Genomic DNA, 72,089 nt, shown 5'->3' with positions numbered 1-72,089 from the left:
CATTTAGGTTCTTTTGATGTCGTTGAAGTCGACGCTGTCCAGAATTCACCTCCTCTTATAGCAGTGTATTCAGTCGTCTACACATGTTACGTAGGTAACATTGATTTTCTGAGGTAAGAGACTGTCTCATTGCATTGTTATTGACCCATCGTCAAGCTTTGGCCTTACCTGGTGACCGGCTAAGAGTTGCGGATCGTGTTGTCCATAGCATTGATCTTAAATCAGGGGTACGTCCAGTCTATGTACCTTCTTACAGATTACCTCATTTTCGTAGACTTGTAGCTCAGTCTTTGGTTGACGAGTTGATGAGTGAGGGTGCCATCCAAGTTTCATTTCGAGTGGAACTCCCCACTCCTTCTTGTACCCAAGAAAAATGGATCATTCCGCCCTGTTGTGGATTATAGGCGTGTCAATGATGTCACAGTTCCAGATCATTACCCTGTGCCTATGTTGAATGATTTTCTTCAGTCCATTAGATCAGGTAACACAGTGTTTAACCACCTTGTACTTAAAGGCTGGCTTTTGGCAGATTCCTTTGGAGGAAAAGTCTTGTAAGATCACGGCTTTCTCTACTCCGTCAAGTCATTATGAATGGTTTTGATGTCCCATGAATTTACGGAATGCTCTTTTAACATGTCAGCGTCTTATTAACTCAGTTTTCATGAACTAGTATGTAATTGACTTTTTGTGTATGTGGACGACTTGATTCTAGTTTCCAAGGATGTGGAAAGTCACTTCCATAAGTTGTTTTTAGTCTTGCAACGTTTTCGTGAAGCTGGGCTGAAGCTCAATTTACCCAAATGTTAATTTTTTAATTCCAACACCTAATTCTTAGGTCATGTAGTGTACAAAGATGGCATTCATACTACAGATGACAAGATCAAAATTGTTAGGAACTTTTCCACACCTAAGACAGTTGACCAAGTACGTTCATCTCCTCAAAAAGGATATTTTATTCCAGTAGCATGATGCTCATCAGAAAAATTTTGACACCTTGAAGCAGGCACTTACTCAGGTCCCTATGTTGGCATTCCCAGATTATACTATTACTTTTACCATTTCTACTGATACTTCTGGTCTAGGCATTGAAGCTGTCCTAATGCTTGTAGATTATCGTCGTTCACATGTCATTGCATATGCTAGCCGTGAACTTAATCATGCTGAGTCACTCTACTCTGTTACACATTTGGAAACTTTAGCTGTGGTGTGGGCTTTAAAGCAATTTCGTGACATCATTTTTGGATATCCCATCACAGTTGACACAGACCATAGTGCTGTCACACAACTTTTCAAATGTAAAAATATTTAGGCCGCCTCGCCAGATGGTTTCTTATTATTGAGGAGTTCACTCCAGTCCTTATACATATCCCGGGACGTGCAAACAATGTTGCTGATGCAAATTTACGTAATGCAACCATAGCTGTTGTTGCTGTGATTCAAAACTTCTCCCTGTGGGATTTAGCCAAAGCTCAACATGAGGACCCTCTTTTGGTCTGCTGTCATTTACGTCTTATAATCAGGCGATGATAATACTTTGTCAAAGTTGCCTGTACCTCTGTCTCAATTTTCCTTGCAAGACAGTGTTCTCAACCGTAACGTGAAAGTGTTTGAGCAATATGTGGCATAGTTAGTGATCCCTGAGTCTTTAGTCCCTGTTGTTTTATCTCTTGCTTATGATTCCCCTCAGCTGGTCATCCAGGCCATGACAAAAATCTGGCTATGACTCGCAAGAAATATTATTGGTCTAGAATGCGTTTAGACAATGCCACTCACGTAGCCCAATGCAATTCTTGTGCTCAAAACAAAGGTTCTACTCACACTGCTCCTATTCTATAGTATCCTACTACTTCTTGCCACTTCCACACTATCGCCTTAGATCTTTTGCAATTGCCCCGTAGCTTTCAAGGCACAGTGTATGTTCTCGTATATATTGATCACTTCAGCCGTTTTGTGATATTGGCTCCCTTGCAAAATAAATCTGCTTCAATAGTTACTCATGCTCTAGTCTCCCATGTTTTCTGTCCCTACATTATTTCAGTGTTGCTTAGCGACAATGGGACTGAGTTAAAGAATGAGGTCATAGCCAGCTTTCGCAAACAATTCATCACCCAAGCCTTTAAAACCTCTTACCACCCCTCCTCTAATGGTCTGGTGAAGTGGACTAATAGAAAAATACTTGACATCCTGAAGCATGTTGCTAGTGATCTGCAGGAAACTAGGGAAGACTGGCTACCCCATATCAGTGCCTGCATTAATAGTACCATCAATGTAGAAATGGGAAAGACACCTCATTATATAATTTATGGTTCTGAGAAGAGGTTTCCGTATGATCTTTGGATGGTCCTATTCGTCCTCTACAACTTTGAAGATTACAGTCCCCTTCAGTGTCATACACTGCATACTATCTATGATTATGTTAAAAGGAACCTTCAGGTGTCTAGATCAAACATGATACAGAAACAAGATAGTAAGGCTGCACCTGTTTCTATCCAAGTCGGTGATCATGTCTTTAAAGAAATGGCTGAGTACCAATCTAAATTAAACAGCAAATTTACTGGCCCCTTTCTGGTGACGCAAAGGCTTCATCCCAATAATTTCATGTGTTTACCCATCTCAGGGACTTAGTGAGGTTCTGCATTCTGATAGGCTTAAGAAGACTCAGATGCCCATACCTGCATTTACCCAGCCTCCCCCAAAGTTCAATGTGTTATCCCCTGTTCACCATTCGTATAATCTACGCTCAAAAAGTACAATGCCTTGATGGTCGAGTGAGACTATTATATACATTTGTGTTGCTATACAAAAATTTCTCTTGTATCCCCTATCTCTTAATATTGTAAATTATGTAAATAGATATGTGCAGCCTCAGTTGTGTTGACATAACTGAGGGGGATGTGATCTTTGCATATTCAGAAGCTCTTCTCTTTTTGTCTACCCAATATTGTGTATTTATCTTTATCATTGTATACTTTATGTATTTTGTATCATGACCCTGACGCAAAGCATTCTTCCTAATTTTCTTTTACTGGCGTCAATATGTTGTTGTCTGTTTATTTGTGTTTCTTGTATATTACATGTATTTTCTTGTAAATGCCTGCTTCTTGTCACGCATGTTGTTTCCTCGGTGAAGATACCGAGAGATGGTGGCCGAGCTGTTATGGGAGCCTGTAGTATGTTTGATTATACTGGTCAACAAAGAATCTGTCACAAGGAAAACAATAGTTGTATCTTATATGCTTTTGCATGCAGAATCCAAAAAAATGTCAGTTTTTTTCCCCATCATCCACATATTTTGTGTTCCACGTTATGTTACATTACGTGTGTTACGTGGGACAAATTTCAATCAAGATGTTGGCAACATTGAGTTTGGCAACATTGCGTGAGATTGTTGTACGTTTGGCAGTACTGTTTTTGAAATGTTGATGTGAGGTTGTGTAATACGCATTTGTGTGGCAATAAGTTTGTGATATTGTACAGTAGCGTCCCCACCATTCACCTTTACAATAATAGAAAAAAAGTATAAACCAGCCAGACAATTTTTGCTTTATTTGCGGCGTATTGCCATTCAAGTCACAAAGAATGTGTTTCACGCCATTGACTAAAAAGTGTTTTGAACATTAATTTGGCTGCAAAGTGGGAGGCTAGGATAAAAGCTGGGTCCCTTATTTGTGTTGTGTAACCTGTGTCAGGCTTCTCACTGCATGGGCGAAAGGTTCACGCCATATGCCTTTTACCATCCCTATGGTTTAGAGAGAACCAAAAGATCATACTTCAGATTGCTACTTCTACATCACAAATATAAAAGCTATAACATTAACATCCAAGCATATTGTAAAATATCCTAATATATCATCTATGAGACCAGTACCTCACAATCAAGGCTTTCCTTCCAAAACAAATGGAACTAAATGATGATGAGTCAAGTGAGAAGGTTATGGAAAAAGAAACAAAAGACATGCACTTTTAGCCGATCTGTTCTTCAAGTAAACCACATTTAATGAGTCAGGGGAATCTAAATGATATTGTGCGGGATTTAAACTTGTAAAAAAAAGCAATCTGAACCTCTTGCTTCCAGGTTAAAGGGCTGGAATCTTCTTCAGAATGAATTCAAAGTTAGTTATTATCGTAAGTGACATTGTGATTTTGAGCATTTTTTTCTCACTTGAGGATGGTGTTGTGTTTTGCAATGATGGAGATTCTGTTATGGAGGAACTTAACTATAAATATGACAGGAATGAGTGGCGCTTGTTTATTGACTCTTCAAAAGTGAGCCTGAAAATTGTTTTGCTCAGCAATGGAAATAAGTTTCCTTCTGTTCCTCTGGCTCATGTAGCTATGGAATATATATGGCGACCTAAAGGTCGTGGCACTTTTACTTGAAATGCAGCTGGGTTACACAAAGTTTTGTTACTTTATCTGTAAATGGGACAGCCGGGATAAGAAAAATAATTATGAAAAGATTGTGTGGCCGAAACTATCTTTGACCCCAGGAGAGAAGAATGTTGTCAATCCTCTTGTTGATTTAAAGAAAATTCATCTGCCTCCTTTGCATATTAAACCATAGTTGGTGAATTTTTTTTAAAGATATGGATAGAACTGGCAAGGGGTTCACATATTTGAAAAATAAGTTTCCAAGAGTAAGTGACGCAAAAATCAAAGAAGGGAATTTTTGTTGGACCACAGATTAGGGGATGAGAGTCCAGAATTTTGATGAAGAGCTAAATGGTCTTGAAAAAGCTGCATGGCTGTCATTTAAGAAAGTTTGCACAGAGTTTTTTGGGGAATCATAAAGCAAACAACTATCCTGAAATGGTAAAAGAGCTAGTGACATCCTTCAAGGCCTTGGGGTGCAATATGAGCCTAAAAATCCACCTCCTAGACTCTCATTTGGATTTTTCCCTGCAAATCTTGGCGCCGTCAGTGACGAGCACGGTGAGAGGTTTCATCAGGACATTCTGAACATGGAAACCCGGTATCAAGAGAAGTGGAGCTAATCAGTGTTGACTGATTAATTAATGTTGGAAACAAAAGAGATCTTCCAGAAGCAAAATACACCCGAAAATCATACCTTTTTACATGTCAAAAGTAAATCTAATTGAAATATCAGCCTCATTTATTAGTTATAATTGTTTAAAAATCAATGTGCTATCGCAGAAAAACTATGGCTGATGGAAAAAAAATTGAAAACATATTTGAAACCAGCTGAAAAAATCTATCAAGTTCCTCCTTTTGCTTATGGGATAGGTATTTTAATAAATTTTGTTGACCAGTGAATTTGTGTAAGCACTTACCTGGCTTGCGCTAAGAAGTTGTAAACACTGATCGTCATTTCAAAAGATTTCACCAATGCCTCTGACAGTGTAAGAAGGGAGACCCTAATAAAAGCACTAAAAAGTTCAAGCATCCACTCAGACATCATATCTACAATAGTCAACATATACCAAGAAGATGATACCAAGGAAGTGATCAGGCGCGGATACAAGCCCCCGCCCCGGAGTATGGTACACGTTCATAACACAACCTGCGTTTGAAAAAAAAAATTCTGTTCCTGCGGTTTTCTTTAGTGATTCCTAACGAAATTGTTCTCCTAAATTGAAATATGACATTCATTTTGCTCAATCAGGTCTGGTTTTTGAGATACAGCGCACTACTGTTTTTAGAAGAGGGCCATTTTTTTTTAAATCCCTTATTTATATAAAAGTTATTTAATAAATTACAATTACTTGTAATAAAAAAAATACCGACTCAATTCGACTTTCTTTTAATTAATTTTAAACTTACAGACTACTTATGAGCTTACCCAGGAGTGCAAAGAAACTATTTTCCAAGAAAAGAAGTCCTTGATGACTTCCGCTTGTGAAGCGATGTTGGTTCGTCGCGTTTAAGACACCAGCAATAGTCAGCTAACATGTTGATGTCCCAGCGTCCTTGATATCTTGTCTCCATCGTCTTTATGTCTTGGTGAAATCTTTCTCCTTGTTCCTCGCTATAATCTCCACAGTTTGCCGGAAAATAGTCAAGATGTGACTGGAGAAAATGCATTTTTATCGACATGCGAGCTCCCATTTTTTCGAAGCTTTTCATAAGCTCATTTACATGTGAGATATATTCTGACCTTCTTTTATTTCCCAGAAAACCGTCGATTACTTTACTAAACGCTCGCCATGCTTCTTGTTCACTGGCTTCCATATTGGTGTAAAAATGCTTGTCCTTTAACAGAGTTCTAATTTGGGGACCATCAAATATGCCTGCATGGAGCTTGGCATCACTGATCTGTGGGAATTTTTGCAGTAGATACTTAAAAGCTTGGCCTTCTTTATTCAGTGCTTTGACAAAGTTCTTCATCAGGCCAAGCTTTATATGAAGAGGAGGCAGTAAAACATTTTTGGGAGGGACTAGAGGTTGAGCTACCACATTGTGACAGCCAATTTGGAATGCCTCTCGAGATGGCCAGTCTTTTTGCTTATAGTGAAGACTATCCGCCCGGCTATCCCATAAGCACATGAAGCATGGATATTTTGTGTAGCCTCCTTGCATCCCAAGAAGAAGGCACACAACCTGAAAGAAAACATATTGATGCATATTGATGTACGCATGTGGTGACCTTGTCTCAACCGCCGACACCGGACACACCGGAGATGTCTGCTTTCCTGGCTGGTCCAACCCAGACTGATGACATCACCAACGAGAACGGAGGCATATCCACTCGCCAGGGCTCACAGGTCGATCACCCGGATCACAGCCAAAGGGAAGGCGGCCAATCAAAAGGCTAGGCGTTCAAATGGGACCCATCCTTTATTCCACCACGGGGTTTAAAAGGACAGCCTCTTGCCAACCGAGGGCAGAACAGCCTCACTGACCATCGCAGCAACAACTCACCTTCAGCTCCAAGACCTTTTCTATGCTAGCATCGAGCTCCAGATTCCAGGCTCGCTAAATACTGATCTTATTCTGTGATTAAAAGAGATCAGATTACCCACATATATCTTCAACATCCTTCTTCCTTGGTTGTCTATACCTGAACACAACAAATTGGTGACCCCGGAGTGACAACCAGGAAGATGACAGAACTAAAGTTCAAAGTCCCCAGTCTTTCCCATGACGTCGAAAACTGGCTAATCCACGCACAAGGATATTTGGCCACTCAGACTGGGGTGACCAATCAGCAATTCTTCGGAGCGTATATTCCCGCACTACCTACGGAAGTTATCTCCTTCGTCCAGAACGTCATTCTTCCGTCGCCAGCGAAACGCAAGTGTGACGCCCTCAAGGCGGCCGTAAAGCAAGGTTTACACGCCACGATAAAATCGCTACGATTTATCGTAGCGTGTAAACCTTGCTTTACAAGTGTTACTGATTGTGAGCCTCCGATAAACACTATGCTCTCAGAAAAGAACAACAGTACATTGAACACAGTGTGCAGTGATATTACAGGTGCTAGTGATCGCCTCCCAGTTACCACCCCTCGATCAACTTTCCAGCAGTCAATAGTGAAGTGAGCAGGACCGTTCATCCATCGAACAGTGCCGGGAACCAAAGTGTGCAGCAGATACGGGAGGAAATGACCGAAATAAGAAAAATGCTGATTCAATTAATTTACAAAGATCAAATGCCATGAAGTATTGCGCCACCTAGATAGTGGTACCTGCTGGTACCGTGCCCGCTTTGGTGAAAAACCACTCAGATGTACCGAGCCTTGCAGCTGGTCGGGAAACGCCAGACGTGGGGATCGGTAGGCAGTACTACTCCCGCCAACCATGCCTCCACCCTCCAGTCTGTGCGTGATGATCATTTTGGACTCTCCTTCCTGGTGGACACGGGCTCAGCCGTCAGTATCATGTCCCCTGCAGCAGTCCCGGATTAAGGTAAAGACATTCCGTCATACGATCTGCTCGCAGCCAACGGTACACCCATCACCACATTTGGCAGCCACTTCGTTGTCCTGGATCTCAAGAATATCAAGTTCCCCTGGACCGCTGTTATTGCAGACGTCCATCAACCCACCCTAGGTTAAGACTTCCTACAGCATTACAAAGTGTCAGTCGGCACCAGGAATAACTGCCTGTACCATGCAACAAGTCGCACACCAGGAACTATCACTAACGAAACTTCTTCTAAAGTGTCTTTCCTTTAGCCAGCTGGTGAATACACACAAATCCTGCAAAACTTCCCTCAGCTGACGTCTCCATACAAGGCCACCACTATTCGCCCTCACAACATAGTGCACCATATCCAAACAACTGGGCCGCCGGTCTACAGTAAGCCTCGATATCTTTCCCTAGAGAAGTTAGCAGCCGCCAAGCAAGAGTTCCAAGAACTACTCGACCAAGGTATCATCAGCCCCTCTATGAGTGAATGGGAAACGCCACTCCATATGGTTCCCAAGACACTTCCACCACCCAAACAATGGCGGGCCTGTGGTGATTATCGCCAGCCGCATCACCAAGGGTGACCGCTACCCCATTCCGCATTCTCAAGATTTCCACTTCAAGATCCACTGGAAGCAGGTGTTCTCTAAGGTCAATCTCCTCAGGGCATCCCACCAGATTCCTGTGGCATCAGAGGATTTTCAGAAAACAGTCATTATCACCCCCTTTGGCCTTTTTGAGTGGAGAATGATGCCGTTTGGCCTCCGCAATATCGCCCAAACATTTCACCATTTTATGAACCACGCCCTCAGAGACTTCAACTTCGTCGCCGTCTTCATCGATGACATACTGGTGGCAGGCGCGGATCTAGGAACAAAGTTTGGGGGGGGCCCGACGGCAGAATTTTCGGTTGTTTAACGAGCATTAGCATTACCGTTTCTCCACTCACGGGATTCTTATTTGTTAATAACTGGCGGACTGACCTAAATGAATGGGCATAACCATCTGATACAATGATAATAAAAATGGATTATAACATGGATTAAACATGGATTATAAAAATGAAATAGTGAACTGAAATGAAATCGGGCCAAAGCCAAAAGGGGGGGGCCCGGGCCCCCTGGGCCCCCCCCTTATATCCGCGCCTGACTGGTGGCCTCTGATGATCACTACCAGCACCGCCACCATCTCCGCCTCCTCTTCCGCCGACTGCAGGATTACGGCCTCAAGATACGCCCATCAAATGCCTTCTAGGAGTACCATCACCCGACTTCCTCGGACACCGTATAGGGTAGAGGGTCTCTCTCCTCTTTCTCAAAAAGTGGACACCATCTTCGACTTCCCGCAGCCATCATCAGTCAAAATACTGCGCGAATTCCTAGGGATCATCAATCATTATTGTTAATTTATTCCCGATGCGGCCGCCAAACCTACACCTTTGAACGACCTCACTAAGAACCGTTCCAAGCGGTCGGTCGTTCCCGTTAGGTGGTCTCCTAAATCAACCCAAGCATTTAGGTAGATTAAGGCTGCAATAGCAAACTTCACCCGCCTGTCCTACCCGGTGCCCAATGCTCCTACCGTCCTCACCACTGATGCCTCCTCTACAGCCATGGGTACACTACTCAAACAGAGGGTCAACGAACAGCTTCAGCTGATCGCATTTTTCTCCAAACGGTTGGATATTTCCCAAATGCGCTACAGTGCTTTTAATAAAGAGCTTCTGGGGATTGTTTCGACCGTCAAGCACTTCCTCTACTTTCTAGAAGGACGTCCTTTCACCCTCCTTACCGACCACAAGCCTCTCACCAACGCACTGGACAGGGTATCTGACCACCACTCACCGAGTCTCTCGGCAGCTGTCATTCTTGTCCCAATATGACACTCACTTCAAATGCATCAAGGGAGAAGATAACCATGTTGCTGATGCCTTGTCCAAGATTACCTGTAGCGTCACCCCTGAGCAACGACCCATTGACTATGCACTCATCGCAGCCTCCCAGACTAACGACAGAGAACTCCATAGCCTCCGCCTGGGTAACACATCCTCCCTGCACCTCCAACAGCTCCCCAATACTCCCGCTCTAGTGTGGTGTGACATCTCTGCAGGCAAACCCCGACCATACATCCCAGCCTGTCATTGCAAGGATGACATGTCATCCCTGTCTATTTAGGTGTTACTCTCGACAGGACTCTCTTACAAAGAGCATATCAACAAGTTGATTGGAAAAATCTCAAGTAGAAACAACCTCCTCAGCAAACTTGCCACCACCAGCTGGGGAACAGACCCAAACACCCTGCGACAAACAGCTTTGGCACTGTGTTATTCCACTGCAGAATATTGCGCACCAGTATGGGCCAGGTCATGCCATGCACACAAAATAGATCCAGAACTGAACAGTTCGTGTCCAATAATTACAGGTACCCTAAAACCAACGCGCCTACATACTATCTACAGACTGGCAGGGATTCCACCACCCCACATTCGGCGCGAAATAATTACCAATATAGAAAAATATAAACAACAAAATGATCCCAGGCATCCACTATACGGTCACCTTAAGGTTGGACAGAGACTGAAGTCCCGCCAAAGCTTCATGACGGTGGAGAGACTGGATCCAACGCAAGCTGTGGCCCATAGACTAGAATATTGGCAGGAATATGACAATCTGGGCCACAACGAGACCATACCATGCCCAAACGAGACCTTGCCCCTAGGAGCAAACCTAACCAGGAAGGACTGGGTTACCAACAGAGGAAGAGCCAAGGTGGGCAAAACGAGAGAAAATCAACACAAGTGGGGATACACCAATAGCCCCTAATGTCCCTGTGGCGAAGTACAGACGATGGTTCACGTCCTACAGGAATGTCCATTGAGTCCCCATTGCTCCGACCAAGACCTTAGGGAAGCAAATGGAACTGCCCTTATATAGACACGGTTCTGGTGCGACAAGATATGAATGAATCGCAAGGATGTGTTCTCGGCGGTCCACGACCTCAGTCAACCTGAAATTCGGATCGCGCCGTCTGGCCTGGAATCAACAAAGACGTCAGAGAATGGACCCGTACCTGCCTTACCTGCAGTCATCAAATGTGACGCGCCACGTCCACGCCCCACTCCATCGTTTCCTCTCGCCCACAAAACGCTTCCGATCGGTCCTAATGGACATTGTGGGCCCCCTACCTCCCTCTCGTGGCATGCGTTACCTGCCCACTTGCATCGACAGGTACACCAGGTGGCCAGAAACGATTCCTCAACCTGATATCTGTGCTGAGACAACTGCCCGTGCCTTCCTCTCAGGTTGGGTATCCAGATTCGGTGCCCCTCACGCCATCATCACCCACAGAGGCGCCCATTTTGAATCTGACCTTTGGTCCAGACTCCTCAAGTTCCTTGGCACCAACCGCAACCGGACCACTGCGTACCACCCACAAGCCAATGAACTCGTGGAAAGGTTCCACCGTCAGTTGAAAGAGTCACTAAAAGCACATGAACCTTCATATGGTTGGGTCGGTGCCCTTCCTCTGGTGCTCCTCTCCATCCACAACACTTCCAAGGTCGACAGCGACGTATCTCCATCCCAATTAGTGTATGCAGAGGACCTTCGCTTTCCCGAGGAGATAGCTACTCCTGCTGTAGCTGACCATGTCTTCGTCAGGTGGGACTCCATACAAACCTCTCTCCAACGACCGTGTGATGGACCATACAAAGTTATCAATAGGTCAGCCAAGCACTTCCTCATTGACCGAGATTCTAAGCCAGACACACTTTCCATCGACAGGCTCAAACCAGCTCACTTCCCTCCTTCTCTATATTCCAACCCTTCTTCCCACCTCCTCTCCCTCTTACAACACATCGCTGTCACTAGTCCACATCAAGCCAGCCCACCTCTTCCTCCCACCACAATAATTGTGGTGGGAACAATTATTGTTCCCCCAACCCTCAACACATTACCTTCCCCCCGGACTCAATTTCGACTTTACTTTACCCCCCACTCACCTAACCATATCTCTCCACAGCTCTAGGCCTAGTCAGGCCCCCCTCGTCCAAACCACGACCATGCTTACAGCTGGCCGTCGCCTTCTTCTCCATTATCCACCCCATCCTCTCCAGAGGTCTTGCTCGACGGGACGATCGCCCGCTCCGGCCGTCTGGTCAGAAGGCCTGCCCGCTACTCCCAGTCCGCTCATGCGACTCCTTAGCCCCCGCGCTACTCGCTTCCAAAGAGGAGGGGGGAGGGGAGTGGCGTGGTGACGTTGTCTCAACCGCCGACACCGGACACACCGGAGATGTCTGCTCTCCTGGCTGGTCCAACCCAGACTGATGACGTCACCAACGAGAGCGGAGGCGTATCCACTCGCCAAAGCTCACAGCTCGATTACGCGGATCACAGCCAAAGGGAAGGCGGCCAATCAAGAGGCTGGACGTTCAAATGGGGCCCGTCCTTGATCCCACCAAGGGGCTTAAAAGGACAGCCTCCTGCCAACCGAGGGCAGAACAGCCTCACCGACCGTCGCAGCAACAACTCACCTTCAGCTACAAGGCCTTTTCTCTCCTAGTATCGATAGAGGATCTCAAGCTCCAGATTTCAGGCTCGCTATATACTGATCTTATTCTGTGATTAAAAGAGATAAGATTACCCACATTTATCTTCAACTTCCTTGGTTGTCGATACCTGAACACAACACGCGACCCTCAAGAGACTATTGATGTTCGATGCTAAAGCAGAAAACCTGGAAGAGAACCGACAAACAATATACAACCTCTGGAAACACAGAATAAACAAAGTCCGAAATTAAATGAGGCGAAGCCCAAAACGGACCAGGGGTGCCGAAGCCAAGGTATTCACCCCACTACTACTACTACTACTACTATTACTACTACTACTACTACTATTACTACTACTACTACTACTACTACTACTACTACTACTACTACCACTACTACGCGGAGTAGGCAGACTTGTATTGGCATTGGTCGAAGAATCACGCACTCTGCTTCTTGTGTATATTTTGTTATAAATTTCAACCATATTTGTAATGTGAACTCTTTTATTTGCCACCCTGAATTTATGGAACATTCCCACAATCCTGCTGATATGTCCGTCAGGTGACAGGTTGTCTTTTATCAAGATTCCGAAGTCTTTCTCCTCTTTTGTTTTTTTAATGGGTTCCCTTCCCAAGGAGTAGTTTAAGGATGACCTTTTTCTGCTATTGTCCATTTCCCGTATTTTGCATTTATTGGTATTGAACTTAATATTCTATTCTTGGTTCCATGTAACAATAATATCCAGATATTCTACAACAGTCTACCATCCTTCTCGCTTTTCATTCTTCACATAATTTTCCGTGATCTTCAAACATGTCGGCATAGCTTAATGCTGTTCCTTCCATCTTGCCATTGGCATAGACCACTGATCTAGATATAACTGGATCACGGATCGCTGTCGAGATTATGAGGTCGGCGGCAGCCATGATGTTAGTACCAAAACAAAGTTGCGCCACGCGATCACTGATCTGATACAATTACAGTTCTCGGCAGCTTTCGCTCCCATATACATATTCAACGATCATTTTACAATGCCAACTTGTGCTGCATTCAACTGCACCAACCGGAGAAAAGGTGGATGTGAGCAGTCCTTCCACTCGTAAGTAAATTAAAGTTTTATTACCCAAAACATCCCGATACCCATCAACAAATGATGCGGCCATCAGGAGCCATAAAATGTTGCCCACCAACTGTTTTGTTAAGTGTTGTCGTGTTAATGCTTTGTATTTATTATCGTAAGAAATAGAGATCTAGCAGCAACCCATTTGTCACGAATGTAATCGTGGCAATAGCAGGATAGATATTTATCATTTAAAAATATCTTATAAGGCTCAAACGCTGTCCAGAGCTGTGTAGGTGTATAGAACCAGTTGTTCTTCCTGATTACATGTGTAGGCTTTTTCTATATTGTGAAGTGTGAGGAATTCATATTAGATGGGCTGAATTACTATTCGGGGCCCGTTCAAAAATTATGTAACGTTTTTTCTGGTGAAATTCGACACCCCCCACCTCATGTAACATTGCGTAACACTGGGTGTTACATCTCCCTGTATTACATAACACTGATTACAACTAATTACAACTCGACACCCCCATCAAGTGTAGGCCAGATCCGCCAAACACCCCTCCCCCTTGACTTCTCACCAAAACATACTCATTTTTATTTGTCCTGTGTGAAATTGTTTACGATTGCATCAAAGAATGAAACATGGTATGATGTTTTTGGATTTTTTTGCTCGATATTTATTACTCGATCTGTTAAGGATATGCTATTTCAGTGCATAATTTATGACATAAATTAATAAATGAATATAAATAACCATTATTAGCGTTGCGTAGCGCTGTTGAAAACACCCCCACATCCTCGTAACGCATCGCATCTACCATGCACCCCCCCCCCCAGCGTTACATACTCTTTGAATGGCCCCTTACATGTTCACCACTTTAATGCGATATTTTACTATTTGAAACAATTTAGATCATAGATATGACAATTTCTCTATCTTTCCACATGTTCGACACAACCCCGGATTCTAACCACATCGTCAATTTGATCAAGTGTATCGTCACGTGCTTCTGCAAAATCAGGCTCCATCATATCTCCAAATTATATTCTCAAAAAGTAACCGGTGTCAAAGTGAGGAAGGAGTTATCAAAACTTGTTTTATTCAAGCACCAATAACGATAAGCAGTACAGTAATCAAATGTTATAGGGATATTTATTCCGTTAAATGCTAGTATAGATCTATTATTATCCCTATAATATTTTGACTATATATCATTATCCCATTTGTTGTCTGTGTAACATTCCCTTGAAGTTATAATATATACTGGAATTATAATTTGTCAGTGCCAACTCATCCATATACATGCACAAGTTTATGTATATAAATGGTTATTTCTGCTAGAGGTAATAAATATCAATATATTGTTTTATTGTGATGATGCTATTTTGATATACACCTTGTATATGTATGTACGTACGTATGTATGTATGTATGTCACAACTAACACCACAGTCGGACGAAAGAAAAAGTTGTGTAAGCGGAACTATATATTTCGATTGCTACCTGCAATCCTCTTCAGTAGTACAAAGTGGTAGGGAGGAGGCTATCTTAAGTAGCAACCTCTTACAAAAGAAAGGGAACATGAGAAAATAAAGAACATCACTGCCCCAACCCTAGTTGACCTGAGGCTGACCCAAGGTCGGGTCAGGGGGAGGGGGAGGAAGCTTGTTGACAATATTTTTGGTGATGAATAGTCCTGAAATGATGTCTGGGGTCCATTGACCCTTGGAAATATTCATCGTGGGCAGATAATCAATTAATGTTGATTCCACCATTTTCCTTCTGAACCCACACCCTGATTTATAAATGAGATCAGATTTCTCCCAGTCCATCCGGTGATTAAATTTATTAACGTGTTGAAACACTGCTGAATTTATTTGGCCATATCTAATCGACCTTTTGTGTTCATTTAATCTTGTCCGTAGGTCTCTTCCCGTCTGGCCAATGTATGAAAGGTTACAATCTTTACACGGAAGGGAGTAAACACCTGGGATATGTTCTTCCTTCAACCTCTGGTGAACATTAACAACTTTTTTATTAATAGTATTAGGGTAGTTATGAATTAGATATGGCCAAATAAATTCAGCAGTGTTTCAACACGTTAATAAATTTAATCACCGGATGGACTGGGAGAAATCTGATCTCATTTATAAATCAGGGTGTGGGTTCAGAAGGAAAATGGTGGAATCAACATTAATTGATTATCTACCCACGATGAATATTTCCAAGGGTCAATGGACCCCAGACATCATTTCAGGACTATTCATCACCAAAAATATTGTCAACAAGCTTCCTCCCCCTCCCCCTGACCCGACCTTGGGTCAGCCTCAGGTCAACTAGGGTTGGGGCAGTGATGTTCTTTATTTTCTCATGTTCCCTTTCTTTTGTAAGAGGTTGCTACTTAAGATAGCCTCCTCCCTGCCACTTTGTACTACTGAAGAGGATTGCAGGTAGCAATCGAAATATATAGTTCCGCTTACACAACTTTTTCTTTCGTCCGACTGTGGTGTTAGTTGTGATTTATAAATGTGTTACTACATTTCTCACCTGTGATGTATGTATGTATATGGAGGGCCCAGCAGCGACGAATTGTGTGGCCATTATATACCCAATCATGCTTGGATCACAGGCCACGAGAGTAACACGACAGCTTCCATGACACTGATCTAAAAATGGTGTTATAATGACCGGCGGAGCGGTTCACACTAGCTGTTTTGGTACTTCCATTATGGCGGCCATGTCCCGCCTGCCGGCCTCACTCCTGGGGCAGCCCACGGCCCGTATACGCTATCCAGGTGTTATATAGATCAGTGGCATAGACGAGAAACATCATTGGAACTCAGGCGTGACTACTCTCAAGCTTGACATCTTCAAAAAGTCTTTAATCCATTTTAGAGATTTGCCACTCAGTCCTCCAATATACTTCAATTTTCACATAAGTCGACTGTAAGTACTTTATGTGTGTGGCTCACCATGGTCTTGGATCACATGTTGAACTCGTAATCCAAGCTATTTCCCTCTCGGAAGAGAGCTCAGAGCTCGTATATGACCGATTTATGGGTGATGCTGTCACCTTACAAGCACAAACACACCCAACTCGCCGCCCACGAGGTATTTATCAAAATGTGTATGAATGCATGCGTTATGACAATAATGGAGCACCTTTGTAATTATTAGGTTGTGCAATATGGCGATAATGTTTCATTTGTAGATTGTGCACTGTAATGGTGTCATGGAAATGTCTTGTGTTCTTTTAAATGTTAGCGTTGTTTCACCTTTTGCAGATTGTGTACTCCATAAATTTAGAATTTTTTTAATAAAGCTTGAAGTTGGAAATTATATTTGGCATAATTCTTCAAGTCATAAGTCACCCTTCACTTTAGTGTTCCTGTTGTGATATTTATATCCTCCTTTTGTGTCCTGCATACATCACTTCAGTTTTGTTTTTATTAATTTTTATACAATTTCTTTCTAGTTCCGTTTTCATTTCTCCATCTGCAGTTGCACCGTCGTATCAGCGATCACAGTCATATCATAGAAGTAGAAATATAGAAAATATAATGAAATAGAAAATCGATATAGAACATAGATAGAAGTAGAAAATATGAATAAGAAAATAGGAATATTAAATGGTAATATAAACAGAAAATAGATATATGAAATGCAAAAATTAAATACAGTAGATATATAGATATAAGAATTACAATTATGAATATTAATTGAAAATGTAAATATGAAACAGAAATGGAAAATATAAATACAAAATATAATCTATGAAAATATTAGCTATGGAATATAAAACATAGAATAGAAAGTATAAATAGAATAATGGAGATGATATATAGATAACTTACACCTCCACCCCTGTCATAATTGTTTACATATGACGTCATAACTCGTCAAGCCTTGAGTTGCACATTCAGTTATTCGAAGAGCTTGTTTTTGTGGCTGTACTTTGTGCTGGCCAAGCAAGTGTGACTTCTTCTTGAATTCGTAAGTGCAGTGATATGGGGGTAAGATAGCTTAGTGCATATGTAATGTGTTCGCATTTGCTGCTTTTCAATTCTCGTTTGGCAATGTATCTGGTATTCTGTAGGTACGGGCACAAAAAACAAAAACAATATGGTCAACAAAAATATCCCTTACATTATTGTTGCTTATGAAAGACAATTTCATTAGAAACAAAGTACGTTTTAAATATTTGAAGTAGCTTGAAAATTAAGGGAGATACGATTTTTTTAAATTATATTTTTATCCCAAATTTTTTGTTAAACTACCATAACAAAAGGTTAGAAATAAGGGTGGTAATTTGTAAAGATTTTGGTAAAGAAATACACAAACTCTAAACCATTGGTCCAATTTTATTGAAATTTGGAATACTTTGGCTTCTTGGGTCAACAAATTGCCTGAGCATGTCAAAAACAATGTGGAACAACTCCATCATACCAAATTTGCCTTTTCATGGCAACTATCAAGACTTAATAGTTGCCATGAAAAGGCAAATTGACAACTTAATTTAAGTTGTCAATTTAGAGATGATCATCAGTAAAATCCAAACCCCTGGCCCAATTGACATGCAACTTGGCATGTGAAGGTATTATGGGTCAACAAATCACCTGAGCATGTTAAAAAGAATGTAGGACTTTCCTTTTATACTATTCTTACTAACACCTATCATGTAACATATTTCATCAATGTAATGTATGAGCAATGTAATGTATACACAGCTAATAGAACTCTATCACATTAGAAAGTGCATATAAAGCCTTGCCCCTTAGCCTTAGATTGCCTCTTGGTACAATAACCAGTCAGTACTACAACTATCCTAAGACCTAACTTAAATTTGCATTGATATTAGTGCATTTTTTTTACACCAATTTACTGATATATAAAATAATAATGTTTTTTTTTCTACTCTCAAAGGAGTTATTTTGTTTAATAATGTTATTAGTAATCATGATAATCCGAACAAACAGCCTTATTTCAAGAGCTCATGTCTATGACCATGAAACCCAGAAAAAAATTAAGTCTTGCCTCTAGACCTCTATTAGTCTTGAGACTTCTCAGGCTCTTAGACATGGAATTGTTGGCGGGGGTTTTTGGTCCAACCGTGGGCGTTTTCTTCTCTTTATTTCTAGACCTATTCTGACTACAAAACGAGACTGGCTGCTCCAAAGAAAACTCTGGAGGTTGCCAGCTCTTCCTAGCTAAAATGATGCATGGTACAGAAATGGGCGTGCCCTATGAGAGAGCACCCAATAAGAAAATATAGAAGGGTGGCACTCTTGGTGTCGCCAAAATGTAGAACGTAGACCATAGCATTGACCTATGACCCTGTACTTAGGGCGACTTTGAGTTGTTTGGGGTCTTCTGGCAGATATATGGATATGGGGGTCAGCAAGTGATCCCAATGAGCTTAGTTGAGAGGCCACGCTTGTTCGAGCTTAGCTGAGAGGCCACGCTTGTTCGAGCTTAGCTGAGAGGCCACGCTTGTTCGAGCTTAGCTGAGAGGCCTCGATGTGCCTGTATCTAGGGAGTCATCTTCAGAATAGTTTACAAGAATTAAATCACAGTTTTACAAAGCTACATGATACACAATTGACAATATTGTATAGACAACATGGATTAAATACAGGCCACTTGGGAACACTGGAAGGATCTTGACCCTCTGCATAGGCGGACACTTCCCCCTAGAGGGGGAGGGAGAGTGGGAAGTCAGGTAGGATAGGTCGTCTCGCTGGGACACCGCACTGGCCAAGTGGGGGTTGGTGAGGTGGAGGAGGGGGAGAGGAAGGAGGTGGGTGTTGCTGTCGTCGGAGCCAATTATAAAACACCAAAATGTTTGATCCAACACCAGAAAAATATGACGTCAGTCCTCGCTACGCTCGCGACCCAAGCGAGCGAAGCGAGGACTGACGTCATATTTTTCTGGTGTTGGATCAAACATTTTGGTGTTTTATAATTGGCTCCGACGACAGCAACACCCACCTCCTTCCTCTCCCCCTCCTCCACCTCACCAACCCCCACTTGGCCAGTGCGGTGTCCCAGCGAGACGACCTATCCTACCTGACTCCCCCCTCTCCATCCCCCTCTATGAAGAAATGTCCTCCTACGCAGAGGGTCAAGATCCTTCCAGTGTTCCCAAGCTGCCTGTATTTAATCCATGTTGTCTGTACAATATTGTCAAATGTGTATCATGTAGCTTTGTAAAACTGTGAGTTAATTCTTCTAAACTATTCTGAAGACGACTCCCTGATGTCAAAGCATCAAATTAAATATGGAAGGGTTGTATTTGCCCGCCCCCCTGAAATGAGATCTACTGTGAGAAAAATGGAAAATCTCAGCAAGAAGATTAATCAGTGCCAAAATGCTGTCGTGTTTAACATTGTGTATGAGTGAGAATCTGTGCCCAAAATATACAATATGTGTGTGTGTGTATATATATATATATATATATATATATATATATATATATATATATATATATATATATATACATATATATATATATGTATAAATATCACGTGAAAACCACTGTTGGAGTAAAAAAGATCTACTGAAGAGGATTGCAGTTTGCAATCGAAATATATAGATTCCCTATTTCCAGTGTTTTTTACTCCAACAGTGGTTTTCACATGATTGACAAATATGGGATTACATTTTTCACCTGTAAATATATATATATATATATATATGTATATATATGTACATATATATATATGTACATATACATATACATATATATACATATATATATATATACATACATACATACATACATATATAAGGTAGAACATCTTTATATTTACCAAGGGGTTAGGTTAAGTCAGGTCTCACATCTCCAATACTTAGCTTTTATCATTGAGTATTTTGAACCCCAGTTATAAATAGTGCAAATTTATAGTTATTTTGGCAGCAATTTTTAAAGAATTGAGACTGGCAAAAAAAAAATTGTGTGTTGTAAAGGTGTTTGCTGGTCTCTGAGCTGCAATTCTTACAAGTATCTTTGGTTAGCTCTTATTCTGAGTATTTCAGCCTCATATGTAAGTACATACATACATATACCAAGGCTTTTTTCCCCTTACAAGGGAGGTAGCCAAAAAGGAAAAGGCATAAAATCATTCCCACCCATTCCATCCCTGAATACACTCCACACCCCTCCACCCTCCCTCTCATCCCAGCACCTCCCGGATGATGGGTCATCCCTGCACCTTGTCCACTGCCCTGGGTCAGAAGCAGTGTCGCAAGACACAGCACATCCACAGCAAGGCCGCTTCATTAAATCAGCGATCCCCCCTCTCTGTCCCCCCATGCATAAAAGGAGAAAGGAGAAGACGGGGAGAAATCCCTTCGGGCTGCGTCAAATTTTGCTCACACATACTACCTCACCCCCCATCTCCCCGCCCATTCCACCTCATGTATCACAACATCATCCATATACAACCATTCTCCATTCACCCCGTCTTCTGTCCTCTCCTGTCCTTCCTCAACAGACATTCCCCTCTTCCCCTAAGCCCCCTTCACCCCATCCATCCATATGTAAGTACCTTAATATTAATGTTGGTAGTGATTTAAAAGATAGATGAGACTGGAAAGTCTTTATTGACGTACAAGCACAATTTTGAAATTTGGTTTAACCCTTAACCCCTTCGATACAACACCTACATAGGCGTCATGAGTAGCTAGTGGGTACGCGAGGATGCCGATGTCGGCGTCTTGATTATATATATTGTAGTTGTGCCTACGTGACCCCCATACTCTGTAAACTGGCTTCATCATATTTTCTATGGTTATCAAAATTCACAGGTGAAAGAGAACGAGCAATACAGAGGTAACTTTATTTTCTATAATGCGAGTATTATGACGCAACATCGCACGTCTGGAAGCAAATGCTGCCCATGAGATTTTGGCCTGTAATGAAGGGGTTAAATTCTTGTTGCATATGAAAAACCATTTCACTAGAAATAAAATACTTTTTTCTTCTATTCAGAATTTTTGGCTAGACTATTTTAACAAAAGGTGAGAATTAAGGGTGCTAATTTGTAAGGATTTTGGTAAACAATGTAAACAAAGAAGCCAGCTGGCCCCAGACAAACACGTGCGCTGCCTGTCATAAAGATGATGACATGACCCATTCTATCCAGTGTGGCTAATGCAAAAAATGGATTCACTATTACTGTTCAAAACTCCCACTATACAATCTTATGTGTCTACTGAAAACCACCAGGAAATAAACCTGTGAAAAATGCTACAAATCCAAATATTTGGATGAATGTTGGGAAAAGATAGTAGAAGAGGCACAAAAAGCAATTGATGAACAGGCAGCATCAAGACGGAGTCCATCAGAAAGCAACCAGGGAACAGACCATCAATGAACCCAGCGTTGCTACGAAAAAGTCACAACTGTATTGGATTCAATCCCAACAGAAACACCAACATTGAGTAACAACCCAGAAGTTGACTCCGCCAGAAATTCAACTTCAGCTCCAGAACCTGACCAGCCCCAGGATCACCCTGTTCCACCTGTAACCAAATATGCAGTCAGTAAACAAGCTAATACCAGTCTTGACCCCACAGGGTCGAGAACAGGCAATGCCCGGATCTTGTGATACTACAGGAAAGGAATATGCAAACACGGAATTAGTGGTAAAGGCTGCAAGTATAACCATCCTAAGCCATGCCCTAAGTTTGAGTGCATGGCCTTCAAGCCAAAAATTCCATAAATCAATCAATCAACCTAAGTTTGTGAACCACGGCCCGAGAGACGATCACGGCTGCAAAGAGGGCTGCCCAAACTACCATCCTATTTTGTGCCGAAACTCACTGCACAATAACGAATGTTTAAACGAATCTTGCAAATTTACTCGTATCAAGGGAACCAAGCGTCACCAACCTGAAACAAACGTTGATGCACAAAAAGGCACAACTAAATTACACAACACCACAAAAAACCCAAAGTGCCAGAACAACACATCTTATGGGGATAATAAAAAAAAATTAGACGTGCTCCGTGAAATGAAATCAGTCATGTCAAATCTGACCAAGATAGTAGAAGCCCAAAAAACAACCCTACAGAACCTAACCAAACCAGTAAATCAACAGTGTCTCACTCCGCAGCCAGCCACACTACCGGCACCCATTGCATTATAGTATGATTATACCTTTCCTTATGTAATCTTACATAGATACTGGATAGAGATAAGTAAATATATACAGGTTGAATCTCCCAAACTTGCCAATATAAGACCAGGCAACATCTAAAACTGCGTGTGTATTTTTACCTAGTATTCATCTTTGCATGCATGTACAGTCGTACCTCGGTACTCGACCATAATCCGTTCTGAGGTGGTGGTCGAGCACCGATTTGTTCGAACACCGAAACCAATTTTCCCCTTATCACTGTCTTTCTTTGGACCCATTATTAAGGGCTAGAGCAACACGAAAAAGTTTAAATCTGGGAAGAAATACTCGAACAAACTGCGTACGTCTTACTCCGCTGGCGGTCTGAGTCGAACTGACGCTTACCCGCTGTTCGAGCTAGTCGAGTACCGAAAATCTGTTCGAGGTCCGATGCATTTTCTACTCGAATTTTTTGGTCGAGCACCGATTTGGTCGAGTATAGAGGCGGTCGAGTACCGAGGTACGACTGTATATATATATATATATATATATATCATATATGTATACATATATGTATAAGTAAGTGGGTAGTGGAGTGGAAGGAGGTGTCATCAAGGTGGATGTGGATTAAGGTGAAGCTGGGAAAGGATATGTGGGTTTTTGTAAGTGTGTATGGGCCTGGTAGTGAGAAGAATGTAGAGGAAAGGGAGGCATTCTGGGTAGATATAAATGAGTGCATAGAGGGATTAGGGAGAAATGTCAATGTAGTTGTATTGGGAGACCTAAATGCTAGGGTAGGAAATGAACCAATTGATGAAGTGATTGGAAAGTATAGAGTTCGAGTCCAAAATCGTAGTGGAGAGTTGATGGTGGAGATGTATATATATATATATATATATATATATATATATATATATATATATATATATATATATATATGTGTATGTATACATATATGTATAAGTGGGTAGTGGAGTGGAAGGAGGTGTCATCAAGGTTGATGTGGATGATGGTGAAGCTGGGAAAGGAGATGTGGGTTTTTGTAAGTGCGTATGGGCCTGGTAGTGAGAAGAACGTAGAGGAAAGGGAGGCATTCTGGGTAGATATAAATGAGTGCATAGAGGGATTAGGGAGAAATGTCAATGTAGTTGTATTGGGAGACCTAAATGCTAAGGAAGGAAATGAACCAATTGACGGAGTGATTGGAAAGTATGGAGTTGTAGGCAAAAACCGTAATGGAGAGTGGATGGTGGAGATGTGTCTTGAAAGAGAGTTGATAGCAAATACAGTGTTTAAGAAGAAAGTCAAGCATAAGTACACATGGGAGAGGGTGGTGGATGGAAGGGTGGCAGATAGAGCATTAATGGACTATATAGTGGTGACCAAGAGTATGGTAGGAAGAGTTAAGGATGTACATGTTCTAAGGGGATAGAGTGGGGGAATATCAGATCATTTCCTGGTGGAAGATAAATTGAGAGTGGAGAATAGGTGGAGAAAGAGGAAAAGGGCAGAAGGTAGGGAGGTACTTAGAGTGAACTGCTTAAATGAAGAAAAAAAGGAGAATGAGTATAAGAAGAAGTTGAGAGAGGAGTGGGAGAGAGTAAAGGATAGAGTAGAACTAGGAGTGGAGGAGGAATGAGGATGGTTCAAGGAGGGAGTCATAAGGTGTGCAATGATGGTGTGTGGAACAAGGAGAGCAGGAGGAAATAGAAAGAAGGGTAGTGAGTGGTGGGATGAGGAAGCAAAGAAGGGTGTGGAAGAGAAGAAGCAGGCATTCATAGATTGGCGACAAATTAGGATGAGGGAATCGTATGAGAGGTAGAAAGTAAAGAGAAAGGAAGTTAAGCATAAGATAAAGGAAGCAAAGAGGAGAGCAGATGTGAAATGGGGAAAGAGTATGACAGAAAATTTTGAAAGTAATAAAAAGATGTTTTGGAAGGAAGTTAAAAGAGGAAGAGGAGGCGAATCAAGTAGAGAAGAAAAGGTAAAAGGTGCAGATGGAGATATGATAATGGAAGAGAAGGCAGTGAGAGGAAGGTGGGCAGAGTATTTTAGGGAGTTGCTAAATGTGAAGGAGGATAGGGAGGGAAAGGTAGTTGCAGTGGGAAGCGCTAAGAAAATGAGAGTGATGAGTGAGGAAAATGGAGGAGAAATAGGGAAGGATGAAGTGAAAGCAGCTGTTAAGATGATGAGAGCAGGTAAGGCACCTGGGTTGGATGGATGCCATGCAGAATGTCTGAAGAAGGGAGGTGCAGTTGTGGTGGACTGGCTGGTGAGGTTATCTAATGTTTATTTAAGAGAGGGTAGAGTGCCAGAAGACTGGAGGAGTGCCTGTATAGTTCTGCTTTACAAAGGAAAGGGGGACAAGTGTGAGTGTAGTAGTTACAGAGGGATCAGCTTGTTGAGTGTAGTTGGGAAGGCTTATGGAAGGGTCTTGAGTGAGAGGATTAGGAGAGGAACAGAGGGAGTAATTGGTGAGGAACAGTGTGGTTTTAGGACAGGTAGGGGATGTGTAGATCAGATCTTTGTGGTAAGATATGTGAGAAAGCTATAGGACAAGGTAAGGATGTTTTTGGGCTTTTTGTATCTGGAAAAGGCTTATGACAGGGTAGACAGGAAGGCACTGTGGGAGGTACTGCAGATATGTGGGATAGGAGGAAAGCTGTTAAGAGCAGTCAAGAGTTTTTATGAGAGTAGTAGAGCTTGCGTTAGGATTAGAAATGGAGAGAGTGAATGGTTTGAGGTAAAGATTGGACTTCGTCAGGGGTGTGTTATGTCGCCCTGGCTGTTCAATCTTTACATGGATGGGGTGGTGCAAGAGGTGAATGCAAGGGTAGTGGGTCAGGTGTTGGAGATGATTAAAGAAAATGGAGAAAAGAGGGAGGTGACCCAGTTGTTGTTTGCCGACGACACTGCGCTTGTAGCAGGATCAGAGGAGGGATTGAGGAAGTTAGTGACAGAGTTTGAGAAGGTGTGTGAAAGAAGGAAGCTGAAGATAAATGTGGGTAGAAGTAAGGTGATGAGATGTACAAGGGAAGAGAGTGACAGTAGGCTGGAAGTGAGCATTAAGGGTGAGAAATTGGAGGAAGTGGATAGTTTCAGATACTTGGGTGTGAATGTGACAGGAAAGGGAGGAGTGGGGGTGGAGGTAGAATGTAGATTGAGAGAAGCGAGTAAATGCCTTGGTGGATTAAAAAGTATAATGAGAAATAGACATCTGGGAATGGATGCTAAGAGGAGGTTATATGAAGGAGTGATTGTGCCAACAGCAATGTACGGGGCAGAAACATGGAACTTGAGAGAGGAATAGAGAAGGAGTTTAAATGTGTTTGAGATGAAATGTCTGAGAAGTATGATAGGGGTTACTAGGCTAGTTAGATTGAGAAATGAGGAGGTGAGGAGGAGAACAGGGGTGGAAAAGGAGCTGGGAGATAGTGTTGATGAAAGAGTATTAAGATGGTTTGGACACATGGAAAGAATGAGTGAAGAAAGATTAGTAAAAGAAGTGTGGAAGGCGGGGGTGGAAGGAGTGAATACGAGGGGGTGTCCTAGGGTGAGATGGATGGATGGGGTGAAAGGGGCTTTACAAAAGAGAGGAAGGATGGGAGAGGACAGAAGATAGGTGTGAATGGAGAAGGGTTGTGTATAGAGGAGGCTGTGATGCATGAGGTGGAGTGGGTGGGGTATGAGGGGTGAGGAAGTATGTATGAGAAAAAATTTGATGCAGCGCGAAGTGATTTCTCCCCGTCTTCTCCTTTTCTGCATGAGGGGGGGTCGCCGAATTTATGAAGCGGCCTTGCTGTGGATGTGCTGTGTCTTGCAACACTGCTTCTGACCCAGAGCAGTGGACAGGATGCAGGGATGACCTGTCATCCAGGAGGTGTCAAGATGGGAGGGAGGGAGGAGAGTGGAGGGGAGTGAAATATATGGGAAATGAATTGGGTGGGAGTGATTTCTGTCTTTTTCTTTTTGGCTACCCCCTGTGTAAGGGGGAAAAAGCCTTTGGTATATGTATGTGTATGTATGTATATATATATATACATATACCATATTTTCGGGCTTAAAATGCGCATCGGGTTATACTGCACACCCATGCACTTCGTTATCTCAGTACACAGATAGCGCGCACTGACGTATAACGCGCATGCCAGGAAAAGTCACTGGTGGCTAAAGCTCGTGAACTGCATGTATGCAACTCCTGCTTGCGTTGGTCCATTGTTTTGTGGGAAATTTGAGCCATGAAAAGTTTATTGAATACAAAATGTACATGAAACATTTCGGATTTTTACAGAAAATTTTTAATTTACTATCCTGAGGGAATAATTCATCTTACAAGTTTTTATCACCGTGTTCAAGTTTTTATCACCGTGTACAAGTTTTCATCGCCATGTAGCAACTATGTTTCGGTTCATAAGTGTCTTTACTGAAGTGACGTTTAGTTTAACAAACTCTCGCAAGAGGGTGTTTAGTGTAGGCTAGATTAGCAATAGAACTGTCATTCTCGGCCCTGATCTCGCATATTCCGGGTGAGCTAAAATGGCCAACGTTCATGATGTTGGTACCAGTGCTGTTTTACGGATCCCAAATATTTGCATAGACTACAATAATTAATGTTAGTAAAAATAAACCAATGAAATAACGGCGATTAATTACTTAGTATCATGTGAACGAGGTAACATGGAGAAGTATTTTTCATTGGCTAGAGCCACCGCTGGGAAATCTGTTGATTTGTCACTAAATTAAGTGTCAGTTTAGGCATCAATCAGCACACAACTAAGAAAAAGTCGGAACTACATGTACTGGTATATGACTCATGTTGTGCGTTGGTCCCTTATTACTTTGTAGCTTAAATAGTTTGTAGGAAATATGATCTAAAAAAAGTTTATTGGAAGTAAAATATACAGAAAAATTTCGGGATTTTTACAGAAAATTTTCATGTTATATCTTGAGGAAATAATTCGTCTCTACCATTTTTTATTTAATACTGAAACTACAGACTGTTTCGTTTTAGCTTTGAACCTACAATGACAGTGGTGAAATAGGACAGTCTCTCATCAAGGTGACGTTTAGTTAATATAACTCCCGAAAGAGGGTGTTGTAGTCAGGTGTTTGACACGAGTTTATGAACGGCCGCAATGGAATTTGTACCATACCTAAAGTGAAGCAACAAAGCCAACATAAAAATTCAAACTAGGATGCTGTGAACATGGGCAAATATCATGAATATTGATCATGTTTCATGGTGTTTAGGCCTATTTAAACATGAAAAATAAGATTCGATAGATACCTACCTATACCAAATATTTATATAGCGCATGCTGGCGTATTCTTTCATGTCACCATGGCTGTTCTTCTTGTTCTCACAGAACGTCACTGAGAAGTGTGCTGTCCCGACTTTGTGACGGCCAACATTGTCACATTGTTGTGAAAAAAATTACACACACAGCTGCAGAATTTGTATCGTAGGCCGTAGATAACGCGCACCCCCCATTTTTAGGCCCTTCCAATGGAAAAAAGTCGTGCACTATACGCCGGAAAATACTATATATATATATATATACATATATATATATATATAATATATATATATATATATATATAATATATATATATATATATATACACATACATACATATACATAGGAAGTGGGTGGGAAGAGGAAAGAGTGGAGTCTTAATCCGAGTTTATTCTTGAGTAGTTGTTCCCTAGACTGTCTGTCCGAGCAGTCCCGTCTCCCCAAGGAATGCCACGGCTGAAATGGGACTTTCCCACAAATCCTTTATGGAGTGTATGTTGTGTTGTTTGCATGCGTGATTGTGTATAATGCAGTCTTCCATGATGTGTTGAATAGTATGGGGTGAAGTGTTACATCCTGGGCATTTGTCCACAATGCAGTCATCCAGTCTCTTCTGGTAGCTTAGAAGGGCTGGGTGGTGGCCGCATTGCAGTCTGGCCAGGTGGACTCTGTCCTTTTGTGGGAGAGAGGATTCAGAGGGATGGATATCAGGGGGTCTGGCATGCAGCAATGTGTTGTCTTTTAGTGTGTTAATGGAGCAGTGAGTGATGTGATTATGAATATGTTTCCGGAGGCTGGTATTTGGTGGTTTTGGAGGAAGAGAAGAGAGTATTTGTGTGTGATATAGATATTTGGGTGTTTTTTTTTTTTTTTATTTGTTGGTGTGTGGATGTTCTGCCATGCAGTGTAGCGGATGTGCTGTGTTTGTGGAGGCTGTAGCAAGTGTTTGTGTGCCTCTCATGCCAAGGTGATCTTTGATTTTGAGGACTTTTGTTTCATAGTGTAGGTGGTCTGTAGGTGTTGTATATGTGCAGCCTGTAATTGTTTTTAATGCTTTGTTTTGTATCCTCTGAAGGGTATTGAGGTGTGTCTCACTGAGATTAGGTGCCCATGCTGGACTCGCATAATTCATCACTGAGCATATGCATTGTTTGTATATTTTAGTATTAGTTTGTTTTGTCCAAATGTTGTTCCAGTGATTGATTTAAATGTGTTGAGTCTAGGTATGCATTTATTTTTTATGTTTGTGATGTGTTGTTTAAATGACATGGATGTATCATATGTTACACCAAGATTTTTTTTTTTTTTTTGGGGGGCGGGGTGATATTAGAGTGTTGTTGATATAGAGTTGAGGAATGTATTTGTGTTCTTTTGTCCAGTTGAGTAGTTTTGCTACAAGCTTTTTCGAAAGAATAGTGCTACAGGGCTAGAAGTGGCATATATGTAAGTGTGTATGCCTTTCCTAGTGGATATTTACAGCACATATTACAGATGAATTTGTTGGGGCAGTTATGTACATATATACATATACCAAGGGCTTTTTCCCCCTTACAAGGGAGGTAGCTAAAGTCAAAGGGATGAATCCACTCCCATCCCACTTCATCCCTATATACTCCACTCCCATTCACCACCCCTCCTTCCCTCTTTCCTGGATGATAAGTCATCCCTGCACCTCACCCATTGCCCTGGGTCAGAAGCAATGCAGCAAAACACAGCACATCCACAACAAGGCCACTTAATTTAGTCGGTGACCCCCCCCCTTCCTCTCTATCCCCTCAAGCAGAAAAATAGAAGACGTGGAGAAATCTCTTTAGGCTGTGACAAAATATCATTCAAACATACTCCCTCACTCCCCCATCCCCCACCCACTCACATGCATTGCAGCAGCATCCATACACAACCATTCCCCACTCACCCCTATCTTCTGTCTTCTCCCTTCCTTCTTCAACAGATATCCCCCTCTTTCCAAATACCCCTTTTACCCCATCCATCCATCTCATCCTTGGTCACCCCCTCATGTTGACTCCATCCACCTCTGCCTTCCACACCTCTTTTACGAATCTTTCTTCACTCATTCTTTTCATGTGCCCAAACCATCCCAATACTCTTTCATCAACCCTATCTCCCAACTCCCTTTCCACCCCTACTCTCTTCACCTCCATGTTTCTCACTCTTTCCAATGTAGTAACTGGCTGGGTAGAGTGAGAAACATCTATATGGAAAACTGTATTTCTTCACATCCTTTCAACATGTGGTCTTGCTAACTTCCATGGCCTCTGAAACCCCTCCCATCTTTTAATCAGATCTTTTCTATCAATGCAATCTATCCCCTTTAGTGATTTGAACACTATAAGCATGTCACCTCTTTCTCTTCCATCTTTCAGACTTGGCAGATTCAGTACCTTTAATCTTTCCTCATATTGTTTATCTGTCAGGCAGGAGACCAGTTTGGTTGCTACCCTTTGTATTCTCTCAATCTTGCTTATATCCCTTACTCTGTGAAGGAACCATATTACTGGTGCATATTCCAGTCTTGGACGTATCAGAATTTCAATGAGTTTTTTCGTCATGTCTTCATTCATATACTGGAATCCCACTTTAATCTTCTGCAGTGGCCCATATGTCTCTCCCACAATCCTACTATGTCTGTCACAGGATGTCTTTTATCAAGACTTTCAAGTCTTTCTCCTCTTTTGATTTTGTAATGTGCCAGTAACCCAAGATTGGGGGTCTGATGTAGTTTTAGGAATCCACCGAAAGGCTGTCTGATTCACCCAAAGGATCTTGAGGGGTGGTGTATTGAATCATGGGACTCGGGAGAGCCTCAGTAATGTTTCTGGTGTGACTGAGAAGGAACTATGGGAGATTTAGTTGTTGTTGTTGTTGTCATCCCCTGGACTAGCTGGGCAAACAGTCCCATCTCCCTGAGGAATTCCACAGCTGGAATGGTGTTTTCCCACAAATTCCTTATAGAGTATATTTTGTGTTGTTGGTGAGCATGATTGTGTACAATGTAGTCCTCTATAATGGGTTGTATGGAGTGAAGTGTTACATCCTGGACAATTATCTGTGATGCTGTCATCCAGGTGGACTTTCACTTTAACCAATTCGGTACAATGATGGCTATACAGGTGTCATGAAACATGAGTGGGTACATAAGGATGCCAGCATCGACATCTTGATTATATATACAGTACTACCTCTCATTAACGGACTAAAAAGGGGGTAACGGTGGCCGTTGATGTGAATAATCCGTTGATTTGGTGTTGGTTTTGGGTGGCTTAGTGATTGCACGCACTAAACAACAACAGCGAAAACATCGCAAACACAGCTAATTAACGTCTGTTAATGAGAGGTCTCGCTGTATATATATATATATAATATATATATATATATATATATATATATATATATATATATATATATATATATATATATATATATATATATATATATATATATACATATATATATTTTAGTAGCCCATGAGTTATCCCTGGACTATGTGAACTGGTTTGATCACATTTTATGTGTTTATTACTCAGAGTAAAAGAGAACGAGTAATAGATCAGTGACTTTATATTTTATAATGTGAGTAATGTGATGTAGGGTACATATGGGAGCCAATGCTGCACACAAGAATTTGACTTGTACTGAAGTGGTTAAGGTAGAGAATATTCAGAGGGATGGATGTCAGGGGGTCTAGCAACTCATTGCTACATGCCAGATTTTGTTGAAAAAATGTGTCTGTTTTGATTTACTATCCTTAGTAAGGGTTCTTGATTGGGAATCCATGTGAGCATGGACTTCTGGTGTGGGAGTCTGTGATGTTGCTGTGGTTACTGTGGAGGGTTTTGCTGATGAAGTAGAAGAGGGTTTTGTTGAAGATGTAATGGAATACTTTGTTAAAAGTGGGGTAGAGGGGTTTGTTGAAGATGTAGTGGAAGGTTCAACTGACCAATTTTACAAAAAAGAGAACTTGTTCTGGACTGCAACAGCAGGGGCAGGATTCTCATAGGAACAGGGGGGGGAAACAATTGGTGCTTGAGAAAGCCAGGAAGGTGCCTTAAATGTATTTGATGGAGTGGAGGGAGGAGGCATATGTCTTTGCCCCACCATCCGTCTAAAATGAAGTTCTCACTTGGCACTACCATGACTAATGAACTGAAAATCAGCCAGTTGAAGAATGTCTTGTTCAAGATGGTACTTTTTGCATTGTTGAGAGTGTATTGGGTGAGCTTCTCTACAATGGATGCAATAACATTCTGATTCACAGTCAAGAGTAAGGTGTGAGTTGAGGACAGAGCAGTGACCTTATCGGGGACTAGTTGTACAAGTCTTCCTTCCATTACAGACCTCATAACACTGGTGACACTGTAAAGGATTCTCGATGAAAGCTTTTACTGTGAGAGAAGGAGGACCAGTATTCACTTGTACATGGAGTGGTTGGTAAGTGTGGAGTTCCAGGAAAAAATTATAGACTTGGAGAGTTGGTGATGTGTCTAGAAGGAGAGTTGATCATAGCAAATTCAGTGTTTAGGAAGAAAGTCAAGCTTTTACACATGGGAGAGGATGGTGGATGGAACAGTGGTAGGTAGAGTATTAGTGGATTACATAGTGGTGACCAGGAGTATTGTAGGAAGAGTTAGCCACTTCAGTACGAGTCAAATTTTCACACGCACAGTATCGGCTGCCATATGTACAATTCATCACACTTCTCACATTTTGAAATATAAAGTACATACATATACCAAAGGCTTTTTCCCCCTACATAGGGGGTAGCCAAAAAGAAAAAGGCATAGAAACCACTCCCACCCATTCCATTTCCTATATGTTCCACTCCCCTCCACCCTCCTCCCTCCCTCTTATCTTGGCACCTCCTGGTGCTGTATTACCTGTTCTCCTTTATCCTGAGTAATTATAATCACAGAAAACATGATCAAACCAGTTCACAGAGTTTTGGGTAACTCATGTACAACTACAAAAACAAATGTCTAATCAAGATGCTGACACTGGCATCCATGTGTACCCACACATGCCTCATGACGCCTATGTAGGTGTCATCATACCAAAGTGGTTAAGGATAGACATGTTCTAAGGGGAGAGAGTGGGGAATTATCAGATAATTTTTTGGTGGAAGGTAAGTTGAAAGTGGAGGATAGATGGAGAAAGTGGGGTGCTTAAAGTGAACTACTTAAAATGAAAAACAAAAGGAGTACAAGAAGTTGAGAGAGGAGTGGGAGGTAGTGAAGGATAGAGTAGAACTAGGAGTTGTGGAGGAATGGGGATAGTTCAAGGAGGGAGTCACAAGGTGTGCAAAGATGTGTGCGGAATAAGGAGGATGGGAGGAAATAGAAGTAAGGGTAGTGAGTGGTGGGATGAGGAAGCAAAGAAGGTTGTAGAAGAGAAGAAGTGAGCTTCCACAGATTGTTTACAAAATAGGATGAATCATATGAGAGGTACAAAGAAAAGAGAAGAGAATTAAAGCATAAGATAAAAGGCAAAGAGGAAAGCAGATGTAAAATGGGGTAAGAGTTTGACAGAAAATTTTGAAAGTAATAAAAAAGATGTTTTGGAAAGAAATTAAGGGAGCAGGTGAGTCAAATAGAGAAGAAAAGGTAAAAGGTGCAGATGGAGAGATTATAATGGAAGAGAGGGCAGAAAGAGGAAGATGGTCAGAGTGTGAGATCTGTCCAGAAAGTATCCCCAATAGGGGTATTGGCTGCATGTTACTGTGGCAAAGTAACATGCAGTTGATACTTTAGGGTCTATATGGGGTGCCCCTACAGACCAGAGCCACACATAATTTTGTCTGTGATGGAGGAAGACTCTGATCATAGAAAAATTATGACACTTTTGTTATAATGCGACTGTCCCTCCATTATGCTGTCCCCCAACCCCTTGTTACTGTCCTGTACCATTTCTCTGAATATTCATTTCCTTTTTTTTTTGCCTACCCTGTGGTGGTGGATAAGAGTGCTACCGCCAAGTCTTCCCACTTGAGTCGTAAGAGGCGACAAAAAACGAGACGGGATAGGACAAGGAATCCTACCTGTAGCTCCACAGGGGACACCCCTAAAAAAAGTAAAGGCATAAGAAAGTCTAGGAGTTTTCCAACCAGTACCCTAAGGTTTGGGTCCTTTAATGTGCGTGGATGTAGTACAGATGAGGGTAAAAGGGAAGAGATAGGCAGTATGTTTGTGAGAAGAAAGATGGATGTGGCTGTTGTCGGTGTTGTTCCATTCTGGATGGATGTGTTGGCACTGAGTGAAACTTAAGTTGAAAGGGAGGGGCAAGTGTAGTGGGAAGGTTCTCAGGAGTGAAGAAGGGATGAGGGAGAGAAGGGGTGGCTATACTAGTAAGTGAAGAGATAGGTAAGCATGTAGTGGAGTGGCAGGAGGTTTCTTCAAGGTTGATGTGGATGAAGGTGAAGCTGGGAAGGGAGATGTGGGTCTTCGTAAGTGGGTATGGGCCTGGTAGTGAGAAGAGCATAGAGGAAAGGGAGGCTTTTTGGATAGATTTAAATGAGTGCAAAGAGGGATTAGGAAGAAATGTCAATGTAGTTGTATTGGGAGACCTTAATGCTAGTGTAGGAAATAAACCAATAGATGGAGTGATTGGGAAGTATGGAGTTCCAGGAAAGAATCATAGTGGAGAGTTGATGTGTCTAGAGAGTTGATGATAGCAAATACAGTGTTTAGGAAGAAATTCAAGCATAAGTACACATGAGAGAGGGTGGTGGATGGAAGGGTGGTAGATAGAGCATTAATGGAGTATGGTAGGAAGAGTTAAGGATGTACATGTCCTAAGGGGAGAGAGTGGGCAAATATCAGATTATTTTCTGGTGGAAGGTAAATTGAGAGTGGAGAAAGAGGAAAAGGGCAGAAGGTAGGGAGGTACTTAGAGTGAACTGCTTAAATGAGAAAGAAAAAGAGAAGGAGTATGAGAAGCTGAGAGAGGAGTGGGAGGTAGTGAAGGATAGAGTAGAACTAGGAGTGGAGGAGGAATGGGGATGGTTCAAGGAGGGAGTCATAAGGTCTGCAATGATGGTGTGTGGAACAAGGAGGACGGGAGGAAATAGAAGGAAGGGTAGTGAGTGGTAGGATGAGGAAGCAAAGAAGGGTGTAGAAGAGAAGTAGGCTTTCATAGATTGGCTACAAATTAGGACGAGGGAATCATATGAGAGTCACAAGGTAAAGAGATGAGAAGTAAAGCATAAGATTAAGGAGGGAAAGAGGAGAGCAGATGTGAAATGGGGTAAGGGTGTGACAGAATTTTTTTAAAGTAATAAAAAAAATTTTTTGGAAAGAAATTAAAAGAGAAAGAGCAGGCAAATCAAGTAGAGAAGAAAAAGTAAAAGGTGCAGATGGAGAGATGATAATGGAAGAGAAGGCAGTGAGAGGAAGGTGGGCAGAGTATTTTAGAGAGTTGCTAAATGTGAAGGAGGATAGGGAGGGAAAGGTAGTTGCAGTGGGAAGTGCTAAGAAAATGACAGTGATGAGTGAGGAAAATGGGGGAGAAATAAGGAAAGCAGCTGTTAAGATGATGAGAGCAGGTAAGGCACCTGGGTTGGATGGATGCCATGCAGAATGTCTGAAAAAAGGAGGTACAGTGATGGTGGACTGGCTGGTGAGGTTATTTAATGTTTGATTAAGAGAGAGTAGAGTGCTGGAGGACTGGAGGAGTGCATGTATAGTTCCACTTTACAAGAGAAAGGGGGACAAATGTGAGTGTAGTAGTTTCAGAGGGATCAGCTTGTTGAGTGTAGTTGGGAAGGCTTATGGGAGGTCTTAATTGAGAGGATTAGGAGAGGAACAGAGGGAGTAATTGGTGAGGAACAGTGTGGTTTTAGGACAGATAGGGGTTGTGTAGATCAGATTTTTGTGGTAAGACAGATATGTGAGAAAGCTATAGGAAAAGGTAAGGATTTTTTTTGGTTTTAATGAATTTGGAAAAGGCTTATGACAGGGTAGACAGGAAGGCACTGTGGGAGGTATTGCAGATATATGGGATAGGAGGAAAGCTGTTAAGAGCAGTTAAGAGTTTTTACGAGAGGAGTAGGGCTTGTGTTAGGATTAGAAATGGAGAGAGTGAATGGTTTGAGGTAAAGGTGGGACTTCATCAAGGATATGTTATATTGCCCTGGCTGTTCAATCTTTACATGGATGGGGTGATGTGAGAGGTGAATGCAAGGGTAGTGGGTAGGGGGCTGGAGATAGTTAAAAAAAATGGATAAAAGTGGGGGATAAGCCAATTGTTGTTTGCTGATGACACTGTGCTTGTAGCAGGATCAGAGGAGGGATTGAGGAAGTTAGTGACAGAGTTTGAGAAGGTATGTGAAAGAAGGAAGTTGAAGAAAAATGTGAGTAAAAGTAAGGTGATGAGATGTACAGGGGGAGAGAGTGGCAGCTGGCTGGAAGTGAGTATTAAGGGAAAGAGACTGGAAGAAGTGGATAGGTTTAGATACTTGGGTGCGAATGTGGCAGGAAAGGGAGTGGAGGTGGAGGTAGAATGTAGATTGAGAGAAGTGAGTAAATGCCTTGGGGGATTAACCTCTTCACTCCGGGGCACATCGCACGTCTGGCAGCATTAGCTGCCCGACGTGCGATGTTGCATCATAATAATCGCATTATAAAAAATAAAGTCAGTGCTTAATCGTTCGTTCTCTTTCACCCATGAATTTTGATAACCATAGAAAATATGATGAAGCCAGTTTAGAGAGAATGGAGGTTATGTAGGTACGACTACAATAAATATAATCAAGACGCCGACGTCGGCATCATCACGTACCCACTTGTTCCTCATGATGCCTACGTAGGTGTGACCGTATGGAAATGGTTAAAAAGTGTAATGAGAAATAGACATTTGGGAATGGATGCTAAAAGGAGATTGTATGAAGGAGTGATTGTGCCAACAGCACTGTATGGGGCAGAAACATGGAATATAAGAGAGGAAGAGAGAAAGAGCTTGAATGTGTTTGAGATGAAATGCCCAAGAAGTATGATAGTGGTCACTAGGCTAGATAGAGTGAGAGATGAGGAGGTGAGGAGGAGAACAGGGGTGGAAAGGGAGTTGGGAGATAAGATTGATGAAAGAGTATTGGAATAGTTTGGACATGGAAAGAATAAGTGAAGAAAGATTAGTAAAAGAGGTGTGGAAGTCAGAGGCGGAAGGAGTGAATATGAGGGGGCGACCTAGGATGAAATGGATGGATGGGATAAAAGGGGCGTTGGGAAAGAGAGGAATGTCTGTTGAGGAAGGACAGAAGATAGGGGTGAATGGAGAAGGGTGGTGTATGGATGATGCTATGATGCATGAGGGGGAGTGGGTGGGGGATGAGGGAGTTTGTATGAGAAATGAATTGACACAGCCCAAAGGGATTTCTCCCTGTCTTCTCATTTTCTGCATGAGAAGGGTTGCCGAATTAATGAAGTGGCCTTGCTGTGGATGTGCTGTGTCTTGCAACACCGCTTTTGACCCAGGGCAGTGGAAAAGATGCAAGGATGACCCGTCATCCAGGAGGTGCCAAGATAAGAGGGAGGGGAGTGGAGTATGTAGGGGATGGAATGGGTGGGAGCAGTTTCTATGCCTTTTTTCTTTTGGCTACCTCCCATGTAAGGAGGGGAAAAGCCTTTGGTATATGTATGTATTTACCTAGTTGTATTTTGTGGGAGAAGAGTATGCTCATAGAGACCTGCAGTTGTATCTTTCTGCATCCAGTTCTTTCTTAAAGTTATATATAGTTTTAGCACTCACTGTTTTCTCTTTCAATTTATTCCACACTCTATGTGGAAAGCTATTCTTTTTCAGATCTCTTCTGTAACTGTCCTTCTTAAGTTTCTTCTTGTGTCCCCTTGTATTTCTTGTCCCATTTAAGTAGATCATCCCTGTCAAGGATTTTCATCCCTTTCATAATTCTATAGATGGTTATGAAGTCGCCTCTTTCTTTTCTTTGCTCCAGAGTTAATAAGTTTAGTTTGTCAAATATTTGTATGTATGTCAACATGCTAAGTGTTGGTGCCATCTTTGTTAGTGCTCTTTGAATTCTTTCTAGTTTCTTTATGTTTTTTATTGTACTGGGTATTCATAGTGACACTGCATACTCTTAAATTGGATGAATATTTGCAGAACTGGTCATGCAATCCTAACAGAACTTGGTGGACAGTGACAGAAGACCGTACTACATATGCATGAGCAGCTATACTCCCATGTGACACTATTTACCCTCCACACATAGTTGAGTGAATGTGTACTCATTGACTGTTGCATTGACAATGTCTGAGTAAGTAGCCTTTGTTTCTGGGTCATAGCTGTAGACCTATGATTTATCTCCGGTTATTACTTGTTTCAGGAAATCTGGGTCATTTGTAGCAGCTTGAAGCATGTCCTATGAATTTTCAGCATGAATTTCATTCTGCTCATGGGTCAGGAGACGCGTGATGAATTTTGCCACCACGCGATGGTCAAACAATACACATCTTTACTAAACCATTTCTGGTGGGTAAATGAGGTGTCACATCGTAGTATGACTGCTGAGGCATACACAATAGGATCTTCTGTCAGTGTCCACCAAGTTCTGTTAAGATCACATGGCCTGTTCTGCAAATATTCATAATGGCTGGATACTTTCTGGACAAACATCATATTTTAGGGAGTTGCTAAATATGAAGGAGGATAGGGAGGGAAAGGTAGTTGCAGTGGGAAGCACTAAGAAAATAACAGTGATGAGTAAGGAAAATGGAAGATAGGGTTGATGAAAGAGTATTGGGATGGTTTGGACACATGGAAGGAATGAGTGAAGAAAGATTAGTAAGAGAGGTGCGGAAGGCAAAGGTGGAGGGAGTGAACATGAGAGGGCAGCCAAGGATGGGGTAAAAGGGACTTTGGGAAAGAGGGGAATGTCTGTTGAGGAAGGATGGGAGAGGACAGAAGGTTGGGGGAAAGAGCCTTTGGTATATATAAATGTATGTACAGGGACAGGAGGAAAGCTTTTGGGAGCTGTCAAGAGTTTTTATGAGAGTAGTAGAGCTTGTGTCAGGATTAGAAATGGAGAGAGTGAGTGGTTTGAAGTAAAGGTGGGACTTCGTCAAGGATGCGTTATGTCGCCCTGGCTGTTCAACTTATACATGGATGGGGTGGTGCGAGAGGTGAATGCTAGGGTAGTGGGTCAGGGATTGGAGATGGTTAAAGAAAATGGAGAAAAGTGGGAGGTGAGCCAGCTGTTGTTTGCGGACGACACTGCGCTTGTGGCAGGGTCGGAGGAGGGATTGAGGAAGCTGGTGGCAGAGTTTGGGAGAGTATGTGATAGAAGAAAGCTAAAGATAAATGTGGGTAAAAGTAAGGTGATGAGATGTACAAGGGGTGAAAGTGGCAGACTGGAAGTGAACATTAAGGGAGAGCGACTGGAGGAAGTGGATAGTTTTAGATACTTGGGTGCAAGTGTTGCAGGAAAAGGTGGAGTGAAGGTGGAGGTAGAATGTAGATTGAGAGAAGCGAGTAAATGCCTTGGTGGATTAAAGAGTGTAATGAGGAATAGACATTTGGGAATGGATGCGAAGAGGGGACTGTATGAAGGAGTGATTGTGCCAACAGCACTGTATGGGGCAGAAACGTGGAACATAAGAGAAGAAGAGAGAAGGAGTTTGAATGTGTTTGAGATGAGGTGTCTGAGAAGTATGGTGGGGGTTACTAGGCTGGATAGAGTGAGAAATGAGGAGGTGAGGAGGAGAACAGGGGTGAAAAAGGATTTGGGAGATAGGGTTGATGAAAGAATATTAGGATGGTTTGGACACATGGAAAGAATGAGTGAAGAAAGACTAGTAAAAGAGGTATGGAAGGCAGATGTGGAGGGAGTGAACATGAGGGGACGTCCTAGGATGAGGTGGATGGATGGGGTGAAGGGGGCTTTGGGGAAGAGGGGAGTGTCTGTTGAGGAAGGAAGGGAGAGGACGGAAGACAGAGGTGAGTGAAGAATGGTTGTATATGGATAATGTTGTGATTGCATGAGGAGGGATGGGCGGGGGGGTGGGGGGGTAGTATGTGTGAGTAAATTTTGACGCAGCCTGAAGGGATTTCTCCCCGTCCTCTCCTTATATGCAAGGGGGGACGGAGAGGGGGTTCGCCGATTAAATGAAGCGGCCTTGCTGTGGATGTGCTGTGTCTTGCGACACTGCTTCTGACCCAGGGCGGTGGGCAGGGTGCAGGGATGACCCGTCATCCAGGAGGTGCTCAGATGAGAGGGAGGGTGGGAGGGGTGTGGAGTGTATTTAGGGATGAAATGGGTGGGAGTGTTTTTATGCCTTTCCCTTTTTGGCTACCTCCCTTGTAAGGGGGAAAAAGCCTTGGTATATGTATATATGTATGTATGTATGTACAGGGGAATATGAACCATAGAATTGTGTAGATGATCATGTTCCTATTTTCTTATTTTTGTCACTTGTTGAACATTATCTGTACATAGTTTATATTTGTAAGAATTCATATAGGTCTTGGTTGTAGATACACCCATTGCAGTAATTAGCTGTTTGGTGTGGTTTGATTTATTCTAAAATTCCATCTGAAGGGTACGGTAGATGGGAGAGCGTCATGGCCTGTGTTGAATCCCTATCTTGGATCATCTCCACCATATTACTTCAGGTTATATGTAGGGAGCAATCCAGTGTCTCCCTCTAGATACTTAGCAGCATGGATAAAGTTACCTCATTTTTCCTCATAGTATGCCACAAACCAGTAAGGTGTCGGGGTGTGGTGAACATTGGGAGCACGTTGTTCAGCATGATCAAAGAGGTTGGAACAATAATCATTCTGTCAACTACATTAATTGAACAATCTCAACAACTAGGTTGTTATCTATAAGGTGTAGGGGATTTATTACCTCATACAGCAATCCCTTCTTATTCATGAGGGTTATGTTTTATTTTGCTCCTTGTTATTAACCTTATTATGTTGCTATTAATATGAACATTATTATTATAACATTGTTGAAGATGTAGTACACTAAAGGAAAAACCAGACACCAAAATAAACTTTATTTTCACTACATCTGGTGTCAATCACAAAAATATATAATGGTTATGCACAGTATGTGAATATGTTTTACTGAGTATTTGCCAGATGTTGATGGCTGTTTCCTGTGTAGGGATGCTGGGTTGCTTCTTGGAGAAATACATGGTTAATAGAAGCTGTTCCCTTTCACACTTCAGCTCTTTCATAATTTCTTTTTAGGGAGCATATACAGCTCCAAACCCAGTCTTTATTTTATAGCCCTGTCAAGTGATGGGTCATGATTAGGGAGATGGCGTTCTTCATGCTTCTTTGTATTTCTCCTAATTTGTCCAATGTCCACACTTGCGGTGTTCCCTCCTTTTGTGTTTATTCTTCTTCCTCCTCTGCCTCTTCTCTCAGTAATTCTTAAAATTCTTCTTCTGTTAGATCTTCCCCTGTGTGGCCCTGCAGTTCATTTTACAAATTTCATGATCTTGCATGTCAGAAAACCCTTCACTGCTGACAAGCCAAGCCAAGTTTTTTATCTTGAAAACTTCAGCATCAGCAATTGGTAAGCCAGGAAACTCATTGACAACTAAAGGCCACAGTTTTTTCCAGCAAGAGTTAACTCATTTTGAAGAGAGTTCATCATGGCACACATCACTACGGCCATGCAGTCTGCTATGTTGTATTTCTTCCACCACATTCTGATATCCACCCCCATCCTCATCAATGGCTTTTAGCAATGTTGAAAAGTTGTGGGACACATATTTTGCTTTCAGCACAGCTATGACACCCTGATCCATGGCCTGAATTAGTGAAGTGGTGTTCTTTGGAAGAAATTCTACACATATGTTGGGATGTGCAAATTTGAGCAAGTCGGGGTGGCCTGGCCAGTTATCAACCAGCAGTAACACTTTGAATTCTAGCCCCTCTGCCCTCAAGTATCTTTCTACTTCATGAACAAAGTAGTCACTGAACAGAATAGCCATCAACCAAGCTTTTTTATTGACTTGATAGAACACTGGCAGTTGGTTCAAATCCTTCCCTGTAAGTCCACAGGGCCTCTTCATTCTGTAGAGTAACATGAGTTTAATCATGTGTCCAGCTGCATTACCACACAATAACAAGGATATTCTGTCTTTTTCTGCTTTGAACCCAGGTGCCTTCTTCTCCTCTGAAGAAATGAATGTTCTGCTAGGCATTTTCTTCCACCAGAATCTTGTTTCATCTGCATTAAACACTTGTTCTGGCAGATATTGTTGGTCCTATATCAGCTTCTCCAGTTCTGCCAGATACACTTCTGCCACCACATGATCAGCTGATGTGGACTTACCCTGTTATTCTCAGATTGTGCTGTGCAAATCTTTTCTTACAATTTTCAAACCATCCCTTGCTGGCTACAAAAGGTTGTTTTTCTTCACATTTCTTACTGAAATATTTTTACATTTTCTTAGCCTTCTCTCTTATGGGAATTGTCTCTAATGGAATATGTCAACAGTTCAGGTCTTAAAGCCAGACACCCATTAAACTCCGATGACAAGATTCTTGTCATTTTGTCAAATAAAACAAAAAATCATAAAACACCAAAATGTTTGATCAAACACCAGAAAAATATGACGTCAGTCCTCGCTTCGCAAAGCGAGGACTGACGTCATATTTTTCTGACCTATAAGTTGAAAATGATGTTTTATGCAAGCAGGTATTTTATTAAATGTGGCAAGATATGGGTAATACCTCTACATTTTCCTAGATCAATTATATTCTTTATGTTTTTTAAGAATAGTAACACAGGCACACCTCTTACATGTGTGGCTTAACCCATTCAACTCCGATGACAAGATTCTTGTCCTTTGGTCAAATAAAACAAAAAATCATAAAACACCAAAATGTTTGACCAAACACCAGAAAAATATGAAGTCAGTCCTCGCTTCGCTCGCGAGCAGGACTGACTTCATATTTTTCTGGTGTTTGGTCAAACATTTTGGTGTTTTATGATTTTTTGTTTTATTTGACCAAAGGACAAGAATCTTGTCATCGGAGTTGAATGGGTTAAGGGAGTTGCATTGCTTCATAGAGTAGGTGAAATTAAATTTTCAAATATGTATTTAATAAACTTAGGTATTACCCTTTACATTAGTGTATAATTCCTCAGTGAAGATATAATGAAGCTTTAATTACTTAATGGAAAATCCTTCTACATTTAGCTTGGTATGAAATGAAAGCTTATAGTCTGAGGAACAAAAATTATTGAATACATTTTATCAAACTAATACCTCTGATTTTTGATTAGTTTGTTTCTCTGAATAATTAAGAAGTGCTGCAAAATTCAGGTTTTATATAAAACAAAAACAAAAAAATCAAATTGCTTTTATTTTTCACTGTAGAAAATAAAGAGCGTATGTTTTCTTTCAAATGAAACAAAAATTACAAAAATCCATAAAGAACAACTGAAGATATTACATTAAAAATAATTATAATAAATAAACTTTACAGGATGGGGGATTTTAATTTCCGAGACCATTTGTTTGATGGTTGTGATGTATAGCAAATCTCCAATTTCCTCTTCTTTGCTGATGGGGTGTGAAGTGAGGGTGAGTAGTGTGGTGTGGGTGGAGGTGCAAGGTGGGTGTGGCTAGTATATGCTTGTGGAGTACTGGGTGCAGCTGTGTTGCTTTCCTACTCTTTTTTTTTTTTCCTTGTTTCTTTTTCAGGCACTCATGGGCCCCCTCTATATTCTGCTGCTTTACTCTCTTGTTTCTTGTTAATTTTCCCATGATCACAGCAACAATATAGGGCAGGGAATCAAAATTGTGGTGTACAGTGAGAGTACCAGGAGTGACGTCACCTTTGACCTTTTAAAGAGTACTGATGCCCTGTCCACTGTCTTTGTGGGGTATGCTGGTGGGACGAGTTGCCAAATATCTCCATAAACACAATTCTGTAGCAAAAAATGAAATAGCTATAGAAATGTTGATTCTATTTGAATATACATAATGTTTTTTATGCATGGGGTTGCCAGAAGTTGCCAATATTTTATCTATTTTATTCTGTATAAAAAGATAAACAAAATATAGCTGTATAAATTTGTATGAGTGTTGGCACCATCATAGAGATTATTTTGAAATATTTACCTAAAATTTGCTCATGTACCAGGATTTTTCAAATGATAGCTGGTGACGCTCCCTTAAATGATGTGACTTGCATCATCACTTATTTAAGTCAGTAGTGAGATGAACTGAATAAACCTTCCTTGAGTTGTTGATGTCTTGTGAGCCCAAACATGGAATGTTATGGATTTATACTAAGATATGTTGTGGCCAGCTGGGCCATTGCCCATTTCCAAATCTTGTGACATGGTGAAAAGCTGTAGCAAAATTTGAGTGATTGTGGCTGTGGCGGAATGAGTACGCATGTAGCTACAGGATGAGTTTCACCTCAGTTCTAATGAAAAGAATGGAATATATGATGACACCATATCTGTTAGTGTTTCTTCCTATTTGTATTAGGGCATGGCATGTACAAAGGGCCTGTTTAGGTATAAAATTGAGTATGAAATGGTTTGTGTACAAAACATCCACCATCTTATTTGAATATATTGCACACTTTCAGAGTTGGATGTCAGTATTACAATTACATTTTTCTTTTTTTCAGGATGTGGGTAAATATCACCACTTCTTTGGAGGAGCTATCTGTAGATTCCTTACGTGTCATACAATGAACAGGACCCAGTGTGATATCTGTGGCATAGTTATATAACTAGTCATCTTATATATCACATGATGGCCCACACTGGAGAGAAGCCTTTCCAGTGTGACCTGTGTGGTTCTGCCTTCTCACAAAAGGGTTCTCTCAAAAAGCATATGACGAGCCACACAGAAGAGAACCTTTTCCAATGTGACTTATGCAATGTAACTTTCTCACAAAAGAATCACTTCAAGTTTCATATGATAACCCACACTGGAGAAAAGCCATTCCAGTGTGACCTGTGTGATCAAGTTTTCACACAAGACATTCACCTCAGAAATCACTTGGTGGAGCACACAGAAGAGAAGCCTTTTCAGTGTGAGCAGTGTGATTCTGCTTTCTCGAAAAAGAATGGTCTCGCAAGGCATAGAAAGATGCACACAAGAGAGAAGCCCTTTCAGTGTGACCTGTGTGATTCTGCTTTCTATCGAAAGGCTGCTCTCACTAAGCACATAAGGACCCACACAGGAGAAAAGCCTTATCATTGTAGCCTGTGCAATAAATCTTTCCCACGAAAGAATAACCTCAAATATCATGTGATGGTCCATACAGGAGAGAAGCCTTTCCAGTGTGACATTTGTGATTATGGTTTCTCACATAAGGGTAATCTCACAAAGCATATGAGGACCCACACAGGAGAGAAGCCTTTCCAGTGTGGCCTCTGCGACAAATCTTTCTCGCAAAATAATCACCTCAAAGATCACATAATGATCCACACAGGAGAGAAACCTTTCCAGTGTCACCTGTGCAATTCTGCTTTCTCAAGAAAAGGTTATCTCACAAACCATATGAGGACTCACACAGGAGAGAAGCCTTTCCAGTGTGATCTGTGTGAAAAAGGTTTCTCACAAAAGGGTCGTCTCACATTGCATATGAGGACCCACACAGGAGAGAAGCCTTTCCAATGTGACCTGTGTGATTGTGCTTTCTCAGAAGAGTGTCATCTCAAACAACATATGAAGACCCACACAAGTGATTAAAGAGAAAGGTAACTTAGGGACATAGTGGATAAAAAAAAAATGCATTGTGATCTATGGCATTAAAGAGAAGCATGATGTTCCTAGATATCAGAGGGAAAAGGAGGAGAAAGAGATCGCTAAGGAAATTTTGAAAAAATTACAAGCGGAAGGACAGGGTTTAGATAGGGAAATCAGGTAGACTTATAGAGTGGTTAGATACTCAAAAGAAAAACAATACAGGCCACTGAAAGTAAAGCTTAGATCACAAACAATTGCAGAGGAAGTACTATCCAGAACAACGAAATTAGCAAATAGTGAACAATACAAAAATGTATGGATAAAAAAAGAAATGGGTGAAGAAGAAAAAGAACTTAGAAACTAAGCAAATGGAGAAAAAAAAAATGAAACTGAAAAGAATGATTTTTTTTTGAGAGAGAGAGAGTGGTGGACCTGCTATTCTCCCTGCAGGGAGAAGAATAGAACAAGTAACCAAATTTTCGTACCTGCGAAGCGTATTGACAGAAGATTGTAGATGTGAAAAGAAATAAAATCAAGGATAGCGATAGCTAAAAGCACGTTTCAGAAAATGAAAGGGGTTTTAACAAACAAGAAAATGTCTACAGATATAAGGAGAAGAACAGTTAAAACATTTATATGGTCAACACTATTATATGGTTCAGAAGCGTGGACAATCAGTAAAAAATTGCAGGAAAACTAAGAAGCAGCAGAAATGTGGATATGGAGACGAGTATTAAGAGTACCATGGACAGCGAAGAAAACGAATGAAGAAGTATTGAGAGAAATGGAGACAGATAGGGAATTGATGACAACAATAAGGAAAAGACAGTTGCGATTCTTAGGACATATAATGCGGAGGGAAGGGTTGGAAGAGGTGGTGATGACAGGAATGGTGGAGGGAAGGAGAGCAAGAGGAAAGCTCATCAGCCCGTATATGGATGGGCTGATGAGGGCAGCGGGAAAACAACTCAAACCAGCACAGATGTTACAAGTAACTAGGGACCGTGAACGGTGGCGCTCCATGGTTGCCGAAGTCCAAGAGGATATGGCACGACGGTAAGGTAAGGTAAGGTGGACCTGAGGCTGAGAAGATGGTATATAAGGAAAAAGGAAACGAAGCAGACAGAAAAAGATGAGAAAGGAAATTCAAAATAGCTTATACCAACATAGATGGAATAACCTGAGGAATGAATGAATTAAATGATTATCTGGCCTTATATAAACCAGACATAATGGGAATAGTGGAAACCAAATTAAAGTGTACTCTACCACCCAACACTATGGGACAAAGTTTATACTATTGTTGGACAAAGAATAGAAAGAATAAACAGGGTGGCAGAGTATTAATTCTGAATAATAAAGATTTAAATGTAACAAAAATAACTGAAGGAGAAAATAATATAGAATCAGTTACAAGTTGAAAGCAAATATATGAAGAATAGAAAATTTGTAGTGGTGTATATGCCCCCCAAAACACAGTCCTGGACAGAATGTGATTATTCCAAAATATTAGAAGGTACAAAATACAACTTGACTAATATACTAAAGGACCGAGGAAATATAGTAATTATGGGTGGCTTTAATTCAAAAGAAATATGTTGGGAGGAAATGATAGTAAAGGGTGGAGAAGAACTGGGGCAATGTCCTGCTTGACATGACCATCGAATACACAATGACTCAGTGGATAAGGGGAAAATACCAGATACAGAGGTAGTGAAGAACCATCAAGGCTGGATTTCATACTTACGACAGAGCCTGAAATTGTTGACAAAATTGATTACAAAACTCCAATAGGAAAGAGTGACCATGTCCTAATAGAATTTGAGTTGAAAGAGCAAATGGATCAAAGCAGAAATGAAAAACATAAAATAGGAAGACTAATGTACAGTGGGGAAGCCTTTCCAGTGCAATTCTATGATTCTGCTTTCTCACAAAAGGACTCTCATACAGCATATAGTGTCCAACACAGGAGAGAAGCCCTTCCAGTGTGACTTGTGTGATTCAGCTTTCCCACAGAAGAGTTCTCTCACACAACATATGAGGACCCACACAGGAGAGAAGCCTTTTGAGTGTGACATGAGCATTTCTGCTTTCTTACGAAAGGTGAATCTCACACATTATATGAGGACCCACTCATGAGAGAAGACTTCCCAGCATGACATGTGCAAATCTGCTTTTCCACAAAAGAGTAATCTCACAGCATATGACGAGAGAAACCATTCCTGTGCAATCTATGCAATCCAGCTTTTTCTCACAAAACATATGAGTACCCACAATGGAGAGAAGCCTTTCCTCTGCAACTTGTGTAATGTAGCTTTCTCACAAAAGAGTTCTCTCACAATTATATGAGGACCTAAAATGGAAAGCCGTTCCTGTGTGATGTAGCTTTCCCACAAAAAATAAATAATGATAGTAATAAACTCAGTATCACATGTATCACATGATGCCACACAGGTGCGTAGCCTTTTGAGTGTGACCTGTGTGATACTGCTTTCTCAAAAAAGAGGGCTCTCACTTGTCACATGGTAACTCACACTCGAAAGAAGCTATTCCAGTTTGATCCGTGCAATGAAAAATGTTTTCCACTTATGTGTGTACACACAACTAGTGTACGAAAGAAAAAAGTGTGCACGCACATTGTTTTAAGATGAAAATGTAAAAAAATATTAAAGATATTAATCATTATTAATAATAATGGACTCAAAACAAAAGAAAGATATGATTTTGAGAATCTATGACTTTTGAAATGTTAGTGTACAAAATCGTGATTTCACATGCAGTTTTGAGATATTTTGTACTGTGTTCAGTGGTTATTCATTAACAATATTCTTGCAGTTAATTTAAATATATCAAGCATGTTATCAGTTTTCCCCCCTCAAATTAAATAGGCCTTATGTCCTGATTTTTTTTTCTGTTTTCATTTATCAAATTCTATTTGAAAAAGAAAAAAATCAGTAGAATTTTCTAGAGAGACCTACTGTTCAAGAATAACAACATGAGCAAAGAAGATACTGACCAAAAAAAGGCTGCTGAAGGAGCCTTGGAATAATGGAAATACCAATCTAAAAGAAGAACACAGAAAAAAAAAAAAGCCAAAGCAAAGATTGGAAGTTAGTAATTATGGTTAAAGAAAGTCCGGTCCCAACTTACTACTTGACTTAATTTGAACGATAAACAAAAGAAAACAAGACAAGGCAATAACCACATTCAGTAGATAGTGTACATAGACATGGTCTGTATTCTGTAATCTGTAGCCATTTGTAAATTTACATAAAAAATAGATAAGATGAAATTGCAAAGAACTGATGCAACACATTAAATGGAAATGAAGCAAAAAGTGTGAAGTGAAGAACTGCTAGCTACTAGTGAATGGTTTGATGAAATAAGGAAAACTGCTACATCCAATCATAGGACAGATTCCCTGAGGATGAATGGTCATTGTTTGATATCTCTTCTGTTTCACATTGTGATTTCTCATGTGGTAGTGAACATGTCTTGCATATGATTTTCTTGCTGACACTACACAAACAATTAGTTTAAAGATTTCAAATTTTCTGTGAAAGAAAAAAGTAAATCCAAAAATATATAAAAAAGATTATACAAATGGTGGTATTTGGTCTTCAGAATGAATAGTTGTGAGACTTTGCAGACTTTGGATATTGGATGAGCCTTTCATGGGTACAGTGCAGTCTATGAGTGAGGTTTTAATCCAATTAATCAAATTGAAAACAAAAACCATTTAGGAGAATGTCATTTGGATGTGCTTATGAGAGTGAAAGGCGATTATATGGAAATTCAGCCAAAGACGAGAGAAGAAATAAGGAGTTAGAAGCTAGAAGTAAACAAGTTAAGAAATGGTAATGGACTTATTTTTTATGTATATTTAGAGTTACAAAGTTTAAATAAAAGTAATAATTTTTTTCTTACTACTAATCAGATGAATATAAGATACATATTGAATATTTTTATCAGCTCTGTCATTGTTGTCACACAAAAGACTTGTAAAACAAAATCAGTGTGAAAAAATAGAATTAAAACCTATGCCTAATGATTTGTCTTATTTATGGAAACCAAGTTTAAAAGGTATTTCAAATACATAAAACATTAAACTAGATTTTAGTCAGAGTGCGTACTTCTAATGTCAGGGTTACAAAATAAAAAAATAAAAATTTTACCCACATTATAAAAGATTGCAGGGGCCACTTTGTACACAATTGATGAAATTTATATACAATTTATAAATGCCAGGGTCACAAATTAAAAAAAAAAAAAAAGTTATTTGCATATACATCCAAATCTCCCTCAGAATCTAATAACATTTCTTGGCCTAAGATTTGCCATTACACAAAATTTCATTGAAATCTGTTTATAACTTTTTAAGTACAGTTGCAAACAAACCAAGAAACAAATGCTGGCAAAAGCATAACTTGGTGGAGGTAGTAATACTTAAAGATTGTATGCATTTGCTTAACTGGTCAGTATGGTGTCTTGCATAGATGCATACATACTATGCAAAAATGGCAAATTTTGTACACAAGCAAATTTCTGCCTTCACTCACAGCAAAACATTAGCAATGAAGCTTTTGCACAAAAGTCAACTCAAATATCATGTAGTGACCCAAATTGGAGAGAGAGCCTCTCCATTATGACCTGTGGAACTTTCTCACAAAAGAAGAGAAAGAGGAGATTTGCTGACTACAGAATAATAAAAGGAATGGAAGTTGTAGACAGGAACGACTTGTTAGTGTGGGACAACAGTAAAACGAGAGGATACGGAAAAAAAATGAAAAAGGAGTTATAGAAAAAACTTGAGAAGGAACAGTTTCCCACACAGAGTGATAAATACATGGAGCAAATTAGACAACAAAACAGTATGTGCGAACACAATACAAGATTTTAAGATAAAACTTGATGTGGAGAGATACAAAGACGGGTCACCACGAGCATAGCTCCCCTCCTGTATATTACAACTAGGTAAATACACACAGGATATGTATTTACCTACCTAGTTGTATTTTATGGGAAGGGGGAGCTACGCTCGTGGTGTCCCACCTTTGTATCTTGCAGTGTCTAGTTTGCTCTTAAATTCATGAATGGTTTTTGCACACACTATTGTTTTGTCCAGTTTGTTCAAGTGTCCTCCACTCTATGTGAAAAACTGTTCTTCAGATCTCTTCTGTAACTATGTTTTTTAAGTTTCTTTCCATGTCCTCTTGTGTTTCTCTTGTCCCAATTTAACAAGTCCTCTTTATCGAGTATTTCTGTGACCTTCATGATTCTATAGATGGTCAGTAGGTCGCCTCTCTTCTTTGCTCCAGAGTCGGTAACTCCAATTTAGCCAGTCTCTCCTCATATGACAAGTTTGAAAGTGCAGGAGCCATTTTTGCGGCTGCTAACTGGATTCTTTCTATTTTCTTTGTATTTTTTTTTGTACCAGATGACCACAATGTCGTCACATACTGTACTCTAATCTAGGCCTTATCAGTGTGACTAATATTTTTTTAATCATTTCTTCGTCCAAAAATGTAAATGCCACTTTTATTGATCTTAGCAAGTTATAGGATTCTCCAACAGTTTTGTTTATTTATCATAGGATAAGTCGTTTGAGATAATTACTCCCAAATCTTTTTCAGATCCCACTTTCTTTACCTCCTTAGTTCCAGTTTGATATTGTCCTGATATTCTGTTTTTACTTTTTCCAAACTCCATTATGCTTTTCTTAATATTGAAGTCCACTTCCTATACTTATGAGAGGCCATTCTAGTGTGATCTGTATGATGCAGCCTTCTCACAAAAGGCTGATCTTGCACAGAATATTATGATCTATACTCATTAGAAGCCTTTCCAATGTAACCTGTGTGGTGCTTTTTTTTTTTTTCTTTTATTTTTTCACCTCAAATATCACCTGATAACCCATACAGGAGGGAAGCCTTTCCAGTGCAAATTGTGATGCAGCATTCTTACAAAAGTGTGATCTCAAACGTTGACCCACACTCAAAGAAGGAAAAATACCAGAAGACCAATTTATAAAGGAGGAAATAAGGAAGACTCAACAAATTACAGACCAATTTCCCTTACAAGCACAGTAGCCAAAATTTGTGAAAAAGTTATGAAAAGTAGATGGATCAAACATCTAGAGGAGAACGATACACTAAATCCAAGACAATTAGAAATTAGACAGGGAAGGTTATGTACCACAAATTTTGTTTTTACTCAAGACTTCTAGATATAATACAAGAAAGGGATGGATGGACTGATTGTGCCTTTCTAGATCTACAAAAAGCTTTTGGTAAAGTCCCACACAAAAAATTATTTAAAAAACTGGAAACCATAGGAATACTAGGTAAACTACTGAAATGGATGGAGGAGTTTTTGCATAGAAGAAAAATGAAGGTAGTGCTCGGAGATAAAGAGATAAGAGTTCTACATGGGAAGTAATTAGTGGAGTTCCACAAGGATCAGTATTGGCTCCAGTAATGTTTGCTATATAGGTAAACGGCATGGATGAGGGTGTGGAATATTACATGAACTTCTTTACAGATGATGCAAAATTGTTAAAGAAAGCGATTACTGAAACAGATTATGAGTCACTTCAGAGAGATATCAACAAGGTTAGGGAATGGAAAGTGGACTTCAACATAAAGAAATATAGCATAATGGAATTTGGAAAAAGTTCAAAAAGGATATCAGGACAATATAAAATTGGTGAAAAGAAAAAGTGAGATCTGAAAAAGACCTGGGAGTAATCATCACAAAAGATATGTCCCCTGATATATAAACAAAATTATTAGTAAAACCTATAACTTGCTAAGATCTATAAAAGTGGCTTTTATTTAGGTGAAGAAATGGTAAAGAAAATACTAGTCATATTGATAAGGCCAAAATTGGAGTACACACTGACACTATGGTCACCCAGTACTAAAATGAATATAAGGAAGGTTGAAAGAATCCAAAGAACAACTACAATGATGGCCCCAACACTATCAAAATTGTCATATGAAGAGTGTCAAAACTAGAATTACTGACTGGAACAAGGAAGAGGAGGCTTGTTGATTATCTACATAATTATGAGGGGTATAGAAGTCCATGCTAGGAAAGACCTGTTGAATTGGGATAAGGGAAACACAAGAGGACATGGAAGGAAGTTCTAAAAGGACAGTTATAGAAGAGACCTGAAAAAGAACAGAATTCACGACAGAGTGGTGACTGTATGGAACATACTAGACTTAACAATAGTATGTGAAAAAACAATACAAGAATTTAAGAGAGCAAATTATATATGGCAAGATACAGAGATGGGACAACACGAGGAAAGCTCCCCTTCCTGTAAGATACAACTAGGTAAGTACAGGAGAGACATCTCTCCAGTATAATTGGTGCAATTCTGCTTTCTTGTCATGTCCTTATCCACCCTGTAGAGTAGCCTTTAACCCATGTGATACAGCTTTCTCATGAAAGGATGATCTCAAATATCATGTGATAACCCACACTGGAGAAAGGCCTGTCCAGCATTGTGATCTGAAATAGCATGTGGTGTTCTTTGTGGAGAGAAAGAAGACTGTCCACTGTGGCCTGTGCAATGCAGCTTTCTCGTGAAGGAGTAGTATCAGATGGCATATGATGATCAACACAGGAGAGACTCCTTTCTATTGTGACTTGTGTGATGCAGCTTTCTTGTGAGATGCATTAAAAAGTCATATTTACCTAGTTGTATTTTGCAGGAAGGGGAGCTATGCTCGTGGTGTCCCGCCTTTGTATCTCGCAGTGTCTAGTTTGCTTTTAAACTCATGATAACTCACACGAGAGAAACATTTCTAGCATGACATTGTGCTGCACATTTCTCACTAAAGACTGGAGCTGTGTGGGGAAATAGTCATTATATTCAAATTTGGACCTGTGGCATTCAAGGCAGAAATGAATGTGACATACTACTTGGATAAACAATTATACTTGGCTACAAAGTTCTTTCAGAACAGGTGGTCTACAAATACCATGTGAAATTGTCATGATTTATTTAATGATGCCGTGGTGAAGTCATACATATACCAGTGGAGTAGTTGTAGTAAATATTCTATAGGACCAGAAGATCTAAAATCTGTTCATCATCTCAACTTACATGTGTTGAAAATGGTGTAATTTAAGTTTGAACTGATATGTTGTAGAAACTGGACTGCCACTTGATCTGTACAAAGAAATTAATTAAATAAATAAATGTAGAATCAATCATTAGTATTGTGAAACTCCACTATAAATAAAAAAAAACTGAAATACTGTATTGTTACAATGCCAAAACACATGGCTTACAGACCACACTCACCTTATTATTTGCTGTTTTAATCCATAACATGAAATACACTAGTGTATTTACCTAATGGAATTTAATTGTATATAGGAAGGGAACAACACTACTCCAATTTATCTGACCTAGCTTCAATGTACAATTCCAACTTAGTCTATATTTTTTTATTTCCAATTATCATATTTTGATTTGAGTTCATGCTTTCGTCCAGTTTGCACTATATCACATCCTTTAAACATATAGTCTTTCTCAATTTGTTCTTATGACCTATTTAAGCCCTTCTATCCTTAAGAGAGATCTTCTGTCAATGTAATCTATTCCCATAGTGACCTGAATACTGTAATCACATCACCTCTTTCTCTTCAGTTTTTCAGAGTTGGCAGAGCCAGTGCTTTAACTCTTTCCTTGTATGGTTTATCTGCCAGGCTGGGGACCAGTGTGGTTGTTGCCCTTTGTATTCTCTCAATCTTGCTTATATCCTTCACTGTGTGGGAGCCATACCACTGATGCATATTACAGTCTAGGAATGATCAGGGTTTCAGTGAATTTGCTCATAATCTTTTTATCCATATAGTGAAAAACCCACTTTAATCTTCTGCAGTAATCTGTGCTTCTCCCCAACAAATTTGCTGATATGTTTTTCAAGTGACACAGTCTAATATCAACACTCTTTTGCTTTTGTAAGGGGTTTACCTCTCAAAGAATAGCTTAGAAATGGTCTTTTGCAGCTATCATCTCCAGAGCTTTGCACAGTCCTTGCTTTTTACTATTCTCATGATTTTTGCATTGTGTAAATATGCTGGCATAGCTTGTTGTAGCCTCCATTATGCCACTGACATAGACAAGAGACATTATTGGTGCAAGCACTGAAATTTGTGGAACTCTGCTCATTACTGCTCTCCATCTCGACATGTTATCCTTTACTACTGTCCTTGCATATCTTCTCTTTAAAAAATCTTTCATCCACTTGAGTAGTATACCTTTAGTCCTCCAATTTCTACATAAGTCAACTGAGATGTACCTTATCAAGAGCCTTCTCTAGGTAGAGGAACACAGTCCTCCAACCCCTTTCTTACAGCATATCAATCACTCAAATTAAAGTTTAAAAGATTCAACACACTTGATCACCCATATCTGAATCCAACCTGTCTAAAAGTTCTTCTCCTCAAGATAGTTGAGGCAATTTGTTGACCATTTTCAGAATTATGAAAGGAATGGAAGTTCTTGATAGGGATGATCTATTAAAATGGGACAAAAGAGAAACAAGAGGACACGCAAAGAAACTAAAGAAAGACAGCTACAGAAGAGATCTGAAAAAGAAGTTTCCCACACAGAGTGATTGACGTCTGGAACAAATTGAACAGTGAAACAGTTAATGCCAGAACTATACACAAATTCAAAAGCAAACTGGATGCGGAGAGATACAAAAACAGGTCAAAATGAGCATAGCTCTAGTCCCATAAAATACAACTAGGTAAGTCAATCTTTCATAATCCTTTCACATAATTTCACTGTTGTGGTGATCAGTGCTACTTGTCTATGATTTAGTGGTGCACTTTAGCCCTTTTCCAATCAAGTGGCATTATGCCTTCTTCGAACACACAATAAGACTGTAAATTTTGTCTGCCAGTTGTTCTTTACATTCATTAAGTATCCAGTTTGAGGTCCTGTCACATCCAACGATCAGGAAAGATTGAGAGCTTTCCTTGCTACATTTATATTTTCTAAATGTAAATTCTTGCTCCCATTGCTTTCCTCCAAAAAATTGCTCTCCTTTTTGAAGACTTATTAACTTTCATTTTTTTCTGCAAGAGCTGTGGCCTCTTCAAAGACCTCACCATCCACTAATAGCTTGGTAATTACTTCCCTATATCTCAATTTACTATTTATAAACCTGTAAAATGGAAGCTCGCTGGCTGAGCGGGTTAGGGCATCGCTACTTGCAGCGAAGGTCAAGGGGATGGCAGTTTGAGTCCTGCCACCAGTGAAGTTGAACCAAAGGCACGGTTTATTAAGTTTCAAGCTACAAAGTCCTCTGTAAGGGGTGCCGTCCTAGCCTTTCATGAAGAGTTTGTGATTTTAAACCATGAAAAAAAAAAAAAGGTTTCTGTTCATTGTTACCTATAACACTTCTTTTGAAATTATTTTCTTCCATTGGATTCTTGTTTAGCCATTTCTAGCTTGTTTCTACACATATATTTCTATTGCTTCTTCCCTTCCTGCATTTTCCCCAAGCCATGCCCCCCCCCTTTTTTTTTTTTTTTTTCTTCCAGTCTCTCACCTCTTGTTGAACCTATCCTGTTTCTGTTTCTTCCATCCACTAATCTTTGGCAAATGTTTGTTCACTCCGAGTTTTACAAGGGAAGAACATACTGACAGAAGACCTTTTGGTCCACAACTGGGCTGAATGCTAAGAATAGATAGTTCAACAAAGAAATAAAGAAAAAAAAAAGTGAACAAAACAATTGGCAGGTATTACATCATATTGCATAGGTGTCTAAATGAATCTCAAAACTTCAAACTGTACTACATTGTACAGGATCTGTATGAAGTTAATTCTACTCCCAAATTGTAAATGTCAAGAAATGTTTCCCATTTCCCCATTATTCCCCGTGGTATGAAATCCTCCCAGATTGCTTCTTCAACAAATCTTTTCAACTATAAGCAATCTGCCTTCCCAATATTGAATTGTCCTTACCTGTGGGAATCATTCTTTGGCTCTATTTCCTCATCCTAAAGTTGAAATACAATTGTTTTTGGCCACTTTTTCCTGTATTTACCTAGTTGTAATATACGGGAGGGGAGCTATGCTTGTGGTGACCCGTCTTTGGATCTCTCCGCATCAAGTCTTATCTTAAAATCTTGTATAGTGTTTACACATACTGTTTTGTTGTCTAATTTGTTCCATGTATTTTTCGCTCTGTGTGGGAAACTGTTCCTTTTCAAGTTTTTTCTATAACTATCCTTTTTCAGTTTTTTTTTTCAGTGTCATCTCGTCTTACCGTTGTCCCACACTAACAAGTCATTCCTGTCTAAAACTTCCATTCCTTTCATTATTCTGTAGATAGTCAGCAAATCTCCTCTTTCTCTTCTTTGTTCCAGAGTTGGTAGATTCAATTTGGACAGTCTTTGCTCATATGTGGGGCAAAGACAGTTCAAGGAGTTGATGATGTCTGGTTCTTTGGTTAGTAGCAGATCTAATCTTATGGGAATGCCAGGTTCTCATAACCAGATCACTTCTTTTACCCACTGAGTCATTGTGTTCTCCATTGTATTACTGATTGGTTTTCTGGTGAGAATATAAGCACTCAAGAAAGGACCCTTCTTTCTGTAAATATATAAAGAGATATTATGACTTGCTCTTATAATGAACAAATGAGAACAGAGGACCTTGGCTAGGGGGTCCACATATCTACACATGTTGACAAGTTTGGATAAATTTGTATCTCAATTTCTCTACACAGAAAATCAACAGTTACAAAGGAAATCTGTCAGTCTATAAAGTAGAAATAAAAATGGATCTGGGGACACTGAGCACAACAATATATCAGATTAAAGAAAAGACTAAAATAAGGCACAGTGACGAATGTTTTTGTTTAATCAACTGCTTTCATGGCTAAAATTATGGCTTTTCCTATGATTTTATTACCAGCAACCATAAAATAATTGTGACTTTTCTTTTTTGGCCAAAATTATGACTTTCTGTAGTTCTGTTACCTGACACCCACAATATAAACTAAGCTGGATAAATACAAAAAATTAAATATGTATGATTAGATGATAAAGACAGGCCCCAGGTTTATCTAAAGAAACATCATATGGGGACAGAGCCTTTATTAATATGACATTGCACTTGTTACAGCTTTATCAGGTACCAGCAAAAAGAGGAAGAACCAGAAAATGTTCCAGTCCAACTGTCTAGATGAGCAGGTGTGCCCAAGTGGTACTTGATAAAATTGGAACAAGCAAAACGTTGTACTAATAAAGGCAGCTCACATGGTGTTTCTTTAGATAGACTTGTCAACAACTACCTATTACATAGAGATCCCAAGTTGAAACTTACATATATACTAAATGTACACATGAACCAAATGTTCACATTAGGAGTTCTTATGAAGGTTGCCTCAGTAGGTGTTCTTAATGAGGAATCCCCATTGGAGGTTCTTAATGGAGATTCCCCAATGGTGGGGGTTCTTAGCCCTTTTCAGTGGAGTTTTCTGAACAGGGTTTGGCCAATTGGAGGGTTAACACAGTTTCTTAATTGTAGGGGTTCAACAGCATTTCCACATTGGAGTTTTATTGGGGCTTCCAAAGTAGGACCCCACTTAAAGAAACCACCTTGTCATGGTGGGGGACTTGCTTGTCCCAATGACCTGGCAAGCGAGGCTAGAGGGAGCTTAGGTCCCTGCTCTGCCATACTTAGGGGGAGAGGGCTACCCATGTTTACAAAGTCGCCAGTGGGGAGCCAGACTAAAAGGTGCTAGGCTACCCATACAGGCCAACAGTGCCACCCACCAGAAGGCCCACTGTACAAGGTCGTACTATGCTGGATGGTTGGGTGTCTGGACTGGGATGAGTTGAAGAGGGAGGTCTTAGCTCCACCGCAGACAAACATTTGCATCAAGAGGGGTCAGTTTTTAAAGAGATGGCCCCATGGGGATAAGGTACCTGTCCTTGGCAGCCAGCACTCATTCCCTTTGTAATCCCAGTAGACAGTTATCCTTGGCCCCTGGAGCCAAACAAATTATTTCATAGCCTATGGAAACAATGTAATCTATTCCAATAGTGGCCTGAGTACTGTAATCATATCACCTCTTTCTCTTCAATTTTTCAAAGTTGGCAGAACCCCCAAGAGGCTGTTTACCAGACCCTCAAGATTACTCCATCTGGTCATAATGGAAGAGAAAAGCATGAGCAGGCTGGAGGATGCACTCCCTCTGCCATTGTATTCCATGTTGAAAGACCTCACAGGTCACCTATTGAGTCTTATCCTGATACAATCAAGATAACAAATATCACTGTCATAGCATGCAATCCACTCAGCTTTCAAACCTTTCAGAAAAGTCCTATGTATCTGTCTAAAATATGATAGTAACTCTCCCAAACCAATGTTATGTGACTGACATCTGACAGTGCTACCAAAGCTGCCCTGGAGGTAATAAGTTCCCTACAAAGAAAAAATGTTGGTCCTCTTTTTCTCCCAGTAAAAGTATACTTAGTGTCACACAATGTTATGTGACTGACATCTAACAGTGCTACCAAAGCTGCCCTTGAGGTAATAAGTTCCCTACATCTTGGAGATAACAACCTAATCACTAAAATAACCAGATCAAATAATGTAGTAGACAGTAAAAATGTCAACTTCTTAAAGATTAAAAACATGCCCCCAAAGTTCACTATGCTCCTACACCTAACTGGTTTGTGGCAAACAACAAAGAAAACAAAAACAACTTTTCCATACAGCCAAATATCTAGAGAGGGAGACTGGAGTACTGTACTCCCCAAAAAAATTCAATATAGAAAAGGAGTATTACTCAGAAGAAAAAAATTACACAAGCAATGATGCTCCTACATCTACTTTGCCCATCTGATGGCATTTTCAATTCATCAGGCCACACTGAAATTTAATTACTGTGAAGGGCATAAATACATCCAGGATTTGTACAAATTCTCACAAGATGACATACAGTACTACATGCATGCCCAGACAATGTCCAATGATCTACAAAGATCTGAGGAAATAGCAAGATGATCATGCTAGCATTTTACGGTTCATATCTCCCCGAAGGAAAAATATTGGACCTCTTTCTCTCCCAGTAAAAGTACACTTAGTGTCACACTTTGCTATGGCCATAAACAGTGTCATTAGTGTGCTTCCAGAAGAAGTTTGTGGTAGCTTATATGTCAACGACTTATCAATCTCATTCTATGCAGCACAAATGTCATTAATTGAGAGGAAACTGCAATTAGCAATTAATTGGATCTCTGAGTGGGCCACAATTCAAGGATTTAATTTTTCTGCTTCAAAGACTGCAGCCATATGCTTTTACTGCCTCTGTGGTGCTCATTGTGATCCAGACCTATATCTATATGAAAAAAGAACCTCTTATGTGGAGGAAATCTACTTCCTGGGGCTAATATTTGACAGCCAACTTGGGTACCTCACTTTCAATATATAGGCTACTTGCATGAAAACAATGCCACTCCCTAGGGTTGTAGCCCAAATCTCTTAGGGTGTCAATAGACAGACCTTACTCCTATTACACTGAACAATTATCCTCTCAAAGATGAAGTACAGCTGTGAAATCTATTCATCTGCTACTGAAGTTTGACTTTGTTGAAATCGGTTCATCATACCAATGTTTGTTTAGTAATTGGTGTGTTCCATTCATCCCCAATACCAAGCATGCTGGTAGATGCAGATGTCCTTCTATTGGACTCACATCATCAGTTGTTATTGCTGAAATGCTGGTATTGAGTTCAGTGTCTTCTTGGGTCAGTTTTTTGTATGTCAGTGTCCCAAGACTTATATTTACTGCTATATGTATTTCAACTCCTCTCAAGTATTAACAGATAGTACAAAGTCTGATGCTGGGGTTGGATATGGTGTTATATTTTCTTGATTGGTCGGTGGTGGCAGCCACCCCAGTATGATTTAATTTTTTACAGCAGAGCTATCTGCCATTATCCTAGCAATCATCTTTACCCTACCTGTTTCATATTTTACTATTTTTAGTGACTCTTGTATGGAACATTTAAGTCTTTCTTCCCTTGAACCTTTTGTTTGATCAGTTTTGAGTGGCTCTACCTACTCCAGAGTAGAGGCTATAGCATTGCATTTTGCTGGGTCCCAGCATATATGGGGATTCCATGGAATGAGAAGGCCAATAAGCTGGCTGAAGAGGCAGCATCTTGTACTGCCCTTTCCAACCCCATTCCATTCTTCAACATGAACTCCACTATATGGATAACAGTTCTTGTCAGTTGACAGAACAGGATGGAAGAGATAACACCTCTTGTTTCCCATCCATGGACATATGAACATGTACAGGGACACTGCTCAGAGACTGCATTGACCCATCTCCGGATAGGCTTCACCTTCCATAATGAAATGATTGTTCCCTCAATCTTCCACAATCCTTTCACATAATTTCATTGTTGTACTGGTCAGTCATACTGGCCCATAATTTAGTGGTGTCTCCTTACTTCCACCTTTTTGAATCAGTATCACATTAGCACTTTTCTAATCAAGTGGCACCATGTCTCCTGCCAGTTGTTCCTTATATTCTTTAAGTATCCAGTTTGAGATCCTGTCAGGTCCTGAAGCATCAGTTGGCGCTGTTTGTCACATTGAAGAAGAGAGTGGAGGGGAGTGAAGAATGTTAGGGATGGAATGGGTGGGAGTGTTTTTTATGCCTTTGTTTTTTGGCTACCTCTCTTATAAGGGGGGGTAAGCCTTTGGTATATGTATGTATGGAGCCTTTATTGGTATGACATTTTGCTTGTTACAGTTCTATCAAGTACCAGCAAAAAGAGGAAGAACCAGAAAATGTATCTGTCCAACAATCTAAATGAGCAAGTGTGCCCAAGTGGTAGCTGTAACAAGTGAAATATAATAATGGCTCTGTCCCCACATGGTGTTTCTTTAGACAGACTTTTCGACAACTGCCAATTAAATAGAGATCCCAAGTTGAAATTTTCATATGTGTATACCAAGTGTACACCTGAACCAAGTGTACACATTGGAAGTTCTTATCAATTAATGAAGAGAGCAACTTTCATATTTATTCCAAAGAAAGCTGGCACAACCGAGTGTTCAAAGCATAGAACAATGAGCATCATGAGTCAGATTGGTAAAATGATATTGAGAATAGTGTTGATTAGAATCACAGGAAAACAACAAATAGACAATATAGAAAACCAATATGGTTTTAAAGAGGGAAAAGATATGAGGAATGCAAATTTTACACTTAGGAATATACTAGAGAGGACTATAGAATAAAAAAAAAACACGTGTGTTGTGGATTTTGAAAAAGCATTCAATATGGTGAGGCATAAAGACCTGATCACAATGTTAAAAGAAAGAGAATTATGGTAAAGACCTATATATGATTCAAAACTTGTATCGCAGATGAAGAGCAGATTTAAGAATAGAAAATGAAAAGTCAAAACTAGTGGAAATTAAGAGAGGGGTGAGAAATGGCTGTGTGCTCTCGCCAGAATTGTTTATATAGTCAATGTGTTATGGAAGAAATTAAAGACTTGGAATAAAGATAGTGGGAGGAATGGGAAAAAGCTTAAGCAAGTTCAATATTTCAAGTACTTAGGTAGCATAACCATAGGATGGAAGATCAGAAAAGGAAATTAGAACACAAATAGGTATAGCAAAAACAGCATTTGGAAAAGAAAAGAAAAGCTTCAAGCAAACGTAAATATGAATTGGAACCTGAGATTAAGATTTTTAAAAAGTTTTGTGTGGTTGATTTTTACAGGTGTGAATCATGAAGTTTCTTTTTCATTTCGGTGCTTATTATAATAAGCACCGAAATAAAAAAGAAACTTCAGGCAGTGGAGATGTGGTGCCTTTGAAGAATGATGAGGATATCTTGGACTGAAAGGCTAACAGATGAAGAATTTTTAAGAAGAGCTGGGACAAAAAGATCACTTATAGGAACTATCAAGAGTAGACAGTTTTCTTTTTTGGCCATATAATCTGCACAGGACTGGAAAAAGCCTACTTGGAATGATTGAAGGGAAGAGGGCTCGTGTAAACAGCAACAGATATATATGGGTAGATTACTGCAGGATGTTGAAGGGGGAATGAAAGTTCAAGACTTAATGAGATCAGCTCAAGATCAGAAAAAATGGAGTTCCATGGTTGCAGATGTCAAAGACATGGCACCTTGGTAAGGTAAAGTAATCAAGGTTGCCTCAATGTGGGTTCTTAATGGGGAATCTAGTGGAAGTCCTTAATGAGGACTTAGTAGTGGGGGTTCTTAGCCATTTTTTCAGTGGAACTTTCTTAACAGGGTTTGGCCAGGGTTGGCCAAAGAATTGTAATCAAAGCTATCCAGAGGTCTTTCACAAACAAAATCTCTGTCATGCATCACCTTGATTACTGGGGCAGGTTACAGGCCCTTCAACTATTCTCCTTGGAAAGATTGAAAGATATACAATAACCAACATATATGACATATTAACTAGCCACACAGCAAATGATATCAATATACACTCAAATATACACCAATGAATGGGCCAATTATGCAACTTAGTCAGGATACACCCAAGAGCGCCTTTTCAATGCCTTACCACGTCACCAATGGGATAACATCATCCTCATCCCAACTGGACAAATTCCTCTGGACAATCCCCAATCAACCCAGACCCCCCCCCCCACACACACACACACCATCACCACCACCACATCCGTGCACCTGTAATAGTATGATTGATCAATGGATACAACAACGGACAGATGGGAATTACTAGTGGCTGTGCATCAGCGTGGCCACAGGTAGCACCTGGTGCCCAGAACAACCTTCAATAGAAAATTTTGCGTAGAAGCAAAGCCGACGCTCTACGCAAGTCTCGGTTTGAGTCCGGGGACGACTGTCGGAATTATTTGATTGATGTTGCTGTCATTGGCGATTCTATTCAGGTTAACTTTCAAGAGGTTCAACATGTGTGTATGTTAATGTGTATTATGCACTTTGGGTCCCATCTCCTATTCTCTTAATTTCTAGCATACCTAGACAGTGGCAGCATGGGTGTATTTTTACCTAGTTGTCTTCCCATTTCTGACTCATACCCTATTTAGGTCTGCTTGCAGTGCTTCACAGTCCTCATCAGTTTCTATTTTCCTTAGCAGTTTGGCGTCATCGGCAAAGAAGCTCATGTAGCAGTTCACGTCCTCATCCATGTCATTCATATAGATAGCAAACATTATTGGTGCCAGCACAGATCCTTGCGGTACTCCACTGATCACCTCTTTCCAGTCTGAATATTTTTCTCTGAGCACTACTCTCATCTTTCTACCAGTCAGAAAGTCCTCTATCCATTTTAGTAGGTTTCCCTGTATTCCTATTAGTCTTGAGTAAAAGCATATTAAGTTTGTGGAGCATGATCTTCCTTGTCTGAATCCGAATTGTCTTGGGTGTGTGTGTGTGTGTGTGTGTGTGTGATGAGCCCCTCCAATAATGATTCAATCCCCCTGCCCCCTCAGCCACCCAATATTGCTGTCAGAATTAAGTGCTTACAGAACTCACCTGATTTACTAATCTATTGTTGCACCATTTTTTTTTTCTCTTTCTCTAAGTGCATAGCATTACATGTGGCATGTGTGTAGTGGGTTTCCGTCAAATTTGGCAACTGTGCTGACATTTATGGTGGTGGTGTGACATGAAGTAACATGCGGTGGATAGAAGAAGGATTGAAAAAAGGTGGTCAGCACCTGTTCTTTGTTAATAAACGTTGTTCTCAATTTATGGCTCATTATATCCTTAGTGAGTGATTATGATAATTTCATAAGATATCAAATATCCTTGGTGAGTGATTAAATATCCTTGGTGAGTGATTATGATAATTTCATAAAATATCAAATAACCAAAGAACACGCCATCAGCTATAATTAAAATTGGTGACCCCCAACAATTTATTTTCATCCGATTCACTCCTCAACTCAAATTATACTGGAATCAACATTGGATTCTATTTGGATTTTTTTTATTTGAATTTTCATGTTGGATTGAATTATGGTTTTGATTTTCGATGTTGGATTGAATTTTGATTTTGATGGACTGCTATTGAATTAGTATTGTCAATTGAATTTAGTTTTGATGTGGATATACTTTTAACTTAAAAAAAACTGTATTACTCTACAAAACCTCAACATATTATTACTTTCCAAAACTCCAAAATTGAATTAAAAAAGATCTCGACTACATCACGACTATCGGGAAATGTGGAAGAAGTGGGGTTTGTTGGGGGGGGGTTAATTTTAAGTGATATTTATGAGACTTCGAATTTAAAATGAAGGACGAATTTATGATGTGAGACCGAAAATGTGAGTTTTTATCCACAATTGAAATAAAATGTTTCGTGAGAAAAAAAAAAAAAAAAATCCACAGCCGAGGACTCGATAAATTGGCAATAAAACTCAAAGACGTTGTAGTGTTCTGGTATGGATAACCAAGGAAGAAATCAAACTCCTGACTACACAGTAATCTTTGTCTCTTAATAATCGAATATGGCGAGCCTGAAATCTGGATCTAGAGGTCCTCGATCGATGCTAGGAGGAAGAAGGTCTTGGAGGTGGAGGCGAGTTGCTGCTACGGTGATTGGTGAGGCTGTTCTGATCTCGGTTGGCAGGAGGCCGTCCTTATAAACCCCGTGGCGGGATCACGGACGGGTCCCGTTGGAACGTCTAGTCTTCTGATTGGTCGCCTTCCCTTTGGCAGTAGTCCACGTGAACTAGCTGTGAGCCTTGACGAATGGATACGCTTCCACTCGAGTTGGTGATATCAATCTGGGTTGGACCGGCCAGGGAAACAGACATCCCCGGTGTGTCCGGCGTCAGCGGTTGAGACAACGTAACCACACCACTCCCCTCCCCATCCTCTTTGGAAGTGAGTAGCGCTGAGGATTAAGGAGTTGCACGAGCGGAGTGGGAGTAGCGGGCAAGCCTTCTGACTAGACGACCGGACCGGGTGATTGTCCCGTTGAGCAAGATCTCTGGAAAGGATAGGCTGGATAATGTAAAAGAAGGCAGCGGCCGGCTGTAAGCGTGGTCGTGGTTTTGAGGAGAGGGTCCTGTTTGGGCATGGAGCTGTGGAGATAGACAGGTAGGTGAGTGGAGTAAAGGTGAAGTAAAAATTGAGTCCGGGGGGAAGGTAATGCGTTGAGGGTTGGGGGAATAATTGTGGTGGGAGGAAGAGGTGCGCTGGTTTGATGTTTATGGAATAGAAGCAGAGATGTATTATAAGAGGGAGAGAAGGTGGGAAGAATGGCTGGAATGGAGAGAAGGAGGGAGGTGAGCTGGTTTGAGCCTGTTGATGGAAATGCGTTCTGGCTTAGAACCTCGGTCACTGAGGAAGCGCTTCGCTGACCTATTGATAACTTTGTAGGGTCTATTATACGGTCATTGGAGAGGGGTTCGTATGGAGTCCCGCCTAACGAAAACATAGTCCGCTGAAGCAAGGGCCAGGGGAACATGCATTGGGTTTGTGTGTGTCGTTCGTGGTGGCGGGCGACGGGTGTTGGCAAAGGTCTCCATGAGTAGTTGAAGCTGGGCGTGTCGGTTGGGGTATTCGACAGCAGGGGTGGCTATCTCCCTGGGAAGACGAAGGTTCTCTGCATATACTAACTGGGATGGAGATACGTCGCTGTCGACCTTGGGAGTGTTGCGGATGGAAAGGAACACCAGAGGAAGGGCATCGGCCTAACCATAGTAAGGGTTGCTGTGCTTTTAGTAACTCAGCTGACGGTGGAACATTTCCACGAGTCCATTGGCTTGTGGGAGATACATAGTGGTCCGGTTGCGGTTGGTGCCAAGGAACTTGAGGAATCTGGACCAAAGGTCAGATTCAAAATGGGCGCCTCTGTCGGTGATGATGGCGTGAGGAACGCGGAATCTGGATACCCAACCTGAGATGAAGGCACGGGAGGTTGTCTCAGCAAAGATATCAGGTAGAGGAATCGCTTCTGGTCACCTGGTGTACTTGTCGATGCAAGTGAGCAGGTAACGCATGCCACGAGAGGGAGGTAGGGGGCCCACAATGTCCACATGGACCGATCGGAAGCGTTTTGTAGGCGAGAGGAAACGATGGAGTGGAGCATGGACGTGGCGCGTCACCTTTGATGACTGACAGGTAAGGCAGGTACGGGTCCATTCTCTGGCGTCTTTGTTGATTCCAGGCCAGACGGCGCGATCCGTGAGGAGACGTTGTGTTGCCCGAATTTCAGGATGACTGTGGTCGTGGAAAGCCGAGAACAAATCCTTGCGATGACAGGCCGGGATGTATGGTCAGGGTTTGCCTGTAGAGATGTCACACAACACTGGAGCGGGAGTATTGGGGAGCTGTCGGAGGTGCAGGGAGAATGTGTTATCCAGGCGGAGGTGATGGAGTTCTCCGTCGTTAGTCTGGGAGGTTGCGATGAGTGCATAGTCGATGGGTTGTTGCTCAGGGATGACGCTATAGGTAATCCTGGACAAGGCATCAGCAACATGGCTATCTTCTCCCTTGATGTATTTGAAGTGAGTGTTATATTGGGACAAGAATGGCAGCTGCCGAGAGACTCTCGGTGAGTGGTGGTCAGATACCCTGTCCAGTGCGTTGGTGAGAGGCTTGTGGTCGGTAAAGATGGTGAAAAGACGTCCTTCTAGAAGGTAGAGGAAGTGCTTGACGGCCGAAACAATCCCCAGAAGCTCTCTATTAAAAGCACTGTAGGGCATTTAGGAAGTTTCCAACCGTTTGGAACTCTTGTTTGGCGGCTCCCAAATTCTCTGGAGAAAGACGTCGAGGCTTACTGCAGATCGGCGGCCCAGTTGTTTGGATATGGTGCTGCACTATGATGTGATGGCGGGTAGTGGTAGCCTTGTATGGAAACGTCAGCTAAGGGAAGTTTTGCAGGATTTTTGTGTATTCGCCAGCTGGCTGAAGGGAGGACACTTTGGAAGAAGTGTCGCTGGTGATAGTTCTTGGTATGCGACTTGTTGCACGGTACAAGTAGTTATCCCCGGTGCTGACTGACATTTTGTAATGCTGTAGAAAGTCATAGCCTAAGATGGTTTGATGGACGTCTGCAATAACAATGTTCTAGGGGAGCTTGACATTCTTTAGATCCAGGACAACGTAGTGACTGCCATAAGTGGCGATGGGTGTGAGAGTAGATCGTATGACGGATGGTCTTTACTTTGACTCGAAACTGCTGCAGGAAGCATGATGCTAATGACTGAGCCCGTGTCCACCAGGAAGGAGAGTCCAGAATGATCATTACACACCGAGAGGAGAGTGAAGGCATGGTTGGCGGGGGTGGTGGTGCCTACCAACTTCCGCGCCTGGCGTTTCCCGACCAGCTGCAAGGCTCGGTACATATGAGTGCTTTCTCACCAAAGCGAGCATGGTACCAGCAGGTACCACTATCCCTAGGTGGCACAGCACTTCGTGGCATTTGATCTTTGTAAGTTAACTGACTCAGCAATTTTCTTATTTCGGCCATTTCCTTCCGTACTTGCTGCACACTTTGGTTCCCGGCACTTCGTTGGATGAACGGTCCTGCTCACTGCACTATTGACTGCTGGAAAGCTGGTCGAGGGGTGGTAACTGGGAGGCCCGCGATCACTAGCACCTGTAATATCACTGCACACTGTGTTCATTGTACTGTTGCTCTTTTCTGAGAGCATAGTGTTTATCGGAGGACCACACTCACTAACACTTGTAATATTACTGCACACGATGTTCTCTGCAGTTTCTTCTTTCTGAGAGAGTGATATTTATCGACTTTGTAGAGACCTATGGCGCCGGTACATTCTGTCGGAGGTGGAGCAGTAGGAGGAGTAGTCTTTGTCACCAGTTAGGGTGTCCAGATTTAAGTGTATTGACCGAAGAAGTTCCTTGGGAAGGTGCACCTTTGTACAAGCATTGAGTGTAGCCATTCTCCTGAAAATCACCGATGTCCGGTCGTCTCTGAGTTGGATTTGCTGTATTTCCTTGTAAAGTTCCTCGTCAGATCTGGCTTAGTGGTTCCTCAAGGCCGCCTTGAGGGCGTCACACTTCCGTCCCGTTGGTGGTGTAATGATAACGTTCTGGACGAAGGAGACAACTTTCGTAGGTAGTGCGGCAATATACGCTCCGAAGGCTTGCTGATTTGTCACCCCAGTCTGAGTGGCCAAATAGCCTTGTGCGTGGATTAGCCAGTTTTCTACGTCATGGTAAAAACTGGGGAATTTGAGTTTTGATTCTGCCATCTTCCTGGTTGTCACTCCGGGGTCACCAATTTGTAGTGTTCTGGTATGGACAACCAAGGAAGAAATCAAACTCCTGGCTACACATTAATCTCTTAATCACCGAATATGGCGAGCCTGAAATCTGGATCTGGAGGTCCTCAATCGATGCTAGGAGGAAGAAGGTCTTAGAGCTGGAGACGAGTTGGTGCTGTGGTGATTGGTGAGGTTATTCTAATCTTGCTTTGTTTTTATCATTATTGATTGTAAGAAATACAACTTGCGTGGGTCTCTACACACTATTCCTAGGAAGGCATACGAGTATGCCTTTTACATTTAAAGTTATGTATGTACATGTATTTAGTGAAATATTTATTGCTGCCGACTCTTCCAGCGCTGCATGGTCCTGATCGTCCTTCTCGGTCCATCCGACGTAGTTTGTTTCCTCTGCACCCGTCGCGTCCCATCCGGTCGGTCCAAGGCATCCTGCGCAGTTACCTAAGTGGAAAAGGAGAAGGTATCAGTCCTTGGCATCAGATTGTTGTGATGTGATATCGTCATATGTCAAACTATGCAAGTGAGTACAGTTATACAAAACCAATCCATATCATCTGGGGGATGACACTTGAAGGATGTGTCCCAGTTGATTCGAGGTTAGCGTCCTCGACAGTCGACGGATGAGTCCCCCCGCCGAAGTCCTGGGGCCCACACGCAGGAAACCGGTCGCTGGGCAGACGGCTACATAGTGGCTCAGCGTGTTGGCTCCCGCTTCTCCACGGTGTATACAGGCCTCTGGCTGTCCCTTCACCTCCGAGAAGCACCGATATCCGAGCCGGAGGCGGTGAAGGGTGACTTCTTCTACCCTGGAGAGACGGACTCCAGGGGTCAACCGTTCGCACGCTGTGGCATCTTGATACCAGCGCATTGAGGGTCTCTGGGCTGCCAGGCTCCTGTGTGCTCGCAGCTCCCTCTTGGCCATCGTTCTCGTTGCAATAGCCAAGATCTCTGTTCGGCTCGGGAGGACACCAATTCCGCCTTCCATGGCTCCTGTGGCCGCTCTTCTAGCCACCCTGTCTGCCGCTTCATTTCCTTGGATGCCGATGTGTCCCGGCACCCAGTTCAGGACGACTGATCTCCATTGTTGACGGAGGGCCTTGAGCTAAAATAGCAGAAAGGTCATTAAGTGTTTGTGGTCATTGTGATAAGTTCCAGAGACTAAGTGTAATAGAGCTAGACTATCCGTATGAACAACTACATTACGCTGGTGGGTGTTGAGGGTATGGGTCAATACTAGACCCACTGCAACACCCTCTGCTTGCGTTGAGCAGCGAGTGCCCAACACCCTTACTCCCTGTTGCACGTCCTTCGCGGCGAACGCTGCACCTGCCACGTTCTGTTCGGCATCCACGGAGCCGTCTGTGAAATAGACGACACAGTTTTCGGGGACGACAGATCTCATCGAATCCTCTGCGTCCGCCCGCAGGTGCGGCAGCAGCGTACCGCGTCACGACGCCATTATACAGATTCTGGCCGGTGGATTCTTCCACGGGGGAGATTGCACGTAACCTTCCACCGGCACATCCCTCCTTTTCTGAAGGATTGAGGTCATGCAGGTGAAGGTCCCTTATGCGGTGTGCAAACCTCGCTGACCACCTCTTCCGCGGGGCGTGCCGAAGGGCGCTGATTAGCCTTCGCAGAAGGAACGAGTCATGTTCTCTGTAAATGACTCAAATGGCAAAGGGTACCACCAGTCCTGAGGTCCTCACACTGATAGGCAATATTCCCGCTTCTTGCTGCATATTGGCGACCAGAGCCCAGCTCGGTGCGCCAAGTATAACGCGCAGCACCTGGTTCTGCACTGTCTCCAAGCCGGCCAACCGTGTCTCGGATAGACCAGCCAGAGCACTGCTGGCATAGTCTATCAGCGGTCGAATTGCACTGACGTAGAATGTCCGGAGGACAGCGGTGTTGGCACCTGCTTCTCTGGTCGCCAAGGACCTCAAAACGTTGGCCAGGCTTAGGGCCCTTCCCCGGATGTAGGCCACTTCTGTCTGGAAGGACAGTCTGGAGTCAAGCCAGACGCCAAGGTACGTGTGCCTGCTGACCCACTCTACCTCATGTCCCTGCAGCAGGAGTCTGTTCCTCGGTGTCACGTTAGTGCCAAAAACACATGGCTTTCTTTGGTGGCGAGATCTTGAGGGCAAGCTCTTCGCATTCTAAGGAAATGCTGTCGAGGCACTGTTGCGTCCTCCTGGCCTTGGTCCCTCTGCCTACCACCACCAGCGTGACATCGTCTGCGTACGATAGGAGGCGGCATCCTATAGGTAGAGGGGTGGCTATCCATTCCTTCATCAGCACGTTAAACAGGGTGGGACTTAGAACCCCACCCTGGGGTGTACCATTTTCCAGGGGATGATAGCAGGACTTCACTCCCTGTAGACGGACTCTGGCAGTTCTATTGGAGAGGTAACCCGTTATCCACCGTAACAGTTTCCCCTGGATTCCTCTGGCAACAAGACTGCCCAAAATTGCAGCGGGACTGGCAGGCTCAAATGCCTTCTCTAAGTCAAAGAAGACGACCATGGAGTGACCTTGCTCCACATGGCTCAAGAGCGTCGCGATACACTGAGCCGTGCCCACCCCTCTGGAGAAGCCATGGATGTTCTCTGGTGGTGGTCCCAGTTTCCATAGGAGTCTTCGGAGAACCATCCTCTCCATGGTCTTCCCCAGGCAGCTCGTCAGGGAGATAGGACGGTATTTTCCGGACTCCCTGCACGTTGTTGGCCTGATTCCAGTTGGATGGAAGTCTTCCACAGGACCAACTACTGTTTAGCACCTGGAGGAGTGCTTGTTCACCAGCCTCCCCCAGGTGTGCAATCATGGAATTCGTCACTAGGCCGCTCCCAGGAGCAGTGTTGGAGGCTCTCCTACATGAGGCCTGTAGCTCATGGACGGTGAATGGCGCGTTCGTGTCACCCGGACAACCCATGGCGGCTTGTACCCTGGCCCTTCTTGGCTGGTGTAGCATAGCCTACCTCTGCTGGAGCTCGACGGGTAGCGTAGCTGTGTGCGTGCGTCTGGCAAATTCTTGCGCCAGACTTTCTGCGTTCCACTGTGGTGCGCGGAGAGCACGCCGAGGTGGAGTACGGCTGGTAGCTATGTGGAGTTTCCTCCACAGTTCCTTTAGTGTGGTGGACTCGCTAAAGCTTTGGCACCATTCTAGCCACTTGTCGCTACGCA

The 72,089-nt window shown here is 41.5% G+C and overlaps 2 protein-coding genes across 4 annotated transcripts; both read left to right on the top strand.

Moving 5' to 3' along the window:
- The first annotated feature begins 7,684 nt into the window (after window positions 1-7,684).
- On the top strand, window positions 7,685-12,071 carry LOC143030467 (uncharacterized). Its single transcript, XM_076193615.1, has 7 exons — window positions 7,685-7,828; window positions 8,135-8,330; window positions 8,479-8,746; window positions 9,045-9,159; window positions 9,635-9,960; window positions 10,841-11,527; window positions 11,939-12,071. Exons 1-7 carry the CDS (start codon window positions 7,685-7,687, stop codon window positions 12,069-12,071), a joined length of 1,869 nt encoding a protein of 622 aa, XP_076049730.1.
- A 5,297-nt stretch (window positions 12,072-17,368) lies between these two features.
- On the top strand, window positions 17,369-49,651 carry LOC143031933 (uncharacterized). 3 transcript variants are annotated; one of them, XM_076196312.1, is made up of 3 exons: window positions 17,378-17,477; window positions 38,030-38,183; window positions 44,540-49,651. In XM_076196312.1, the coding sequence occupies exon 3, from the start codon at window positions 44,665-44,667 to the stop codon at window positions 45,610-45,612; it is 948 nt and encodes a 315-aa protein (XP_076052427.1). In that variant the 5' UTR covers window positions 17,378-17,477; window positions 38,030-38,183; window positions 44,540-44,664; the 3' UTR covers window positions 45,613-49,651. The 3 variants fall into 3 exon arrangements, with proteins under 3 accessions (XP_076052426.1, XP_076052427.1, XP_076052428.1); XM_076196311.1 differs by lacking the exon at window positions 38,030-38,183 and having other exon boundaries at window positions 17,369-17,477; XM_076196313.1 differs by lacking the exons at window positions 17,378-17,477; window positions 38,030-38,183 and adding an exon at window positions 32,257-32,350.
- The last annotated feature ends 22,438 nt before the right edge of the window (window positions 49,652-72,089 follow it).

The sequence above is a fragment of the Oratosquilla oratoria genome, chromosome 12, assembly GCF_046742065.1.
Source record: "Oratosquilla oratoria isolate Oo_2021 chromosome 12, ASM4674206v1, whole genome shotgun sequence".
Taxonomy (NCBI): Eukaryota; Metazoa; Arthropoda; class Malacostraca; order Stomatopoda; family Squillidae; genus Oratosquilla; species Oratosquilla oratoria.
The sequence above is the reverse complement of the archived record's forward strand: the minus strand, read 5'-3'. Positions and strand labels throughout refer to the sequence as shown.

Bases quoted from the DNA above. Each gene is read 5' to 3' on its own strand.
- LOC143031933 (XM_076196311.1), top strand. From the start codon at position 44,665: ATGATGGCCCACACTGGAGAGAAGCCTTTCCAGTGTGACCTGTGTGGT.
- LOC143030467 (XM_076193615.1), top strand. From the start codon at position 7,685: ATGTACCGAGCCTTGCAGCTGGTCGGGAAACGCCAGACGTGGGGATCG. The intron at 8,331-8,478 runs GTATCATCAGCC...CGCATTCTCAAG, and splicing joins CCAAGAACTACTCGACCAAG to ATTTCCACTTCAAGATCCAC. The intron at 9,160-9,634 runs GTAGAGGGTCTC...TCTACTTTCTAG, and splicing joins TTCCTCGGACACCGTATAGG to AAGGACGTCCTTTCACCCTC.